Source organism: Coregonus clupeaformis, chromosome 19 (genome assembly GCF_020615455.1).
Source record: "Coregonus clupeaformis isolate EN_2021a chromosome 19, ASM2061545v1, whole genome shotgun sequence".
NCBI lineage: Eukaryota > Metazoa > Chordata > Actinopteri > Salmoniformes > Salmonidae > Coregonus > Coregonus clupeaformis.
The window spans coordinates 42,459,847-42,519,568 of NC_059210.1; the positions used below are offsets into that span (position 1 = coordinate 42,459,847).

General features: G+C 42.6%; 1 protein-coding gene across 2 annotated transcripts; it reads right to left on the reverse strand.

Moving 5' to 3' along the window:
* Positions 1 to 526: 526 nt before the first annotated feature.
* Positions 527 to 58,839, reverse strand: LOC121531933 (peptidyl-prolyl cis-trans isomerase FKBP8-like). 2 transcript variants are annotated; one of them, XM_045204967.1, is made up of 9 exons: positions 58,712 to 58,839; positions 57,389 to 57,992; positions 56,804 to 56,973; positions 56,397 to 56,485; positions 9,263 to 9,480; positions 4,391 to 4,569; positions 4,092 to 4,169; positions 1,000 to 1,137; positions 527 to 890 (listed from the first exon to the last, which is right to left on the reverse strand). In XM_045204967.1, the coding sequence occupies exons 2-9, from the start codon at positions 57,849 to 57,851 to the stop codon at positions 804 to 806; spliced, it is 1,422 nt and encodes a 473-aa protein (XP_045060902.1). In that variant the 5' UTR covers positions 57,852 to 57,992; positions 58,712 to 58,839; the 3' UTR covers positions 527 to 803. The 2 variants fall into 2 exon arrangements, with proteins under 2 accessions (XP_045060902.1, XP_045060903.1); XM_045204968.1 differs by lacking the exons at positions 4,092 to 4,169; positions 58,712 to 58,839 and having other exon boundaries at positions 57,389 to 58,253.
* Positions 58,840 to 59,722: the final 883 nt, after the last annotated feature.

Below are 59,722 nucleotides of genomic sequence, written 5' to 3' on the forward strand. Positions count from 1 at the left end.
TCTATACAAATCTCTGCTGTTGAAAATCAATGCTGGTCTAAAAGAAATGTGAGATAATGTCTACATGCTTTTTATAGTGGAGATCAAGTTCATAAATTGCCTGGCTGGGCTGATAAAACAGTGGATTGCGCAGTGAGATGGAACAGAGTAAATAGGCATTTCAAGGTCATAGCTTTAGCAGGTGGTAACTTGTGGAATAGACACCGTCTGGAATGCGGTTTTAACCAATCAGTATCCAGGATTAGACCCACACGTTGTATAATATTCAATAGACAACAGTGATACTAGCAAGAGCAGCATGCAGGTTTCTCTTTTCTTTGCTAAGAAATATCTGCAATATACTAATTTCTTTAACAGCAAAGAGCGCCTGTTATGGTGGTTGGTAGGCCACTCGACTGTAAAACAACTTTATAGCCTCAAATGATTGAAAACATTTTACTTTTCAACATAAGTAATGACTGGAATATAGCTATTAAAGTATGCAGCTTAACTGATGTTGTTTCTGTATCAACAGACAGTACACTTTTGTTTATTAGATTTTCCATTGACATAGATACAATTTATTGGGACACAAATATCCTGTTATTACAGAAGCCCCTCATTCATACAATACATTCAAAAGCTGTAACATGACAATACTGCTGTGGTGCAAATGTTGGTGCTGCTACAGTATGTCAGTGAACATTGATACAGGTCTTTCCATAGTGCAGTTCACTTTAAAAAAATATATATATTCACAGCAGACAACTCAGTTTAGTATTCATGAGCTTGACTTGTAGAGGACAGTTCCTTTGTAGAGGACATCAGTTTCTTGCAGTCAGAACCACTGACGTCACTAAACTGCCCAAGGCCACCACCAGAGCACCAAGCAGGAACTTCCATGAAATTCCCTGAAACACCAAGTGACATAATGTCAATAAACAGTCAAAAAAAAAAAACATTCTCGTGAACTGAATTAAACTGAAACATTTCACTCAGGGAAAGTTCTCAGTGGCTTACAGGTGGCTTCTTGTTAGAAGGAGTCAGAAATGGGGCAATATTGTCTCCAAGGAGCTGGGCAGGTTTGGCTTGCCACTTCTGGGTGTCTTTGCCTCCTGATTGCCTTTTCACTAGCTTGGACAGCTCAACATGGATGGCCTGGGAAGAGAAAGAGAGATACTGTAGTGACTTACCTTAATAACCTCACTGTGAAATAAGATTAATGATGGGGTGTTGGGTGTGTACTCATAAAGGAACATCTTATACACTACAATTGAGTAGTTTAGCAGTAAAGTGGGCTAGATGGATTGTCATTGAGAATGAGGTTGTAGTATAGGAGTTGTCCTGTAGATGGTAGCATAGATCATATTAAATGCATCTCAGGCTCAGGCTCAAGCAATAGTTGGACTTGATCAGTTTGAATTAGATCCCTAATTTTGACATTCTTGACAATCACATAAAAATATATATATATTTCCACCATAAAATGTAATTGTCAACCAATATTATACAACAAATATATTGCAGTTTCCTGTTAAGCCCTCCTCACCAAAGTTGTCTTTTAGATACATATTTGTATTATTAAATTTTCCTTGTTTCAGGTCAACATCATAAACAAATTGTATATATGTACATATAATTGAATTAAAAATGAAACAAGGTAACATAAAACATAGCATAACCAACTAACACCAAAACAAAACAGTGACAGTAAACAAAAACAAAAACACACACACACAAAAAAAAGAAAATAATTATACATTCACTTTCAGTTCTCTGCTCTCTTACAATGTTTCATTACCCGTAACGAACTTTCTTTTCATTCAACCTGGCCTCATCAGCTTTCATTACATGCCTTTATTAATTTGACTGTTGTGTGTGGCTGTAGTAAATAAAATACAAAATGCCCCTAACGGAGCATGGAGGAAAAATGTATTGTTGGTGGCTGGTCTTTTATCCAGTTAAGGAGAATGCATTTGTGGGCCACAAAGAGTTAAGGAGATTGAGCTGTGCTAAGGTAAGTGAGGGCCTGTTTCTGACGACACCCAATACAAATAGCCATGGGTCCATTCTTATAGGACAGCTGAACATGCCATCCAGCTCTGTTTATAAATTCTCCCAGAAATTTTCCCAGGTGGCCTTGGGTGCCTTTTTCCTTCTTACACTTACAGCAGGTATCAGATCATTCTGCATTCTTTTTATTCCATATAATGGGAGTCCTATGATCCTTTGCATATTCGTATATTGCATCTCTTGCACCTTGTTGCAGGTGAACAGTCGGCTTGCCTTGAGCATAGCCTTTGTACAGTTTTGGATTTCTGAGCCTCTTCCCAGCTCTGTTTCTCATACCCTAATCAGGGCACTCAAGCTACTTTCAACATTTGTGTGTATAGCAGCATAAAAGTAGGAAATAAAGTGCTTAGGTCTGTCAGCTTTCAACAAGAGATTGTCAACTGGGGTTCGTATTGGGTTCTGCGGGGGGAACACCATCTTAGATTCAATAAAATGTCTTACTTGCAGATACCCAAAGAATTGTCTGTGTGGTACAGCACATTTTTCTCGGATTTCATGAACCGATAGCAATGTGTCAAAATGGTTTTATGTTTTGTAGTGTACTTAGTTTCGCATTTCTTTGTATTTGGTAGGGTCTCGGTAGCCTAATCGTCTTTGATAATTCTAGTGATACTGAAATTACACTTTATTTTTTAGGACTTAAATTAATAATGAGATTTGATGACCAAGCTCTGGTCAATCAAAAGATTGATGTTCTTTCTTACCACGATGATTGATAATAATGTAATATTTCTGGTAGGCAGTGTCAATAGTGCAAAAAGGCTTGTATATGTCATTTGGATTCAGAATGTTTCTGCTTTTCAATTCCTTACCTACTCAGCTAAATAAGGTCTCTGGGGGGAAAGATTTTTATCCGCCATCAAGACAAGGGTGTAATTACCAAGGCAGCAGATATTTTAGTTTTGTCTAGACAACACTGTCTCACCACCACCAGTGCACACTGCAGGTCAAGCCAAGTTGGGCGATGGCCACAGAAAAACACATTCAGAGCATGGTTTAAAAACAACAAACAAACCCACAAGGGCAAACGTTTCTGTATACAAAAAAGTAGCACTTTGTATTTTCTTTGCATTGGAGTTTTTGGGGGGGCATAATGAGTAAGAATATGATATTATTAACTAACTGTAGGCTCTCCTTGTAACTTGGATCCTAATGGAGGACTTAAAAGTGTTAAATTAATGAAAATGTTGATTTGCTTTATTACTCAAAGTATGACATCAGTGTTTCCGGACAACTCTAATCTTTGTGGCTGAGTAGAGAATTTTGCAGACAGCACTAGGAGCAAGACAGAACAGGTCTTCACTGTGGCTATAGAAGTAACACTACACAATTATCTTTGCAAAGTGTCTGGGCTCTAATACCTTTGGTTGACTTTGCTTTGCTAAACTATATTGTACCCATGCGCAAAATCTGAGGTGAGTTTTCAGGCCTCCGTTTTTTCTGGTCATGGAAAAACATCTCATTCCACGTGTTCTAGTCTAAACCAATACAGAGGTGACATCTACCGTAATTGTTTTTGAAGCACACCCATTATATGTTTTGGGGGAATTTTCCATGACTGAGTCTGCATATTCTCAGTTTCTCAGCGCTTGTCATAGTAAACATGCTGTGTGACAAAGTAGAGTGAAAACCGGGAATATAGTTTCCAATTCAAGTACAATACTTTAAGTGCTGTAAAATACAACACAAACTCATGCTCAACGGCTTCATTTTTGGCGTTACTTTGACTTTGGCGGTATTGGGCTATAGTACATACTGTAACGCCGTTAACTAAGTGTGAACTGTGAGTCACACACTACTCCAGACATGATTTATGAACTTGTTGAGTATTGTGATGGAAATAAAATGAGAAATCTCTGACCTAGTGTCAGCTGAGACAGTGTCTTTTTGATTGGGAAATTATTTCAGGGACCTGTAGTGGACATGGATCCTTGATCTGTTTGTGGGGGGTGGATTTCACTAGCAGGCTAGAGGCTAAGGAGAGGTGGAGGTGGTGAGAACCTAGAGATGTGCTCATTTAGATAGTCTGTCTATCTCACCTTGGTGGACGGCTCCAGTTTCAGGGCCTTCTTCAGTATCTCCATGGCCTCCTGGTACTCGCTCTTGTCTGACAGAAGCTGCAAACCGATTGCAATATCTCTGAACAGCTAAATCAACATCATCCTTCAGTAGTTTACTGTACATGTTTCAGTAGTACATGTTGATTCGCAGTAAATCTTTACACTCATCTAAAATATCTGAATAGGGTTATGTAATATAATGTTTCATGCACCCAGGCACTGTAGACTAGTGACAGGGGATTGAAGGTGAGTTAATGTGATGTTAGTGTGTCCCTAACCTTTCCTGTCCTGAAGAGGGCTTTGACATTTTGTGGGTCCAGGGACAAAACATCCCGGCTGGTGTGTAGTGCGTCGTCGTACTGCTCCAGTTTCAGCTGAGCCGCTGCCAGGTTGTTGAGACACTTCACCCGGTAGTCCAGCACCTCCTCCCCCTCCACCAGCATGGCACTTCCACCATCTACAGGGAGGGAAACAAGCCACACAGCCTCTCACACTTGGGCTATTGTCATGTATATGTCCTGGGAGCCCCAGTCTCTCTGGGTTTCAGGGAGAATGATATACTTACAAAGGAGCTGAACGGAGGAGAGACTGAGTATTTGATGTACTAAGGACATCTCTGTTTGTTTTCCTCAACTATAAAAATCCACTGTTAAAGGCCCAGTGCAGTTGGAAAGTATTCAGACCCCTTGACTTTTTCCACATTTTGTTACGTTACAGCCTTATTCTAAAATGGATTAAATAAATAAAAATCCTCAGCAATCTACACACAATACCCCATAATGAGAAAGCGAAACAGGTTTTTATACATTTTTGCTAATGTATTACAAATGTAAAACAGAAACACCCTACTTACATAAGTATCCAGACCCTTTGCTATAAGACATGAAATTGAGCTCAGGTGCATCCTTTTTCCATTGATCATCCTTGAGATGTTTCTACAACTTGATTGGAGTCCACCTGGGGTAAATTCAATTAATTGGACATGATTTGGAAAGGCACACACCTGTCTATATAAGGTCCCACAGTTGACAGTGCATGTCAGAGCAAAAACAACCAAGCAATGAGGTCGAAGGAATTGTCCGTAGAGTGCAGAGACAGGATTGTGTCGAGGCACAGATCTGGGCAAGGGTACCAAAACATTTCTGCAGCATTGAAGGTCCCCAAGAACACAGTGGCCTCCATCATTCTTAAATGGAAGAAGTTTGGAACCACCAAGACTCTTCCTAGAGATGGCCGTCTGGCCAAACTGAGCAATCGGGGGAGAAGGTCCTTGGTCAGGGAGGTGACCAAGAACCCGATGGTCACTCTGACAGAGCTCCAGAGTTCCTCTGTGGAGATGGGAGAACCTTCCAGAAGGACAACCATCTCTGCAGCACTCCACCAATCAGGCCTTTATGGTAGAGTGGCCAGACGGAAGCCACTCCTCAGTAAAAGGCACATGACAGCCCGCTTGGAGTTTGCCAAAAGGCACCTAAAGACTCTCAGACTTTGAGAAACAAGATTCTATGGTCTGATGAAACCAGGAATGAACTCTTTGGTCTGAATGCCAAGAGTCACGTCTGGAGGAAACCTGGCACCATCCCTACGGTGAAGCATGGGGGTGGCAGAAACATGCTGTGGGGATGTTTTTCAGTGGCAGGGACTGGGAGACTAGTCAAGATCAAGGCAAAGATGAACGGAGCAAAGTACAGAGAGATCCTTGATGAAAACCTGCTCCAGAGCGCTCAGGACCTCAGACTGGCATGAAGGTTTACCTTCCAACAGGACAACGACCCTAAGCACACAGCCCAGACAACGCAGGAGTGGCTTTGGGACAAGTCTCTGAATGTCCTTGAGTGGCCCCCGGACTTGAACCCGATCGAACATCTCTGGAGAGACCTGAAAATAGCTGTGCTGCAACGCTCCCCATCCAACCTGACAGAGCTTGAGAGGACCTGCAGAGAAGATTGGGAGAAACTCCCCAAATACAGGTGTGCCAAGCTTGTAACGTCATACCCAAGAAGACTCGAGGCTGTAATCGCTGCCAAAGGTGCTTCAACAAAGTACTGAGTAAAGGGTCTGAATACTTATGTAAATGTAATATTTCAGTTTTGTATTTTTAATAAATTAGCAAAAAGTTTCGAAAAACCAGTTTTTGCTTTGTCATTATGGGGTATTGTGTGTAGATAGATTTTTTCCCTCATCAATGTAATTCATTTTAGAATAAGGCTGTAACCTAACAAAAAGTGGAAAAAGTAAAGGGGTCTGAATAATTTCCGAAGGCACTGTATACACTGAGTATACCAAACATTACGAACACCTTCCTAGTATTGAGTTACACTCCCCCTCCCTTTACCCTCAGAATGACAGTTTGTTGGTGATGTGGACACCAAGGAACTTGAAGCTCTCAACCTGCTCCACTACAGCCCTGTTGATGATAATTGAGGCATGCTCGGCCCTGCTTTTCCTGTAGTTCACGATCATCTCCTTTGTCTTGATCACATTGAGGGAGAGGTTGTTGTCCTGGCACCACACTTCCAGGTCTCTGACCTCCTCCCTATAGGATGACTCGTCGTTGTCGGTGATCAGGCCTACCACCGTTGTGCCGTCGGCTAACTTAATGATGGTGTTGGGGTCGTGCTTGGCCACGCAGTCATGGGTGAACAGGCAGTACAGGAGGGGACTAAGCATGCACCACTGAGGGGCCCCCGTGTTGAGGATCAGCGTGGCAGATTTGTTGTGGCCTACCCTTACCACCTGGGGGCGGCCTGTCAGAAAGTCCAGGATCCAGTTGCAGAGGGAGGTGTTTAGTCCCAAGGTCCTTAGCTTAGTGATGAGCTTTGAGGGCACTATGGTGTTGAACGCTGAGCTCTAGTCAATGAACAGCATTCTCAAGTAGGTGTTCCTTTTGTTCAGGTGGGAAAGGGCATTGTTGAGTGCAATAGAGATTGCGTCATCTGTGGATCTGTTGGGGCGGTATGCAAATTGCTGGTCCATGTTGACTCCAATACTTCCCACAGTTGTGTCAAGTTGGCTGGATGTCCTTTGGGTGGTATACCATTCTTGATACACACAGGACACTGTTGAGCATAAAAAACCCAGCAGCGTTGCAGTTCTTGACACAAACCGGTGCGCTTGGCACCTACCTCGTTCAAAGGAACTTAACTCTTTTGTCTTGCCCATTCACCCTCTGAATGGCACACATACACAATCTCAATTGTCTCGAGGCTTAAAAATCTGTCTTTAACCTGTCTCCTCCCCTTCATCTACACTGATTGGAAGTGGATTTAACAAGGGACATCAATAAGGGATCATAGCTTTCACCTGGATTCACCTGGTCAGTCTATGTCATGGATACTCAGTGTATATTTCTACACTATGAGGTTGGAATAATGGCCTATGTTAAGTGTAAAGTGTTTGTTAGGTGTTAAGCCTGTGTTAAAAGATCCTTAGAATGATAAAACGGAGTAAGTTGTGACAAGAGAACACTTTTTTGGGACAAGCTATGTTTTAAAACTAATATTTACATGAATTCTGATTATTTCCAAATATAGGTAGATATCTTTGTTAGAAATAATACTATATTCCCTTGACGGAGTGATGCTGAATGTAAAACATTGCTCACCTTACCCCACTCTCCCTAAGAGCTGTTTGAAAGGACCGCTTGAAATTTCAGTCTGTTTTGGTGGGATGGAGTTTTGTCCTGCCTGGTGAGTAAATTAGTTAATAGACCAATAAGAAAGAGTTTCAAACCTCTCTGTCAATAACAGCTAGTTTTCAGTTTTCGCCTCCCCACTGACACAGACAGTCCTAGCAAAATTCTTGCTATAGAAATTGTTATTTGCTAAGAAGCTATTTTTGTTTCTTTTTGAAGATTTTAACATATTTCCAGCCTCCAAACAGTGGTGAATGGAAAAAGACATCTGTTACACAAAACACCAAAAAGTGTAATGACCTTTCGCGATTGTCATTAAGCCAGAATTGATGCGTTCACTGCTGTCTCCATCTCGGTGTTGGCCACTCATCTCTGCTTTGGCAAAATGTCAGTGTTATTGTCAAACCACATCGCATTATGGAAGTGCTGACTTTGACACTGCTGTGAGTTTGGAAGTCTCTCTGTCACAACCCACACCTAAAGTGAGAGTTATTAGTCTAAGATCTTTGAGGGATTGCTGTTAGCAGAGCTATGTTAGGATCTAGATTAGGGGGAAAGAGCAGCTATTCAAGGATTTACAGGATATTCTAGAGACAGACAAGGTTGATTCATCTTGCTCAGATTCCAGGAGTGGGGTTATGCCATTGTGGGTTCAAGTGTGAATAGTCACTAGAGACGTAAAGCAGAGTGTTTTGATGCAAGTTCTATTTATATTTTTTATGTATTTATCTGACAAAAACCATCCCAGCATGTGAACCTTTGCTTTACAAAAACATAATGCCTTATGCCACTACATCATAGTGTGATGACTATCTGTTGGGATATGCAGTGATAATTCTAATGCAGATTTTCAATGATGGAGTTATCTGCCATCTATTGAATTTCGGAATATTCTCTAGCATTATCTCACCCGCTCATCCGATAAATTCGCAGTCTTGTTGCATCAAGTATATTCATTGCTTATTAAATGCTGAGGAAAATGTAACCATTGGCCCATCATCATTGAAACATTTAGAGGCAGCCCATGCTCTTCTCCTCACTGACTCATTTCTGTCAAATGTCTCTCTTGGGTCCACCCTGCCTTTCCAGTAATTAAAATGATTAAGGACCTTGAATTAACATGAAAGTTTATTAGGTTTGATTACCATAAGAATTAACAATAACATTTCTCCTGACAGTCACCTCTGGTGGATGTGCCTCTGCATTATGTTAGCATGATTAGTGCTGAGATGGACTAGCAGTTAGCCATGAGGAGACTATCATGCAATTGGGTGTTGGAAATGTAGAAGCTGTATTTCTCTGAAGTATGCTAGTTATAAAACATCTGTTTACTGCTGTTTGTGTGTGTGTGTGTGTGTGTGTGTGTGTGTGTGTGTGTGTGTGTGTGTGTGTGTGTGTGTGTGTGTGTGTGTGTGTGTGTGTGTGTGTGTGTGTGTGTGTGTGTGTGTGTGTGTGTGTGTGTGTGTGTGTGTGTGTGTGTGTGTAGCATAATGCACGTGATGAAGGAAAGGATTACCTTTAGTGCGTGTAGTAAGGACGTCCAGAGCCGTCCAGTAGGCCCTGGCAGCCATGCTGTACTCCTCCCTCTGGAAGTGGAAATTCCCCCGCTCTCGTTTCTGGTTGCCGATGCGGATACGGTCAGAGATAGGGAGAATCAGGGGGTCGGGCTTCTCTCTGATGTTCAGGAGTTGCAGCTGGTAGAGTAAGGGGGCCCAGGCCGGAATATCAGGCTCCCTGCCAAAAAACAAATACACAGACACACACACGTACACATACACAAACCTTCAATCACACCCAGACTGGAGCAATGTGGAGAGCCTCAAACAATAGGCATTGCCTAAATATCTTTGATTGTCACAAATCTGAGAGTATACCTCCTCAGGCACCGGCTTCATCAATAAGTGCATCGATGACATCATCCCCACAGTGACCGTACGTACATTTCCCAACCAGAAGCCATGGATTACAGGCAACATCCGCACCGGGCTAAAGGCTAAAGCTGCTGCTTTCAAGGAGCGGGACACTAATCCGGACACTTATAAGAAATCCTGCTATGCCCTCAGACGAACCATCAAACAGGCAAAGCGTCAATACAGGACTAAGATTGAATCCTACTACACCGGCTGTGACGCTCATCGGATGTGGCAGGGCTTGCAAACAATTACAGACTACAAAGGGAAACCCAGTCATGAGCTGCCCATTGACGCGAGCCTACCAGACGGGCTAAATGCCTTTTATGCTCACTTCGAGGCAAGGAACACTGAAGCATGCATGAGAGCACCAGCTGTTCCGGACGACTATGTGATCATGCTCTCCGTAGCCGATGTGAGTAAGACCTTTAAACAGGTCAACATTCACAAGGCCGCAGGCCAGACCGATTACCAGGATGTGTACTCAGAGCATGTGCGGACCAACTGGCAAGTGTCTTCACTGACATTTTCAACCTCTCCCTGACCGAGTCTGTAAAATCCACATGTTTCAAGCAGACCACCATAGTCCCTGTGCCCATGAAAGCGAAAGTAACCTGCCTAACTGACTACCGCCCCGTAGCACTCACGTCAGTAGCCATGAAGTGCTTTGAAAGTCTGGTCATGGCTCACATCAACACCATCATGCCGGAAACCCTAGACCCACTCCAATTCGCGTACCGCCACAACAGATCCACAGATGATGCAATCTCAATCGCACTCCACACTGCCCTTTCCCACCTGGTTAAAAGGAACACCTATGTGAAAATGCTGTTCATTGAATACAGCTCAGCGTTCAACACCATAGTGTCCACAAAGCTCATCACTAAGCTAAGGACCCTGGGACTAAACATCTCCCTCTGCAACTGGATCCTGGACTTCCTGACATCTGCCACACTGATCCTCAACACGGGGACCCCTCAGGGGTGCGTGCTTAGTCCCCTCCTGTACTCCCTGTTCACCCACGACTGTGTGGCCATGCATGACTCCAACACCATCATTAAGTTTGCTGACGACACAACAGTGGTAGGCCTGATCACAGACAACGATGAGACAGCCTATAGGGAGGAGGTCAGAGACCTGGCAGTGTGGTGCCAGGACAACAACCTCTCCCTCAACGTGAGCAAGACAAAAGAGATGATCGTGGACTACAGGAAAAGGAGGGCCGAAAACACGCCCCCATTCACATCGACGGGGCTGTAGTGGAGCGGGTCAAGAGTTTCAAGTTCCTTGGTGTCCACATCACCAACAAACTATCATGGGGCGGCAGGTAGCTTAGTGGTTAAGAGCGTTGTGCCAGTAACCGAAAGGTCGCTGGTTCTAATCCCCGAGCTGACTAGGTGAAAAATCTGTCGATGTGACCTTGAGCAAGGCACTTAACCCTAATTGCTCCTGTAAGTCGCTCTGGATAAGAGCGTCTGCTAAATGACTAAAATGTAAAATGTAATGGTCCAAACACACCAAGAAAGTCGTGAAAAGATTTGTCATGGGTCCCCAGATCCTCAAAAGGTTCTACAGCTGCACCATTGCTTCCTTCCATCCACGACCTACTGTATATACTAGGCGTGTCAGAGGAAGGCTCAAAGACTCCAGTCACCCAAGTCATAGACTGTTCGCACTGCTACCGCACCGGAGCGCCATGTCTAGGTCCAAAAGGCTCCTTAACAGCTTCTACTCCCAAGCCATAAGACTGCTAAACAATTAGTCAAATGGCCATCCGGACTATTTGCATTGACCCCCCCCCCCCCCTTTGTTTTTACACTGCTGCTACTCACTGTTTATTTTCTATGCATAGTTACTTTACCCCTACCTACATGTACAAATTACCTCGACTAACCTGTGCCCCCCCACATTGACTCGGTACCGGTACCCCCTGTATATAGCCTCATTATTGTTATTTTATTGTGTAACTTTATTATTTTATTATTATTTTTACTTTAGTTTCTTTAGTAAATATTTTCTTAACTATTTTCTTAAAACGGCATTGTTGGTTAAGGGCTTGTAAGTAAGCATTTCATGGTAAGGTCTACACCTTGTGTTGCATGTGACAAATAACATTTGATTTGATTTGAAATCCCTGTGTGTAAACATGCTGGGTCAGTGCATATCATAGCTCTTATGTTGACTTGAAAACATCACAAGAATGGTTGTTTTGAAGTCATTCTCCATTTGTCTTCATTTGCCAATATCACAACTAAGTTTTAAGTTGTTTCGGTTACATCTTGATTGATTGGACTGCATATTGATCGGTGACTTCACCTGCAATATGTATTAGTAGACACCCAATTTCTGCTATCTGGTCAATAGGGAACTGGTACTGTTAAAATGTGATATATTCCTGTCTGTTGAAAAGTTAGTGGTCATACGCACATCCTTAAACAACTAAGGTGCTGGGGGAGGGTTACCAGCTCCAGTTTACCACCTTTATTGGAAAACGTTTTGATCCTTCATGGATATTTGTCAGGTCCATATTGGATTGAAATGTTGTCCATTAAAGGTGGTAAATTGGGAGCATATTCAGTGTGCCGGCCTCTTGTTCTTTTTCATATTCCTGTCCATTCACATTTGTTTTGACAGCTGTTCTCTCCCAGGGCAGTGTTGCTACAGTGAATTAAAGTATAATATCTAAGTCAGCATGAGCCCTTGGGTTTGTGAACTTGTGAGGGTATTCCAATCCCTCAAAACAGGCAAGAAATTGAATCTGGTCCACCTGTGAGTTACACCTGTGAGTTACGTACGGCTTCAGCTTACTCAAGATTCACTCAGAAGGAACGTTAATTTGGTTCTCCAAGTGAAGGTAAGCTTTTGGTTTTACAAATGTATTGCCATCGGGGCCCGCCGGTGTAACTGCTTACTGTAAAGTTACTGCATGATTGTAGCGGGTTTACTAATGCGTTAGTTCTATTAGCTGATCATCTGGTCCTTGTGACCCCATAGCACACAATGGAGTATTATCAGTAACTGGGTGACGGCTCTGATTCCAAAGGGGGTGTGTGTGCACATGCATGACATGGGCTCACTTAATTTGGTGATGTTTAGCAGAGTGGGAGCAGTAGGTTGAACTTAATGCAAGTTAGTTGGGTGGAAAGCTCCACAATTCCCATACCATATGTGAAGATCTAGAAGGTACAGTGCACAGCCCTTGCTTAATTATAGTGCAAGTGGTAAACCCCCTATCATTATCATCCAGCATTCAATCTAAAGACATAATTGGCAGGTTCCAAGGTCATACTGTATGCCAAAATAAACTAATAAAACTCACTTCACAAAAAAATAAAAAAGATTAAAAAATAAAAGTTGTGGATCATATTAGAAAATGCAGTTCTAAAAAGTATTGGTCCGAAACTAAGCCTGATACTGATAAGTCCAGTTGTCATTATTGCAAGGTGATAGCACTGTGGTGTGTCAGATCATGAATTATTCAAACTGGTTGTGTCAATTACACAATGTATGTCTGTCGAACAGAATTAGTATAGCTCCAGTCACTGTGTGGCTGTATCAGCAGGTGGAATCAGGTTACCTTTCACCTCTCCTCCCAAGGGACTACATCCTGTGTTATGTGATACAGGAGCATGTAGCATATGAGCTATGGCCTTGGAAACATGAGATGGATCACTTTGCTTGGGACTGGTGGAAGAAGGGGCTTTGGATGAGTAGACAAAAAAGGAACTAGCTTTGTTTAGATTTCAGACTCCACCATTAGTGATGCTGACCCTTTTCAATGTGACTAGCGCGTAGACAGTGTAGGCTCCTCAGAGGAGGAAGGGGAGAACCATCCTCCTCAGTGAATTTCATAAAAATATAAATTGTAAAACATTTAAAAAGTTATCCTTTTTAGATAAAACTATACTAAATATAATCGCATATCACCAAATAATTTATTAAAACACACTATTTTGCAAAGAAGGTCTACAGTAGCCTCAACAGCACTCTGTAGGGTAGCACCATGGTGTAGCCAGAGGACAGCTAGCTTCCATCCTCCTCTGGGTACATTGACTTCAATACAAAACCTAGGAGGCTCATGATTCTCACCCCCTTCCATAGACTTAGACAGTAATTATGACAACTTCCGGAGGATGTCCTCCAACCTATCAGAGCTCTTGCAGCATGAACTGACATGTTGTCCAGCCACTCAAATGATCAGATAATTAATCTAGTACTGAAAGCATAAGCTACAGCTAGCTAGCACTGCAGTGCATAAAATGTGGTGAGTAGTTGACTTGAAGAGAAAGACAATAGTTGACAGTAGTTGGTCCTCTGTAGCTCAATGTGGTGCTCTGTAGCTCAATTGGTAGAGCATGGCGCTTGTAATGCCAGGGTAGTGGGTTCGATCCCCGGGACCACCCATACATTTAAAAAAATTATGCACACATGACTGTAAGTCGCTTTGGATAAAAGCGTCTGCGAAATGGCATATTATTGAACAGTTTTGAACAAATTCATTTCTTCCTAAATGAAGGAGAAGCAAGAGAGAAATAGAGATCGAGAGATTGTCTTTTTTTCCCCGTTTCACTTACTTAGCTAGTAAATGCAGCTAGCTAGTTTAGCCTACTGAAACACCCTGCTCAAACAGAGGGATGCTATGTTAGCTAGCTGGCTATGTCTTTCCAACACAACACTGGAACTCTTCCAAGTGAAGGTAAGCTTTTGGTTTTACAAATGTATTGCCATTGGGGCCCGCCGGTGTAACTGCTTACTGTAAAGTTACTGCATGATTGTAGCGGGTTTACTAACGCGTTAGTTCTATTAGCTATGCTAACTATGATGTTACCTTAGCTAATATGATGAGAACAATGTAGGTTGTGTGTAGCGGTTTGGCTTTGAAAGGTTTTTTTGCCTGGTCACCTACAGCTGATGTGTTGTGCATTGAAGTCCACAAGTGAAGGGAGGAGGTGAGAGGAGGAGAGCGCATAGACACGAGAAGGAATACAACGTGGCTGCTATGAAAGTGAACTGTGTTTACACATGATCAGGGGTGTATTCATTCTGCCGATTCTGTTGAAAAACGTTTCTTAAATGGAAGCAAAGGGAACAAAACAGGGATAAACACACCTGAATTTGTCCAATAGAAACTCTCGTTTGCAACTGTTGGATTAATGATTATACCCTATATCAGCTAGATATAGGCAAGAGTGCGCAAGGCAGTATTGAATGTCACTTTCTGTCCATGTGTCACTGTTTGTCACCTCAAATTTGTCTCTCGACCTGTGTGCACCTACATTGTAAACGTTAATTCATATGCCAGGTTGTAGCAACCTCATGATGGTTATAGGGAGTAGCCTAAACCTATCGATGTTACATTGAGTTGGGTGAATGGAATATGAATTACAAAACGGCACTGACCACCACTGCTCGTAGAATATTCAGGTTTAGTATATGTAGATGTATAACTGCATTTGATCACAGCCATGCTTAATGTAGGTGAATCCACAAAGCCTAGGTCCATACAATATTTATCGGACAAGACCCTTCTAAGAGTTAATCTCCCTTTCAGTGTCTTGGGCAAGTGTCCATAAGCACAGATGTGAGATGGAATGTGTTCACAAAGTGAATGTGTTTATGTTCTGCCTGTGGTTTTGAAACATTGAAAGTTAATTGGGCTACTTTGGTATTACTGGAAACTGTAATACATCCCAAATGGCTTTGATAGGTTGGATATATTGTTGTTTGTCCTTTTTGGAGCGTACTACAGAGGAAGTATCCTTTCATGATCTGCCATCAATCTGTCCACCACCTTTCTTGACAAGTCTACAGTCCCCTGTAGCTCAGTTGGTAGAGCATGGCGCTTGCAACGCCAGGGTTGTGGGTTCGTTTCCCACGGGGGTCCAGTATGAAAATGTATGCACTCACTAACTGTAAGTCGCTCTGGATAAGAGCGTCTGCTAAATGACTAAAATGTCAATGTAAAATGTAAGTCCTCACCGGCATTATAATTATTTGTCTATCTGGTAAACAAATGGAAATGTGAATAGTTGATTCATTATAAAACAGCACAACAACTCATGTCATTGCATTCCACCTTCATACAGTGAGGGAAAAAAGTATTTGATCCCCTGCTGATTTTGTACGTTTGCCCACTGACAAAGAAATGATCAGTCTATAATTTTAATGGTAGGTTTATTTGAACAGTGAGAGACAGAATAACAATAACAACAACAAAAAAAACGCATGTCAAAATTTTTAAATTGATTTGTATTTTAATGAGGGAAAAAAGTATTTGACCCCTCTGCAAAACATGACTTAGTACTTGGTGGCAAAACCCTTGTTGGCAATCACAGAGGTCAGACGTTTCTTGTAGTTGGCCACCAGGTTTGCACACATCACAGGAGGGATTTTGTCCCACTAAGATTTTGTCCCATCTTCTCCAAGTCATTAAGGTTTTGAGGCTGACGTTTGGAAACTCGAACCTTCAGCTCCCTCCACAGATTTTCTATGGGATTAAGGTCTGGAGACTGGCTAGGCCACTCCAGGACCTTAATGTGCTTCTTCTTGAGCCACTCATTTGTTGCCTTGGCCGTGTGTTTTGGGTCATTGTCATGCTGGAATACCCATCCACGACCCATTTTCAATGCCCTGGCTGAGGGAAGGAGGTTCTCACCCAAGATTTGACGGTACATGGCCCTGTCCATCGTCCCTTTAATGCGGTGAAGTTGTCCTGTCCCCTTAGCAGAAAAACACCCCCAAAGCATAATGTTTCCACCTCCATGTTTGACGGTGGGGATGGTGTTCTTGGGGTTATAAGCAGCATTCCTCCTCCTCCAAACACGGCGAGTTGAGTTGATGCCAAAGAGCTCCATTTTGGTCTCATCTGAAAACAACACTTTGATCCAGTTCTCCTCTGAATCATTCAGATGTTCATTGGCAAACTTCAGACGGGAATGTATATGTGCTTTCTTGAGCAGGGGGACCTTGTGGGCGCTGCAGGATTTCAGTCCTTCACGGTGTAATGTGTTACCAATTGTTTTCTTGGTGACTATGGTCCCAGCTGCCTTGAGATCATTGACAAGATCCTCCCGTGTAGTTCTGGGCTGATTCCTCACCGTTCTCATGATCATTGCAACTCCACGAGGTGAGATCTTGCATGGAGCCCCAGGCCGAGGGAGATTGACTGTTATTTTGTGTTTCTTCCATTTGCGAATATTCGCACCAACTGTTGTCACCTTCTCACCAAGCTGCTTGGCGATGGACTTGTAGCCCATTCCAGCCTTGTGTAGGTCTACAATCTTGTCCCTGACATCCTTGGAGAGCTCTTTGGTCTTGGCCATGGTGGAGAGTTTGGAATCTGATTGATTGATTGCTTCTGTGGACAGTTGTCTTTTATACAGGTAACAAGCTGAGAATAGAAGCACTCCCTTTAAGAGTGTGCTCCTAATCTCAACTCGTTACCTGTATAAAAGACACCTGGGAGCCAGAAATCTTTCTGATTGAGAGGGGGTCAAATACTTATTTCCCTCATTAAAATACAAATCAATTTATAACATTTTTGACATGCGTTTTTCTGGATTTCTTTGTTGTTATTCTGTCTCTCACTGTTCAAATAAACCTACCATTAAAATTATAGACTGATAATTTCTTTGTCAGTAGGCAAACATACAAAATCAGCAGGGGATCAAACACTTTTTTCACTCACTGTATGGGATAAATACTATTTTCTCATTCTTGTCACACATTCCATGTAAATCCATTGACCAGGATATATGACAATCACTGAGAATGTATAAATAGACAAACTAGAACAGTGATTTGATTCTCTTTGCCGTGTAGTTTTCCCTTTCTGCTCTTATCTCACTACATTTCACAATAGTCCAAAGGCTAGCCTACATTTATAGGCTGTTGAATACACTGGACTGTATTGGAGAAACAAACATAGCTACTCGAACTGGCTGGCTAGAAGCTAAGACAAGCAGGTCACTGTGCTACAGGGGTCCAGTTAGGGTAAACTCACTGGTTGAGGTAAACTCACTAGGGGTGGTTGTGTGTAAGTTGTAGTAGAGGATAGTGTATTGGGGAATTCTTCAGAGAGATATTGGCCTGTTTAACAACATGTCCTCTTTGTTTCCGTGGCCTTGCTGCATCATTGTTTCAGAGCATTTCACAGCAAATGTTTCCTTTCCATTTTGATTTTGTTTCGTAGGGAAGCTGGGAACTATCTTTTGTACTGCTATCAAAGTGTATCACAGGGCCTCCCGAGTGGGCAGGGGTCTAAGGCACTGCATCACAGTGCTAGAGGCATCACTACAGGCTGTGTCGCAGCCGGCCACGACCGGGAGGCGGCGCACAATTGGCCCAGCGTCGTCCAGGTTAGGGGAGAGTTTGGCCAGCCGGGATATCCTTGTCCCATCGCGCTCTAGCGACTCCTTGTGGCGGGCTGGGCGCATGCACGCTGACTTCGGTCGCAAGCTGTACGGTGTTTCCTCTGACACATTGGTGCGGCTAGCTTCCGGGTTAAGCGAGCAGTGTCAAGAATCAGTGCGGCTTGGCAGGGTCGTGTTTCGGAGGGGGCATGGCTCTCGACCTTTGCCTCTCCCGAGTCCGTACGGGAGTTGCAGCGGTGGGACAAGACTGTAACTACCAATTGGTTATCACGAAATTGGGGAGAAAAGGGGGGGTAAAAAGTACACACACAATTTCTCTTTTTATCACAGGCCTAAAATCAATACGCCCTGTCAGTCATGTCAAGAGAAAGGTGCATTGTTACTTTTACTTTCAAGTTACTTCTTATTACACTGGGTGTAAAGAATGTAGCTAGCTAGCTACTGCAGCAGCCTGTCAGTCCTGTGTATAGATAAGTATAACACTTGACATCTAAACTGGGAAGGAAGCTTACACAGTGCATTGGAGGGATCAAGATCAATTGCCTTTAAACAATCCAATCACAACACCATAATCAGCAGGCCAGTCTCAGCCACAGCACAGCCTTGTTATTCCTCTGCTGACATTTGGAGGGGAAGTAAGTCATATCAGGTCATGGAGTGTTTTACAGGCTCACACAAAGGCACAAGGAGAGTGACTTTAATTGAGGCTGAACTGTGAATCATTGGAAATAATAGACCTCCCCTGCCATCGGGATACCGGAGTAGGTGACTGTATTTCATGGTTTCCGGAGAGGGACAGCTAATACAACCACTTTGTTGGAGGATGAGTCATGTTTTATCAATGCAGGAAGCTGACTCTCATCAGCCTCACGATGAGGATGAAAAACTCAGATGACATCACTAACACATGTAAACAAATACAGGCATGCACTACTCACACACAGTAACCTACACACATGCATGCACACTTGCATCCATTGCAAGGTATTTGGGTCTGAAATTGAAGCCATATGCTGTTTCAAAGAGGTTTCTCAGAAAAAGGGTAATCATCCAGGATTAAACAGGTGAACTTTGGAACAAACGTTGCCAAACGGTTTTCCTCTTAAAGCTGTGCTCACTACCATTCACTCAGTGGTCTGTGGTCTGTACAGTGTGCTCCTTAAACATACGTAGCTACATCAATAGAATCCTAATCATGGATATCTGAAACCCAAGGCACTACCTATTGTGTAGCCTACAGAGAGCTAAAGTTCCCATCAACCTAATTTTTTTATCACCCCAAATTATGAATGGCTGTGAACTGCACCTACATTCCTCAAACCAAAGAGTGGTCAGATGTAATTTGTGATCCCAACATGGTTAAATCTCCACTGGGTTAACAGTGTCACACAGAGCACTAGTGATTAGCCCTGTAGCCTGCTCAGTGAATGAGCCCCCAGGGCCTGATTAGTACAAGACAGGAAACACAGGCTGGTCAGTGGAACAAATTCATCTGACACTAACCCAGGCTGTGGCCTCCTAATGAAATCTGAACCTGGAATCTACTGGGGTGAAGGCAGCTCTACACACTTCTTTGAGGCTAGGCCTAGCAGTGCCTGGCACACAACCGATCAGTGTTGTAGGCTAAAGATGACATTACATTCTCTCACGCATATACTGAAATTGTTTTAAAGTCTAAAGCCCAGCAAAGTAAGCCTCCCACCCACAGTTAGCCACAACAAGAGTATGTGTGTAGTTGAGAGATTTTTAGGGGTTGCTATTGGCAGAGTCCAGAGAAACTAGGGTATATAGCCTACATAACCTTTCTACATTGGAATTCTCAAGCCTTGAGATGTGATGGGGTCATAAAGAGCCAAGCAGCAGAGGAGAACACAGTAACTTAAGCCCTAGATAAGTTTCACTCGTCAGGTAGAGTTAACCTCTAGGACTGACCCTATTCTGTCGATCAACATCTGACCCGGCACTGACTGACCTGAGTGGGGGTTGGGTAGAAATTATAAGCGACATTGGCAAAATATTTAGCTGAAGCAGCAAGTCTGCTATTGGTGCTGAGAGACAGAGACGGGTTGAGGGAGTCACATTGACAGGCTCATCTGGCCAGGGGCTGTTCAGGCATTTTCTCTCTCTCCATTAAGGTGTAAGCGTGTAAGGAGAGGCAACATTTACAGTAAACACTCCGCGCAGTAGTATAAGTGACATGTACTGATAATCAAGGCAGAGTAATGTTTTCATATACAGTAGTCACGTCACTAGAATGTGTGTAACCCCTGCCATGCCATAGTGTTTGTTTGGTTTTCCTCTCTCCCCATGTCATCTCTATGGGATGCATGCATCCATGACTGATCCGTTTGACTCAGAGAGCTGCAATGTAAACTTAATCCATTATGTTAATGGATTTTAATGCAGATGACTCATTTTGTTTCTGTCAGGCAGACACCTTATCAGTCTGAATAAAGGAAAAAGATCTCAGTGGGGGAAAACAGAAGTCCATTTGACGTCAGGCACTTGAGTTTTTATATGATGGAAATGTCCAGAAAGTGCCTCACCGTGGTTGCTATGTAGATAACCTACAGTAGTATGCTGTTAATAACAATAGATGTGTTCTAATACCAATCGTGGAGGATTTATGAGGATTTATGAGGCACTTTAACATCGTAATAAACAAATCAATTGGATTGGTCACCAGACATGAATTTGCTTCTGTTTTGCATTTTAGAGAGACTTTAGCAGCTCTGGACACAACACCAAAACAACCACACAAAGGAGCTTAGCTCTAATCCTGCCCTCAGTGAAATGTCACAGCTGTATTTCTGCCTCTCCTGCCTCAGCGGTTCATTTACTGCAAAACAGTCCTCTGCTACTGTCTACGATACAAGGACTAGCCAACGTTTATTCTGTCAACTATGTACCTCTAACTGGGCTGCTGCCGTTTTTACTATATTGTGTAATTTTATTCCCTCTTCCACAAAATCCAATGAGGGAGGAAACAGCAGGGATCAAGGGTAGGTCCTGCCCACTGCCTGGGGGTGAGCTCTTCAAAAGTCCTCATATAATATGGAGCAGGCCTCCTCAGCCTGTTAAAATGAATCCAATCTCAGGCCTGGGGCTAGCTGCAGTGCTTACAGTAGCTTTTTATAGGCAGTTATGTGTGCTGGGGCATCTGAGAAGAGCTGGTAGAGGCAGATTGCTAAAACCACAGCTATACTATGACTCCTCTGTCTGGGGTTTAGTGAGACATGGGTCAACACTGTGACTAAAGGGGACTATTTTGAGACAAGACTGATTTGAGGGTGCGTCTCAAACCGCTGAATTAAATGGAATTGTGTGATGCAATGTGATGATCACAATTTGGTATATTTATTTGGGGGGGGGTTGGGGTCCACCTGGAGGTCGGGCCCCGCTGATAGCAGATGAACACGTCATAAGCCACAGACCCGGAGCCAGGATGTAGTGACTAAGCCGGGTGTACACTACACGATTCTGACCACAATTTAGCTGTCCTAGACATGTTTTTGAGGTCGGAGACAAAATCCCCATGTCGTTGCCTACTTGGGGCACACGGACGTCACCGATGCTCGTTTAATGTGACCGGGCCAAAGGCACAATCTAAGGGCTACCGATCCCGTCTATGCGCAGTCCCAGACTTCCCGATATATTCAAACAAAATCTGCAATGCTCTTGTAGTGTGAGATGTGCTACGACAAGTTTTGGAGGACGGTGATCAGCAATAGCCAATGAGAGTTCGCCAGAGAAGAAGCCAGTGAGATGATGATGTTGTTTCGTATTACCCAGAATGTGTAGACTCTCGAGCAGGAGCGATGACTACTAGTATGCGTCTGTACTTGCCTTTAACCTCTATGGGATCGGTGTCCTGTATACAGGACAGTTGAGCTAGGCGGCAGGTAGCTTAGTGGTTAAGAGCGTTGTGCCAGTAGCCGAAAGGTCGCTGGTTCTAATCCCCGAGCCGACTAGGTGAAAAATCTGTCGATGTGCCCTTGAGCACATCGACAGATTCTACAGTTTGGGTTCTACAGTTTGAACACCTGCTGTCTCTGGCTCCACACCCACCCCGCCCGGCCATCTAGATGTGTGAAAGTTAGTGTATAAGCTAATGATCCATCATGTATGACATTTCTGGGAGTGTGTAAAACGTACATTTTGTATTACCATATCATTGTTGTATGTACTTGAACAACATTTCACTGGATCAATCTGAAACTTTGTGCACACACTGCTGCTTCCTAGTGGCCACAATCTAAATTGCGCCTAAACTGCAATATTATATTGTGGCATTTCTCTTGCATTTCAAAGATGATGGAACAAAAAACAAAAAAAACGCATGTTTTTTTGTTTGTATTATCTTTTACCAGATCTAATGTGTTATATTCTCCTATATTAATTTCACATATCCACAAACTTCAAAGTGTTTCCTTTCAAATGGTATCAAGAATATGCATATCCTTGCTTCAGGTCCTGAGCTACAGGCAGTTCAATTTGGGTATGTCATTTTAGGCGAAAATTGGAAAAAAAAAGGGTCCGATCCTTAAGAGATTAACCAAAGCTAAAGTGTCAAATCATGACAGCTCTGAAGTTCACAAGCAATGTTATTCAATTCAAAATGTTGGCTAGAAATTTCAACTCTGTATGGGAAGGGTGAAAGACTGACTGAACTTTTATGAGGCTGCTTTGAGCCACAGGTCATTTTAGCTACGTTAGTAATCTAATCATATCATCACATCAGAATCTTGTAGTGTGTGACACCCCATCTGTGCCAGATCATTAAGTGTGCGCACCACTATGTTGGCAAGACAAAAAACTACATGAAAGATGGTCGTTAAATGTGAGAGGATCAGCGATGTTAGGATTTTTAAAGTCGTGTACACCTGGCATAAGGGGGCAGTTAAAATCGGTGAGGGGGCACAATTTCTTGGGGTTCTTGCATTGGAATTATATTGAATTCTGTTTATATCACAATATACCATAATAAACATAAAGTTCAAATGCCGAGACTCCGAGATCATTGAATGCTTTTGAAGTGACAGGTTGGCGCAAAATCTGTAGCCTATCTCCGCTGCGCTGTATCAGCACAATGGAGAGCTCCCTACACAGTAAAGGCCGTTTTGGTAATGAATATAGGCTACAAGATAGATAGGCTGTTTATAATAGGTGAATTATCCTATGTGAATGTAGCCATACACACAGTGGTTTTACCAAAATAATGCAAACTAAATGCTGAAAGTAGTAGCCTAGTTACAGTATTCATGCATGCAAACAAAAATACTGAATAGCAGTTTGGCTTAGAATACCGACACAACTGCAAAAATTATTAATGTGAACAGAAAAAACTGCAGTACCAAAATATCAGATCGATAAAGGCATAACACAATCTATATTTAGGCTAGTTACATTAATAGTAAACTAATGCAGTAAACAAAAGGCGAATGGCGATCTAAATAACCAAAACACAGCCTACTGCCTATTACAGTGAGATGCAGCCATGCACAGCTGTCTTGACCAAAAAATAGGTATATAGGCCCGTTTCAAACATGGAAAACCATGCCACTCAAGAGTTCAACAACACTTTGTGATATGGCGCAATACACTTCTCTGAATCAAATTCAACCCACGTAATCAATTAAGCAATGCCAACTTTCCATAAACATGTTTTGAATACGTACAGTTCAATTTACAACCACGAAAACCAACAGGCTACCAAGAAAACCATGCTATACCACAATAAACATAAAAGTTCAAATTTATTATGACCAAGAAGTTGGCGCGAATCTCTGCTCTATTAGCACCATGGACAGCGCCCTACACACTAAAGCAAGATTTTGATAAAAAAGCAACCAGCTTGATTGTTTACACATTTTCAGAAGAGTTGCAGCCTCCTTGATTCTCTGTGGAACTTCCTGAGTAATTGATCATTCCGTTCGACCCTGAAATCTTCTTTTATGATCCCCCTCAAATGTCAGTTGGATTAGTTGAGCGTTCTTCAGGTGTAGCATGCTTCTTCTGTGCTGACTGAGGTATGGCAAATACATCTGGCAGCACAACCAATTAGCAAACGTACTGCAAATTGAGAAATCATGTGACTAAACTGAATAAAAAGAAGAAGAAACTATACTATGAAACAAACATAATTATATAAAAAATGATAGTAAAAAGCTTTGGAGCACCTTAAGTGAAATTTTGGGCAAAAAGGCAAACTCCGCTCCATCATTCATTGAATCAGATGGCTCATTCAGACACCGGGGGCTGACAACTTGGATGGAAAATTATTGAGGATAATAGCGGAGGATATTGCCACTCCTATTTGCCATATCTTCAATTTAAGCCTACTAGAAAGAGTGTGCCCTCAGGCCTGGAGGGAAGCAAAAGTCATTACGCTACCCGAGAATAGTAAAGCCCCCTTTACTGGCTTAAATAGCCGACCAATCAGCCTGTTACCAACCCTTAGTACATTTTTGGAAAAAATTGTGTTTGACCAGATCCAATGCTGTTTTACAGTAAACAAATTGACAACAGACTTTCAGCACTTATAGGGAAGGACATTCAACAAGCACAGCAATTACACAAATGACTGATGATTGGCTGAGAGAAATTGATAATACAAATATTGTGGGGGCTGTTTTGTTAGACTTCAGTGCAGCTTTTGACATTATCGATCAGAGTCTGCTGCTGGAAAAACGTACAGTGGGGAAAAAAAGTATTTAGTCAGCCACCAATTGTGCAAGTTCTCCCACTTAAAAAGATGAGAGAGGCCTGTAATTTTCATCATAGGTACACGTCAACTATGACAGACAAAATGAGAATTTTTTTTCTCCAGAAAATCACATTGTAGGATTTTTTATGAATTTATTTGCAAATTATGGTGGAAAATAAGTATTTGGTCAATAACAAAAGTTTCTCAATACTTTGTTATATACCCTTTGTTGGCAATGACACAGGTCAAATGTTTTCTGTAAGTCTTCACAAGGTTTTCACACACTGTTGCTGGTATTTTGGCCCATTCCTCCATGCAGATATCCTCTAGAGCAGTGATGTTTTGGGGCTGTCGCTGGGCAACACGGACTTTCAACTCCCTCCAAAGATTTTCTATGGGGTTATAATAATAATAATAATATGCCATTTAGCAGACGCTTTTATCCAAAGCGACTTACAGTCGTGCGTGCATACATTTTTGTGTATGGGTGGTCCCGGGGATCGAACCCACTACCTTGGCGTTACAAGCGCCGTGCTCTACCAGCTGAGCTACAGAGGACCTGGAGACTGGCTAGGCCACTCCAGGACCTTGAAATGCTTCTTACGAAGCCACTCCTTCATTGCCCGGGCGGTGTGTTTGGGATCATTGTCATGCTGAAAGACCCAGCCACGTTTAATCTTCAATGCCCTTGCTGATGGAAGGAGGTTTTCACTCAAAATCTCACGATACATGGCCCCATTCATTCTTTCCTTTACACGGATCAGTCGTCCTGGTCCCTTTGCAGAAAAACAGCCCCAAAGCATGATGTTTCCACCCCCATGCTTCACAGTAGGTATGGTGTTCTTTGGATGCAACTCAGCATTCTTTGTCCTCCGAACACGACTGAGTTGAGTTTTTACCAAAAAGTTCTATTTTGGTTTCATCTGACCATATGACATTCTCCCAATCCTCTTCTGGATAATCCAAATGCACTCTAGCAAACTTCAGACGGGCCTGGACATGTACTGGCTTAAGCAGGGGGACACGTCTGGCACTGCAGGATTTGAGTCCCTGGCGGCGTAGTGTGTTACTGATGGTAGGCTTTGTTACTTTGGTCCCAGCTCTCTGCAGGTCATTCACTAGGTCCCCCCGTGTGGTTCTGGGATTTTTGCTCACCGTTCTTGTGATCATTTTGACCCCACGGGGTGAGATCTTGCATGGAGCCCCAGATCGAGGTAGATTATCAGTGGTCTTGTATGTCTTCCATTTCCTAATAATTGCTTCCACAGTTGATTTCTTCAAACCAAGCTGCTTACCTATTGCAGATTCAGTCTTCCCAGCCTGGTGCAGGTCTACAATTTTGTTTCTGGTGTCCTTTGACAGCTCTTTGGTCTTGGCCATAGTGGAGTTTGGAGTGTGACTGTTTGAGGTTGTGGACAGGTGTCTTTTATACTGATAACAAGTTCAAACAGGTGCCATTAATACAGGTAACGAGTGGAGGACAGAGGAGCCTCTTAAAGAAGAAGTTACAGGTCTGTGAAAGCCATAAATCTTGCTTGTTTGTAGGTGACCAAATACTTATTTTCCACCATAATTTGCAAATAAATTTATAAAATATCCTACAATGTGATTTTCTGGAATTTTTTTCCTCAATTTGTCTGTCATAGTTGACGTGTACCTGTGATGAAAATTACAGGCCTCTCTCATCTTTTTAAGTGGGAGAACTTGCACAATTGGTTGCTGACTAAATACTTTTTTTCGCCACTGTATGTGCTATGGCTTTACACCCCCTGCTATATTGTGAATAAAGAGTTACCTGTCTAACAGAACACAGAGGGTGTTCTTTAATGGAAGCCTCTCCAACATAATCCAGGTAGAATCAGGAATTCCCCAGGGCAGCTGTCTAGGCCCCTTACTTTTTTAAATCTTTTTTAAATCTTTACATGGTCAAAACATATTGAAACATGCCACTGGCTTTGAGTAAAGCCAGTGTGTCTATGTACGTGGATGACTCAACACTATACACGTCAGCTACTACAGCGACTGAATTGACTGCAACATTTAACAAAGAGTTGCAGCTAGTTTCAGAATGGGTGGCAAGGAATAAGTTAGTGCTAAATATTTCAAAATCTAAAAGCATTGTATTTGGGACAAATCATTCACTAAACCCTAAACCCCAACTAAATCTTGTAATGAATAATGTGGAAATTGAGAAAGTTGAGGTGACTACGCTGCTTGGAGTAATCCTGGATTGTAAACTGTCATGGTCAAAACATATTGATACAACTGTAGCTAAGATGCGGAGAAGTTTGTCCATAATAAAGTGCTGCTCTGCATTCTTAACAACACTATCAACAAGGCAGGTCCTACAGGCTCTAGTTTTGTCGCACCTGGACTACTGTTCAGTCGTGTGGTCAGGTGCCACAAAGAGGGACTTGGCTCAGAACAGGGCAGCACAGCTGGCCCTTAAATGTACATGGGGAGCTAACATTAATGATATGCATGTCAATCTCTCATGGCTCAAAGTGGAGGAGGAGAGATTGACTTCATTGACAAATACTGTACATACAGTGGGGAGAACAAGTATTTGATACACTGCTGATTTTGCAGGTTTTCCTACTTACAAAGCATGTAGAGGTCTGTAAATTTTATCATAGGTACACTTCAACTGTGAGAAATGGAATCTAAAACAAAAATCCGGAAAATCACAATGTATAATTTTTAAGTAATTAATTTGTATTTTATTGCATGACATAAGTATTTGATCACCTACCAACCAGTAAGAATTCCGGCTCTCACAGACCTGTTAGTTTTTCTTTAAGAAGCCCTCCTGTTCTCCACTCATTACCTGTATTAACTGCACCTGTTTGAACTCGTTACCTGTATAAAAGACACCTGTCCACACACTCAATCAAACAGACTCCAATCTCTCCACAATGGCCAAGACCAGAGAGCTGTGTAAGGACATCAGGGATAAAATTGTAGACCTGCACAAGGCTGGGATGGGCTACAGGACAATAGGCAAGCAGCTTGGTGAGAAGGCAACAACTGTTGGCGCAATTATTAGAAAATGGAAGAAGTTCAAGATGACGGTCAATCACCCTCGGTCTGGGGCTCCATGCAAGATCTCACCTCGTGAGGCATCAATGATCATGAGGAAGGTGAAGGATCAGCCCAGAACTACACGGCAGGACCTGGTCAATGACCTGAAGAGAGCTGGGACCACAGTCTCAAAGAAAACCATTAGTAACACACTACGCCGTCATGGATTAAAATCCTGCAGCGCACGCAAGGTCCCCCTGCTCAAGCTAGCGCATGTCCAGGCCCGTCTGAAGTTTGCCAATGACCATCTGGATGATTCAGAGGAGGAATGGGAGAAGGTCATGTGGTCTGATGAGACAAAAATAGAACTTTTTGGTCTAAACTCCACTCGCTGTGTTTGGAGGAAGAAGAAGGATGATTACAACCTCAAGAACACCATCCCAACCGTGAAGCATGGAGGTGAAAACATCATTCTTTGGGGATGCTTTTCTGTAAAGGGGACATGACGACTGCACCGTATTGAGGGGAGGATGGATGGGGCCATGTATCGCGAGATCTTGGCCAACAACCTCCTTCCCTCAGTAAGAGCATTGTAGATGGGTCGTGGCTGGGTCTTCCAGCATGACAATGACCCGAAACACACAGCCAGGGCAACTAAGGAGTGGCTCCGTAAGAAGCATCTCAAGGTCCTGGAGTGGCCTAGCCAGTCTCCAGACCTGAACCCAATAGAACATCTTTGGAGGGAGCTGAAAGTCCGTATTGCCCAGCGACAGCCCCGAAACCTGAAGGATCTGGAGAAGGTCTGTATGGAGGAGTGGGCCAAAATCCCTGCTGCAGTGTGTGCAAACCTGGTCAAGACCTACAGGAAACGTATGATCTCTGTAATTGCAAACAAAGGTTTCTGTACCAAATATTAAGTTCTGCTTTTCTGATGTATCAAATACTTATGTCATGCAATAAAATGCAAATTAATTACTTAAAAATCATACAATGTGATTTTCTGGATTTTTGTTTTAGATTCCGTCTCTCACAGTTGAAGTGTACCTATGATAAACATTACAGACCTCTACATGCTTTGTAAGTAGGAAAACCTGCAAAATCGGCAGTGTATCAAATACTTGTTCTCCCCACTGTAGGTACAGACACATGTATATGCACACAGGCACTAGCACACACACTCTACACACACGTACATTGTAATATTGTTGTATGGTGGTATTATGCATTTTGTATTGTAGATATGTAGTGATGTAATAATGTTATATGATGTACTGTAACAAGACCACTCATGGCCTATAAAGTTCTCTAATTTTGATAGATTTAAACAAACAATATTGGAATCACCATGCTCACAACCATAAACGATCAACTCCATCTGCCTGATAGATTAAGATAGAAGATAAATAATGGTTCAAATATTGGTTCAAATATGTTTTAGAGTGATAAACTGAGGAAAAACAAAATTGTTACTGTGTATACCACTTGAATGAAGAAGACATTTTTTTGTCAACTCCGTAAAACATCAACTCCGTCAGATTTGTCTCTAACATCAACTCCGTGCTGAAAGATCTGATAGAAAAGTTATGTTTTTATTTGGGATTTTCAATTGAATATTTTTCCATATTTTACAAATGTTTTTATTGAACTTTTATTGTTAGAGGCAAAAATATGTCTGTTTTGAGTGACTGTTGTGTTGTCAACTCCGTCAGTGGCTTGTTAACTCCGTCACTGATGGAGTCAATTTTTTGGGGTCAATATTTGGAGAAAATAGTATTTTAATCACTGTTCTGCAACATATGCTTAAACAATTGAAGTATTTGGTGTGCTAGACCTAAGGGATAATGTTTACATTCTAAATCTAGAAAAACATAGCAAAATGCTAATTAAATTAGCCCTGGAGCATTTAATAGTGCTATAAAACAAACAAAAAAGTTTGGAGACTTGTATTACATATTTGAATAATCTACTGTTAGAATTAAACGATCAAGACCTTTAAACACTTGTTGAACAATAATTGTTCAAATGAAATGCCTGTTATGGTGCCTGATGGAGTTGACTGATCCAGTTAGTTGCATTTTATGAAGAAAAACAGAAACAAAATTTTTTAAAAATGGGTTGGTGATGGCTGATACTTTGGTCTATCAAAATATATATTTAAAATGTTAATATTAAGACAAATATTTGTGAAAAAAAAGTTAATATTGTCCCATCTTTCAAGAATCCCTGAGATCTAAAACAGCAACATTTTCTCTCAGCCTCATGTCAAAATGTGTAAAATAGCATGAGATTAACTATAATATTGCATATGTTTCTCTCTGCCCCATAAAAAAAAAATCCCCCCAAAAAGGGAGGAGGGCCTTGCTCGAACCTTGCGGAGGGGCCCAGCTAATCTGCGCCACGCCACTGTGAAGCAGACTCATATCAGTTGTTTACAACTCATGATTATGACCAACACTATAAAGTTGTGATATTGTTGTCGACACGTTTGACACTGAACAATTTATGCCTTTTTTAGACTGCATGTTCTATATGAAATATGAGCCAATGATACATACATTTTGTTCAAGTTGATCCACAAGTACAGGTGTAACAATTGCTCCACAACAGAATAAACATTTCAACACATTTGGCAACCACCATGTAATATATAATCACTGGACTGTCACTGAGATGTCGTGAAGGAAGGTGTAACTACAGGTTACAGCACTTCCTGTTATTTCACTGTTGTTTTTACTGATGGGAACACACAAAATTAAACCTTGTCATGGGCTATTCAATGAAAGTAGTGTGGGAAGTGAACCTATTTTGGAGTAGAATTCAGAGTCTATCATCCAATTTCAGGGATATTAAATTGAAATTTTTGGTTGGTACTTATTTTCAATAGATTTGACTATATGATTAGGACTAGATTTGATTACTTTTGGAGAGGCAGATACAGTTGAAGTCGGAAGTTTACATATACTTCGGTTGGAGTCATTAAAACTCGTTTTTCAACCACTCCACAAATTTAGTAAGTAATTTTTCCAACAATTGTTTACAGACAGATTATTTCACTTATAATTCACTGTATCACAATTCCAGGGTGTCAGAAGTTTACATACACTAAGTTGACTGTGCCTTTAAACAGCTTGTAAAATTCCAGAAAATTATGTCATGGCTTTAGAAGCTTCTGATAGGCTACTTGACATCATTTGAGTCAATTTGAGATGTTCCTGTGGATGTATTTCAAGGCCTACCTTCAAACTCAGTGCCTCTTTGCTTGATATCATGGGAAAATCAAAAGAAATCAGCCAAGACCTCAGAAAAAAAATTGTAGACCTCCACAAGTCTGGTTCATCCTTGGGAGCAATTTCCAAATGCCTGAAGGTACCACGTTCACCTGTACAAACAATAGTATGCAAGTATAAACACCATGGGACCACGCAGCCGTCATACCGCTCAGGAAGGAGATGCGTTCTGTCTCCTAGAGATGAACGTACTTTGGTGCGAAAAGTGCAAATCAATCCCAGAACAACAGCAAAGGACCTTGTGAAGATGCTGGAGGAAACAGGTACAAAAGTATCTATATCCACAGTAAGACGAGTCCTATATCGACATAACCTGAAAGGCCGCTCAGCAAGGAAGAAGCCACTGCTCCAAAACCACCATATAAAATCCAGACTACGGTTTGCAACTGCACATGGGGACAAAGATTGTACTTTTTGGAGAAATGTCCTCTGATCTGATGAAACAGAAATATAACTGTTTGGCCATAACGACCATCGTTATGTTTGGTGGAAAAAGGGGGGTGCTTGCAAGCCGAAGAACACCATACCAACCGTGAAGCACGGGGGTGGCAGCATCATGCTGTGGGGGTGCTTTGCTGCAGGAGGGACTGGTGCACTTCACAAAATAGATGGCATCATGAGGAAAGAAAATGATGTGGATATATTGAAGCAACATCTCAAGACATCAGTCAGGAAGTTAAAGCTTGGTCGTAAATGGTTCTTCCAAATGGACAATGACCCCAAGCATACTTCCAAAGTTGTGGCAAAATGGCTTAAGGACAACAAAGTCAAGGTATTGGAGTGGCCATCAGAAAGCCCTGTCCTCAATCCTATAGAAAAGTTGTGGGCAGAACTGAAAAAGCGTGTGCGAGCAAGTAGGCCTACAAACCTGACTCAGTTACACCAGCTCTGTCAGGAGGAATGGGCCAAAATTCACCCAACTTATTGTGGGAAGCTTGTGGAAGGCTACCCGCAACATTTGACCCTAGTTAAACAATTTAAAGGCAATGCTACCAAATACTAATTGAGTGTATGTAAACTTCTGACCCACTGGGAATGTGATTAAATAAATAAAAGCTGAAATAAATAATTCTCTCTATTATTCTGATATTTCACATTCTTAAAATAAAGTGGTGATCCTAACTGACCTAAAACAGGGAATTTTTACTCGGATTAAATGTCAGGAATTGTGAAAAACTGAGTTTAAATGTATTTGGCTAAGGTGTATGTAAACTTCCAACTTCAACTGTATGTTAGTTTGCGTTCCGTCAGGGAGGAATTTTACTATCAGCCCAAGGGAACCTTTGGTTCAGTGGATTGCTTAGTGAAGTAAAATCGCTAAACCACAGTTAAAAAGCAATGACAGCTCTGCTCTCTTTTTGCAAAGACACAATTTTGAATAGAGCAATTTTGAATTTCACAGTTGTGAACTTCAAAGCGTTTTAGGGCATAGCACATCAAGACTAGAGTCACACAACTAAAACAGAATCTTTGAAACTCAATAGTTACCTTTCCATTGCTATTTAGGTTCAAATAGTGTGCTATTTTAAACAGATTGAGTTAGGCCTACTCACAACTCTCAAGATTGCAAGATTCAAGGAAGTACTGAACATGTGATGGGTTTTTAAAAAATGTGTCAATCAACTGTCTAGTCACAGGGAGTGTAGTTAAGCTCAACTACGTACTGTGGTTTTCCTCTTAGACTGGCACCAGCATTTCCAATGAAATACAGAATGGTGGTAGTCCATTTAGTACACAGTAAAAATGACAGAGTAAATGTAACTCTAATTGAAGAAAATGTAACTCTGTCACAGATAACATTTGGTCCCAGTCTAAAAAGAGTAAAACGTACATGGCAACAGAGTTATTTTATCAGAGTTGTATAAGCTAAATGTAGTGTTTATATTTAACTCTGCGTCATTGCATTTCACTCTGTAAAGTATTAATTGAAAATTACTCTGTTACTTTTTTAACTCTCTGCAGTGTTGTTCAGTATTCTAGAGCTAATTATTTAGAGTAATGTTTACTCTCCTATGGAGTTAAACTCAACACTATTTTCAGGTTTATATGATCACATTTGAGGTGCAAGGGTGTAAAGTCTCATTTACATATGTCTTAATGTGTCATATTATAGTGGCTTGCATTATGACCTCCAATCTCTAGGCGTAACCATTTAAGAGGGAGGATGTCCAGCCATTTTACATCACCACCCACAACTTACATTCAGAATTCATGTCAGAGCAGGGAAGAGGGTACTGTTGTTAGAGACTACCCACATTATGTAAACTGGAACAGCCTTCTCAGTAACGGTTGCAATAAATCCAACCATTTACAGATTAGATTACTTTAGGAAAATGTATGTTACATATAATAGCATAAGATAAAAAAAAACATTCAAGGTACATGCGAAAACACAGATAATGAAACATACAATTCTAACAATCAATCTATAATAAATATAATTTGGTGGGTGCTCATATTTGTCCCATTTCACACATACAGGTGTGTATTAATACGCATATCCCACTCTCCCTGAGACACCCTCGGAGAGTGGGGTCACGGCCAGGGTCTGCGACCCTGGAGCAATTAGGGTTAAGTGCCTTGCTCAAGGCCACATCGACAGATTATTCACCTTGTCAGCTCAGGGATTCGAACTGCAACAGAGCATGCTGGGAAGTATGACTATCACACCCCTCCCACATCTGTGGATACTCCATAGTTTTAACTCCCTGTCTCTGGTTACTCTTAATGGAGTTAAAATTACTCATTCCCAATCAACTCCAGTTATCAACACTAACTCCAGGGAGCGTATCACCATGTTGAGGGTTAAGATAACTCCAGTAGAATCAATTGTAATTTCAACTCTCCTTGATTTACTGTGTATGTATCTGAGAGAGTGGAGTGAGTGGAAAAGGAACTGCAGGACATTATATTAATGAATTAAATAAATAATCCTCATTCAACAAGGTTTCAGATTGCCTCCCTCACATTACGGCCACACCTTTTAGCTATGTCTGGGAGACAGACACACGCTTAATATTCCATCCCCTCCTAATAGATTTCTGTAAATGCTGATGACAGAAATGTTTGTGACCACATGCAGCTTAGTCATTTATGTGTGACATTCTGAGAATGAAATAAATGTCATGAAAATAGATATTCATCAAAAAATGTATTTCCCTTCTGTCAAAGTCTGAGTTGCTACTGGTGCATGTATTGAAAACAAAGATAAGGACCAGAGAGAAAATGGTGATCAAAGAAATGTCACCATGTCTAGAATATCACCCAGTGGATTGTACACATTGCAAATGGTCATCACACATCTCACACCAGGGTGCTTACCTGCCATGACGGTATCATGTCTTTGTTGATCTTTTGCTTTGTAAATCAAGCCATATTAGATGAAATAGCATTACAAACAGTGCCAGAAACATTTATTTAAATAAACTGATATAACTTGTCATTGAACTTCAGAGTTCAGAATGCTAGTTAAGTGTGCATGAGCTCATCTTAAACCATGATGATGCTCCCTCTGTCTTTCTACCCCCGCCAGGCCCAGTCTCTCTGTGGATACGGGGCCCTGTGCAGGGGGGGGGGGGGGCTTAATATAGCAGTGCTATTAGCATGACCCTTCACACTCTCTCCCTCAGATCATCGCCATGAGGAAGGACGAGACCCAGAGCACCACTCATTAGACACACAACCACATGCCTGAGGAGGAAGGACTTTACTTTACTTGACCAGAGCCACTGGCAATGGCCGTGGGTTACACTCATCAGAGACAGACAGGCTCACAGGCAACCACAGGCAATTAGGAGGAATGTGTTGCCATTTAACTGAGCATACAAAATATGGTAATTTTATGCTTTACCATATTCACTCAGGTATTTCTCAAAATACAAACACACATATTTTGCCCTGTGCTGTTCAATATTAAAATATGAATTGTATTAATCACTGAACTAATCACAAAATCCTAAAACCCCTGGGTTTAGTGTTATAATAAGACTTTCAAGTGAAGGCAGTCTGATGGAGGCCTGCTGGTGATTCATTAATGAGGTAGAAAGCTCTTTGAAGATATATTGTTAGTGTGAGCACAGAGCTTCAGTGATGGACTGTTGTGCTGATGCAGACAGCTGGTGACGAAGCGCTGACGTCTCACATGATGAGTCACCCCCACTCCACGTCCTCACTGACGGAGGGGGCCCCCCATTGCGCTGCCTGCTCTGCCACGAGTCTGCCTCCCTGGTTCCCTGCCTCTGGGCCTCCCGCTCCACACTGTAGCACCATACTGCCAGAGACACACAGACAGCTCACATCACTGGGTCATTCCCTGAATATAGACTCTAGTGTGTGATACAGTCAACACGCTATAGCTCTTAAACACAGACCAGAGGGTCAGAACTCAACCAGAGCTTCTACTACCTCTGTCTCTTTGAGTGTGTGCGTGTTTTTCTGTGTTGCTCTTTCGTGCGCCCAACAGCTGGTCACACACTTTCCCATCTGCTTTCATTATAATGGTGCTACAAACAGAAAAGTAATTTAGTGGGTGTGTTTGAGTTGCCCAGCAACTACGTTTCTGTTAACATAAAAGGGTTTGACTCAGGTCAGATTATGAGAAGGGTACATTCTGGAGGGGTTGATGGCCGTGCCTTAAATTATGAGTATAATAGGAGTTGACCTGTGTAGACCCCAAATTAGGAGAGAAGCAGGGTGGCCCTAGAGTGAAAGAGTCCCAGACACCAAGTCTGTTAAATACTTACTGTGTATGGAGAATAACAAAGTGGATGGAAACCAGCTATGAACACAGAGGAAAGGGAGAGTATACATGTCCTCTCGTTACACGCTTGAGGTGTCTTGGCCTTAATCAAAACACAGACAACTATCTCAATTACTTTTCAAGTGTTACAGTGTGTAGCACTTCAGGGCTAGCTAGTCTGTGTGGACCACACTCTCACTTATTCATCTTACTTCACATTGGTGCAAGAGTAAAACAGTTCATGAGTAACCAGGGAAGGAAAAATCTGAAGTTACAATAACGCCCTCATGTTTCAAATCATATGTGTACACCCCTAGAGCCCAAGCTCCCCCAGCCTCAACCATAGTGGAGAGTATCTGGGGTCCTGACACCCTGACATCCTGTGGATGTGGCAGATTTGATCCTGGAGCCTCATGGGTTCCTCTATTCTCTACCATGCACCAGTAATCTCCTTCCCTTATTGGCTATGCGCTGTGCACAGCAGGCATGGAGGATGTGGTGGGGAGAGAATGGCACACAGAGGCGAGGAGGAGCATGTAGCTAGGCTGGATTAGAGCTGGAGTGCGACCTCACGTGGGGTCCTCTGTGTGTTTGCATGTCACATTCTCAATGATGCACCTCCACATGACTGTGTCAAGCCAACATGCTGGGGTGAGTGTAACAATGGTCGATTGTCTTTTCTTCTCTTTATGCCCCAGTTCAAACATCTCGTTTTGATACTGTGGACTACCTATCTCTGACTGGCTATTAGACTGTGAAGATATAAGGGATGGTGTTGAACATAGAGTGGGTCAGCAGGAGAGCATACTGTCTATCTCTTTGATCTGGCACTCATCTGCACAAAATAAGTCATCTTCTTTGGAACAAACGGTATACTTTCACAATATAAAACAGCTTAATAGCAGAGCATGTTTGTATTACAATGAAACAAGCAATTATTTTAAAGAGATTCTACGGTACTTTTGTATACTTTTTAGCCAGTAGTTCTGAAAGTAGCACGCACGAACCAAAAGTGCTCCCCGGAAATTGCGTACTACGTCACATATGTGCAGATACGTGCACCACGTCATTGCTCTCTTTCTCGCTCTCTCTCTCTCTGCTGTGTCCACATGAGCTGTTGGGCCCGCCCTGCAACCTCATTGGATAATGATGGGCAGGCCTCTTGCTAGCTGTCACTCAAATGCGAGGGGCTGAAGCTCATTGGCTAGAACTCAAATTGCTAGGGGGCTGGCCCACATTGGGTAAGGCTAATTGAGGTAAGACAGTAATTATGCTAATAGATTATGCATGTATGAACTACACATTGACACATCCAGCCCAAAGCGGGAGGTTTAAAAAATACTTTCTTAGTCACCAAGGTACCGGAGCATGTCTTTAATGGTACTGTGAATTATTCATGTGACATACTTTCAAAATGACCCCAGCTCTTACTAACATAACATTTGTGGCTGAAAATGCATGGTCTAAAGCAGGGGTGTCAAACGTCCGGCCCGCGGGCCGGATTAGGCCCGCAAACGGGTTTAATCCGGCCCGCGAGATGATTTCGAAAAGAAAAAAAAATATATATATATTTAATAATAATTTTGTAAAGTATAAAAATGCGCTGCAATTTTTCAATAAAATAAACTGCTGTTCCAATTGCGTCCACTGGATGGCGCAATAGCAATTGTGTTAAGCAAGCAAACTGTTTATACCGGGGCAGAGCAAGTAGGTCAAGCACGTGCAGCCAATGAGCTACTTTGTTTTGCCCGCGATATTTATTACGGCTTCTACTTTTAACATTATGTGCTTTGGCACCCTCATTGCCCCAATATGTCTCTGTCAAAAAAGAGAAAAGTGGACGCAGAGTGCAGAGTGTTCCAAGAAAAATGGTCATCCTATTTATGCTGAAAGAATATAACCTTCGTCGCCACTATGTGAGTCTTCATGCCGACAAATATGACAACTTTCAAGGACAGCGGAGATGAGAGAAGGTGAATGAACTGTTGGCGGGTCTGAAGAAACAGCAGTCTGTGTTTACTCACAGCCGAGACATCAGTGACGCTGCAGTGAAAGCTAGCTACCTCATTGCTAATGAAATCGCAGTGGCTTCAAAACCATTTAGTGAGGGTGAATTTGTAAAAACATGCATGATGAAGGCAGCGGAGATTGTGTGCCCTGAAAAGCGGCAGGCTTTTGCAAATATCAGCCTGACAAGAAACACAGTTGCAGACAGGATTTCCGATCTTTCAGTGGATTTGGACAGCCAGTTGAAGCAAAAAGTAAAGTCATTTATTGCGTTTTCGGTTGCAATTGATGAAAGCACGGACATTACAGATGTTGCACAACTGGTCATTTTCATCCGCGGAGTTGATGACACATTGACCGTCACCGAGGAGTTCGTGGAGTTGGTGCCGATGACAGATACAACGACAGCAGCTGATATTTTTACCGCACTCGTCGGCGCGCTGGACAGGGTCGGAGTGGACTGGTCCCGCGCTGTCAGCCTGGCTACAGATGGTGCGCCCTCAATGATCGGGAAAAAAGCAGGCGTTGTGACAAAGTTCAGAGAGAAAGTGCAATCTGCAAATGGAGGACGTGATTTTTTGACTTTTCACTGTATTTTGCACCAGGAGGCTTTGTGTTGCAAGTCATTAAAGATGGATAACGTCATGAAGGTGGTCATCCAAACTGTTAATTTCATTCGATCCAGAAGCCTGAATCACCGTCAGTTTGACAGCCTTCTCAAAGAGAAAGACCACATCTATGGCCTGCCATTCCACACTGAGGTAAGATGGTTAAGCCGAGGTGCTGTGCTGAGGCGTTTCTTTGATTTACGAGAAGAAATTGAACAGTTCATGGAAGAAAAGGGCAAACCAGTGTTAGAATTTCATTCCGCAGAATGGATGCAGGACCTTGCATTTATGGTGGATGTTACAGAGCACCTGAATAACTTGAACAAACAGCTGCAAGGGCGCAACAAAGTTGTCACGCAGTATTATGACAGCATACGTTCTTTCAAGTTGAAGCTGTCATTGTGGGAGACGCAACTTGCCGGTGGTGATGCAGCTCACTTCCCCTGTCTGAAAAATGTGTGCACGACCCAACATGTGGCAGACATGAAGTGGTTCAAAGATAAAATAACGGGACTGTTACGGGAGTTTGAGCAACGCTTTCAGATTTATGTTTATATGTTTTTATGTTGATGTGCTATTGTTTTTAATTGATTTTATTTTATTTGTATATTTAACCTATTCTTGACTCTGTGGTTCTTGCACTTGTTTGGGGAACAGGATTTCATTATTTTTATCTACATTTCTGCCTGAGAAATGACACCCTGATATAGTTCTGTGATCTGTGATATACTTCTGTGAATCACTGAGGCATTGTGTGTTTGTGTGTTCTTTGTCCTCAGAACTTTCAAATAACTTGAGGTGTTTTATGATTAATAGTGATGTTGTGCTTTTGGACACTGTCCTCAGGCTCCAGCTTTATGTTTATATGTTTTTATGTTGATGTGCTATTGTTTTTAATTGTTTTTATTTTATTTGTATATTTAACCTATTCTTGAGTCTGTGGTTCTTGCACTTGTTTGGGGAACAGGATTTCAGTATTTTTATCTACATTTCTGCCTGAGAAATGACACCCTGATATAGTTCTGTGATATACTTCTGTCAATCACTGAGGCATTGTGTGTTTGTGTGTTCTTTGTCCTCAGAACTTTCAAATAACTTGAGGTGTTTTATGATTAATAGTGATGTTGTGCTTTTGGACACTGTCCTCAGGCTCCAGCTTTATGTTTATATGTTTTTATGTTGATGTGCTATTGTTTTTAATTGATTTTATTTTATTTGTATATTTAACCTATTCTTGACTCTGTGGTTCTTGCACTTGTTTGGGGAACAGGATTTCATTATTTTTATCTACATTTCTGCCTGAGAAATGACACCCTGATATAGTTCTGTGATCTGTGAACAGTTCTGTTAATCACTGAGGCATTGTGTGTTTGTGTGTTCTTTGTCCTCAGAACTTTCAAATAACTTGAGGTGTTTTATGATGAATAGTGATGTTGTGCTTTTGGACACTGTCCTCAGGCTCCAGCTTTATGTTTATATGTTTTTATGTTGATGTGCTATTGTTTTTAATTGATTTTATTTTATTTGTATATTTAACCTATTCTTGACTCTGTGGTTCTTGCACTTGTTTGGGGAACAGGATTTCATTATTTTTATCTACATTTCTGCCTGAGAAATGACACCCTGATATAGTTCTGTGATCTGTGAAACAGTTCTGTTAATCACTGAGGCATTGTTTGTTTGTGTGTTCTTTTTCTTTAGAATTTTCAAATAAACTTGACGTGTTTTATGATTAATAGTGATGTTGTGCTTGTACTATTTTGGACACACTGTCCTCAGGCTCCAGCTTTATGTTGTATGTTGATCGTATTAAAACAAAGAAAACAATCTGAAGTTGTTGTTTTTAAGTTATATATACCATGATTTTTCCGGTCCGGCCCACTTGGGAATAGATTTTCCTCCATGTGGCCCCTGAGCTAAAATTAGTTTGACACCCCTGGTCTAAAGAAATCATCAAAATATCAAGTTGCAATTATAAGAGTAACAATAAAACTGTGTTTATGCAGGCAAAATTGAATAATTTTGGGTCGGTGGAGTACAAAATAGCTAAACTTAGAACCCTCGCTAACTACATTAAACTCTTCTCACAGAACCTTAACTACATTGAGGGAGTCCACCCTCTGACATTTAATAACCCAGTAAATATCCTCTCACCACAGATACCAACAATAAAAAGCAGAAGTTGACCAGTTCCAAGGCAGTATCATATTACAATAAGGGCTGTGTTGATGGGAGAGATAAGTGTGGGGCTTGCTGCTAGCAAGAAGTCCAAAATATAAACATTCAGTGAGCGGCTGCTGTTGAGGCCAGGCTGAGTGAGCACAAGCACAAGTCACACACAGCCTGACAGAAGACAGTTGTTGTTGCAATGCATGCAGGCCAACCAAACAACTAGTCTTAAATAAAACAAAATAATTACGAGCACACCTTCAAAATGTATATTTTATTAATTCTAATAGTTTTCAATAGTCATCTCCCTAAACCTGTTTATATTTTAGTCTTGCTGCTGACCTGAAGACTGAACATGCTGATTAAAAATCAGCAGATGTAATCTTGTGTGTGCTGTAGTTGTCTGTGCTAGATGGCCTGCTCCTGCTGCGTGAGAGCTGGGTGTGGCCTCTTGTCAGCCTGCTGCTAGCGTGCCAGGAAAGCTACAAACACAGTCCAAAAATTCTAACTTCTCAATTACGTGACTGCACACACACACACACACACACATACACACACACACACACACACACACAGTTCAATTGCAGGAAACACAATAGTTGCAGGCTGTCAATGAATGACAACACCTCATACAAGGACTTTTTCAGCAGAAAATGATGAATCCCTACTCCTTATCTTTAGTTTTTGCCCCCACTGACCATGATTTAGCCTGCTAAACCCTTCCGAAAATGTTTGATTCTGTTGTAAAACTGGTTTATGAGACATTATTTTTAGTCATCTACGGTGGCTCAGGAAGAGTCAGAGCTTGATTTTGACCCTGGTAATGTACAGTGGGGAAAAAAAGTATTTAGTCAACCACCAATTGTGCAAGTTCTCCCACTTAAAAAGATGAGAGAGGCCTGTAATTTTCATCATAGGTACACATCAATTATGACAGACAAATTGAGAAGAAAAAAAATCAGAAAATCACATTGTAGGATTTTTAATGAATTTATTTGTAAATTATGGTGGAAAATAAGTATTTGGTCACCTACAAACAAGCAAGATTTCTGGCTCTCACAGACCTGTAACTTCTTCTTTAAGAGGCTCCTCTGTCCTCCACTCGTTACCTGTATTAATGGCACCTGTTTGAACTTGTTATCAGTATAAAAGACACCTGTCCACAACCTCAAACAGTCACACTCCAAACTCCACTATGGCCAAGACCAAAGAGCTGTCAAAAGACACCAGAAACAAAATTGTAGACCTGCACCAGGCTGGGAAGACTGAATCTGCAATATGTAAGCAGCTTGGTTTGAAGAAATCAACTGTGGGAGCAATTATTAGGAAATGGAAGACATACAAGACCACTGATAATCTCCCTCGATCTGGGGCTCTACGCAAGATCTCACCCCGTGGGGTCAAAATGATCACAAGAACGGTGAGCAAAAATCCCAGAACCACACGGGGGGACCTAGTGAATGACCTGCAGAGAGCTGGGACCAAAGTAACAAAGCCTACCATCAGTAACACACTACGCCGCCAGGGACTCAAATACTGCAGTGCCAGACGTGTCCCCCTGCTTAAGCCAGTACATGTCCAGGCCCGTCTGAAGTTTGCTAGAGTGCATTTGGATGATCTAGAAGAGGATTGGGAGAATGTCATATGGTCAGATGAAACCAAAATATAACTTTTTGGTAAAAACTCAACTCGTCGTGTTTGGAGGACAAAGAATGCTGAGTTGCATCCAAAGAACACCATACTTACTGTGAAGCATGGGGGTGGAAACATCATGCTTTGGGGCTGTTTTTCTGCAAAGGGACCACAACGACTGATCCGTGTAAAGTAAAGAATGAATGGGGCCATGTATCGTGAGATTTTGAGTGAAAACCTCCTTCCATCAGCAAGGGCATTGAAGATGAAACGTGGCTGGGTCTTTCAGCATGACAATGATCCCAAACACACCGCCCGGGCAACGAAGGAGTGGCTTCGTAAGAAGCATTTCAAGGTCTTGGAGTGGCCTAGCCAGTCTCCAGATCTCAACCCCATAGAAAATCTTTGGAGGGAGTTGAAAGTCCGTGTTGCCCAGCAACAGCCCCAAAACATCACTGCTCTAGAGGAGATCTGCATGGAGGAATGGGCCAAAATACCAGCAACAGTGTGTGAAGACTTACAGAAAACGTTTGACCTGTGTCATTGCCAACAAAGGGTATATAACAAAGTATTGAGAAACTTTTGTTATTGACCAAATACTTATTTTCCACCATAATTTGCAAATAAATTCATAAAAAATCCTACAATGTGATTTTCTGGATTATTTTTTCTCATTTTGTCTGTCATAGTTGACGTGTACCTATGATGAAAATTACAGGCCTCTGTCATCTTTTTAAGTGGGAGAACTTGCACAATTGGTGGCTGACTAAATACTTTTTTTCCCCACTGTAGTTGTTGATGTCACGATGGGGAGTGAGTCACACTCTACCTTGGGTTCAGAGAGCCTCACCTCGATCACACGTTCCCCTCAGTGGTCAGCCCTGCTTACGCATATCTGTGATGATGCGTCACAGCAGTTTATTTCATCTGATGGGCCTTTCAGCCAGACACAAACACACACACACATGAACACGCATATGCACACATGCAGGAACTTTCATAAGCAAACTCTTTCTGTGAGAGATTTACTGTAGTACAGTATTCCAATAAATATCCTCTTCCAGTGTTCCAAACATAAAGCAGAAGTACATATTCTGAGCCCTATAATTTTACAGCGAGACTGGGTTGATAAGAGATAAGCATAAGCTACCCATACATGCACGTGCACACATACACATGCACTCGCACACATACAGTACATACATGCACGCACACAAACACACACACACACACACACACATGCATGCAAAAACACAAGCGCCCAGATTATTGCTTTTCGACTGCAAGGTTACTATTGGGCAATTCCACGATAACAGAATTTGTCACTTTAAATATATGCCAAACAAAAACCATTGAATGCAAAGTTACACAAACCATACAACTCTATGCACAAGGACTACTTTTAACAATTTCCACTGAACATTTTACAAAAACACATTCACTCAAAGAACAGATGACGGTAAAATATCCCTCACTTTTTTATGTGACCACATTTTCCCAAAACTCTGTAAAATATCTACTCCGAATTAAGATTCAAAGATGTCTACAGAAAGAATGAGGTGTCAACTATGATATGACATCTTGAGTTTGAAAAAATCTATTTTGGTTATTAAACTACAGTAAGTGAAGTGGATTAAAACCGGTAACAGAATTATATATAAAAAAAAATCATATCCTCCTTTGCATGTTTTGGTATTATTCTACAAACTAACCACGTTTCCATCCACAGTTTTTATGCGAGTAAAGTCATAATGTATAAAGAAAAATCATGACAGCTGCGATGGAAACAGGAAGTTTCGGTACAATTTTATAAATGCCAACAGATAATTTGATTGTTCGACATGATGGGATCTTTCTGTGTCTATAAAATAAATTATGCGAGAAATGACAAAGAAAATGCCTTTATGCGTAAATATTGATATAATAACCATCATATTGAAGTAAACTTGGAGTCACGCAATGATATGGTGTGTGGTCCATATCCCACTACAGTTCGGGAAACCATGCAGTTTATTACAGGGTGGTGAAAGTGCACTGATCTTTATGCTCCTTTGCAATAAATATTCTGGTGACATGATAATCGATGATGATCGATGCTTGACTGCCGTTTGACAAATACAAATATTCTTATCATAATAATCTCATCTTGTAGTCTAGCCTATCCGCACAGCCTACCCGCACTGTATCTGCTAGCTGTTGGCTAGAGCTCACGTTCCAAGACCAGAGTAGGCACATTTGCTATTTAACCAACAGTTTTTGTGACAAAACTATCAGTAGTTGAAAATGTGATGGAAACACATTGAACTTTAGATTTTTATTCGGTATATGAAAACTTAAGCGAAAAAGTAAATTTTTTGTCACGCCCTGGCTCTGGGGACTCTTTAATGTTGAGCCAGGGTGTTAGTTTCTATGTTTAGTTTTCTAGGTTTCTGTTCTAGATCGTTGTATTTCTATGTTGGCCAGGGTGGTTCCCAATCAGAGGCAGCTGATTCTCGTTGTCTCTGATTGGGAACCATACTTAGGCAGCCTGTTGGCACTTCTGTGTTGTGGGATCTTGATCCGTATAGGTTTGTGTTATTAACCTAGGACTTCACGTGTCGTTTGGTTTGTTGTTTTTGTTCGTGTGAGTACGTTCAATAAAATATGTACGCCTATCACGCTGCGTCTTGGTCCGCTTCACATAACGATCGTGACAGAAGATCCCACCAATACAGGACCAAGCAGCGTGTTCAGGAACAAACGCTGGGTAAGGAACAGGAGGTTACTTTAGTGGATGTCCTCCTCGGTTGGGGGAAGATCACCGAGGAGGAGGCCGTTCGCTACCGGAGGGCGATGAGGGAGGATGCCCAGGCAGGAGAGGAGAAGCGGCGCCAACCGGGCCGTCGTCGGACAGGCGAGAGGCAACCCCAATAATTTTTTTTTAGGGGGGCACACGGCATGGACGACGGGGCTGCTGGAGGCAGCTACAGGGCGAGTTTGTGGATTAGGAGAGGAGGCCACCAGGTTTGGGGGGCTGGAAGGGAGGTTGGCGGAGCCTAGAGGTAGAGCAGAGCCAACTCCCCGTACTCAGGCTAGGCAGCGTAAGACTGGGCAGGTTCCGACGTATGCGGAGCTGCGTACTGTGCCGCGAGTGGTCCGGCACAGTCCTGTACATCCTGTGCTAGCACCACGCACATGTTGTGCTAAGGTGGGCATGCAGCCAGGACGGAGTGTGCCGGCTCAACGCTCGTGGCCTCCAGTACCCCTCCTCGGTCCCGGATATCCTGTGCCAGTGCCACGTGCTGTAGTGCCAGTACGAGTGCACAGCCCTGTATGTCCTGTGCTGATGCCTCACACAGAGTGTGTAAAAATAGGCATTCAGCCAGGACGGGTTGTGTCAGCTCTTCGCTCCAGACCTCCAGTCCGTCTCCACCAGCCCGGTCCGGCCTGTTCCTGCTCCCCGCACCAAGCCAGTGGTGCGCGTCGTCAGCCCGGTCCGGCCCGTTCCTGCTCCCCGCACCAAGCCAGTGGTGCGCGTCGTCAGCCCGGTCCGGCCTGTTCTTGCTCCCCGCACCAAGTCAGGGGTGCGCGTCGTCAGCCAGGTCCGGCCCGTTCCTGCTCCCCGCACCAAGCCAGTGGTGCGCGTCGTCAGTCCGGCACAGCCCGTGCCTGCTCCACACCGGAGCCTGAGAAATCCGCCAGCGGGGCCAGACCAGACCAGGGGCGCTACGGGGGGGTAGCGAGAGAGTGGTGGTCACGCCCGGAGCCGGATCCGCCTCCGAGGCGGAATGCCAAACCGGCCCCTACCCTCTTGAGTTTGGTTGGCGCGGTCGCAGTCCGCACCTTTGGGGGGGGGGGGGTACTGTCACGCCCTGGCTCTGGGGACTCTTTAATGTTGAGCCAGGGTGTTAGTTTCTATGTTTAGTTTTCTAGGTTTCTGTTCTAGATCGTTGTATTTCTATGTTGGCCAGGGTGGTTCCCAATCAGAGGCAGTTGATTCTCGTTGTCTCTGATTGGGAACCATAATTAGGCAGCCTGTTGGCACTTTTGTATTGTGGGATCTTGATCCGTATAGGTTTGTGTTATTAACCTAGGACTTCACGTATCGTTTGGTTTGTTGTTTTTGTTCGTGTGAGTACGTTCAATAAAATGTATACGCCTATCACGCTGCGCCTTGGTCCGCTTCACATAACGATCGTGACAATTTTGTGTGCACTACGTCATCACACACTGATTTTTTGCCGCAACAAGTCCGTTTGGTGGGAGCCCACCACTGGTGGGAAAATGTGCATATTTTCTTTATGCAGATTTTTTTATATTCGCATTAATCTGTCACCAATTGGATGGAAACCTAGCTACTGACTATTATTCTAATGATCTCCTCCCAAACAAGACCACATTTGGTTGTTCCAGACCGGACCAAATCTGTACCAATCATATACGTCTATGTTTCACAAGTTTGAACATCACAGTAGAGCACAGTGCCATACAGTTCAATACAGCAGAGCACAATACAGTAAAGTATAGTTCAGTGTACAGTAGAGTACAGTATAGTTCCATGCAGTACAGTAACATACAGTAAATTATTCTGCACTCTAGTGTGCTGTACTGTACTAAACTATACTGTACTGTACTGTGCTCTACTGTACTGTGCTGTCAACTTGTGAAACAGACGTCTATGATTGGTTCAGATTTGGACTGACCAAATTTCAACTACTTTTCAACGCCCATGGATGTCCGGTGTCGGTCGGTGCTCAGTGGGTGCTAGTTACAGTAAATGGAAAGAGAGAGGGCTCATGGGTAGGTGTCAGTAAGAGCCAGGAGAGGTGACTTTAACTGGAGAGAGAGAGGGAGGGGTTGTCCAGACAGTTTTCACACTCTTGATTTGACCACCAGACAACAGAAATAGAAAGAAAACAGTTATGAGCTGTATATAACAGTATGCCACTGGAAGGGAGGACAGTAGCAGGTGAGCCAACTGTGGTTTGTGACTACTATGAATTCCCATTGTAGCCAATTCAGTTGTAGTCATTCTGTTACAGATATTTTGGTAATTCTGTTAGCGATCTGGTAACAGAATGACGCATTTTAATCACTTAATAAATCATAAACCAAATTGTTATCAGTAAAAACACTATAACTAATTGGTAGGTCTTTCATTATCCTCCCTCCTCATGAGGGCGAGAAACAAGAAAATATCTTTAAAATATGTGTGTTTTTGGTAACAGAATGACAAGACATTAGGCAATATTAATTCATAAACTTACAGAAGGCAAAGAATTTCTCCAAAACTAAATATAAATGTTGATATTAGTTGGCAGGGGTCTTTACTTCAATTATTGTATTTTGATGTATTTCTAATACCTTTTAAGACTTTTTCTGCTAGATGTTTTTTTAAGACCCCTTATCCCTCTGTTTGACCTGAGATCAAAGCCGTTGCTTATTCCTAATATTTACAATGGAAAAAATGTATATACAGTGCATTCGGAAATTATTCAGACCCCTTGACTCTTTCCATATTTTGTTACGTTACAGCCTTATTCTAAAATTGATTAAATTGTTATTTTTCCTCATCAATCTACACACAATACCCCATACTGACAAAGCAAAAACAGGTTTTTAGAATTTTTGCACATTTATTACCAAAAAAAAGAAGGAAATATCACATTTGCATAAGTATTCAGACACTTTACTCAGTACTTTGTTGAAGCACCTTTGGCAGTGATCACAGCCTCTAATTGTCATGGGTATGACGCTACAAGCTTGGCACACCTGTATTTGGGGAGTTTCTCACTTTCTTCTCTGCAGATCCTCTCAAGATCTCTCAGGTTGGATGGGGAGCGTCGCTGCACAGCTATTTTCAGGTCTCTCCATAGATGTTCGATCAGGTTCAAGTCTGGGCTCTGGCTGGGCCACTCAAGGACATTCAGACTTGTCCCGAAGCCACTCCTGCATTGTCTGGGGCGGCAGGTAGCTTAGTGGGTAAGAGCGTTGTGCCAGTAACCGAAAGGTCGCTGGTTCTAATCCCCGAGCCAACTAGGTGAAAAATCTGTCGATGTGCCCTTAAGCAAGGCACTTAACCCTAATTGCTCCTGTAAGTCGCTCTGGATAAGAGCGTCTGCTAAATGACTAAAATGTAAATGTAAATGTCTTGGCTGTGTGCTTAGTGTTGTTGTCCTGTTGGAAGGTGAACCAGTGAAGTCCTGGGTGCTCTGGAGTAGGTTTTCATCAAGGATCTCTCTGTACTTTGCTCCATTCATCTTTCCCTCGATCCTGACTAGTATCCCAGTCCCTGCTGCTGAAAAACAACCCCACAGCATGATGCTGCCACCACCATGCTTCACCGTAGGGATGGAGCCAGGTTTCCTCCATAAGTGAGCTTGGCATTCAGGCCAAAGAGTTCAATCTTGCTTTCATCAGACCAGAGAATCTTGTTTCTCATGGTCTGAGAGTCCTTTAGGTGCCTTTTGGCAAACTCCAAGCGGGCTGTCATGTGCCTTTTACTGAGGAGTGGCTTTCGTCTGGCCACTCTACCATAAAGGCCTGATTGGTGGAGTGCTGCAGAGATGGTTGTCCTTCTGGAAGGTTCTCCCATCTCCACAGAGGAACTCTGGAGCTCTGTCAGAGTGACCATTGGGTTCTTGGTCACCTCCCTTAACAAGGCCCTTCTCCCCTGATTGCTCAGTTTGGCTGGGCGGCCAGCTCTAGGAAGAGTCTTGGTGGTTCCAAACTTCTTCCATTTAAGAATGACGGAGGCCACTGTGTTCTTGGGGACCTTCAATGCTGCAGACATTTCTTGGTACCCTTCCCCAGATCTGTGCCTCCTGTCTCAGCGCTCTACTCACAATTCCTTCGACCTCATGGCTTGGTTGTTGCTCTACATGCACTGTCAACTGTGGGACCTTATATAGACAGGTGTGTGCCTTTCCAAGTCATGTCCAATCAATTGAATTTACCACAGGTGGACTCCAATCAAGTTGTAGAAACATCTCAAGGATGATCAATGGAAACAGGATGCACCTGAGCTCAATTGCGAGTCTCATAGATAAGGGTCTGAATACTTATGTAGGTAAGGTATTTCAGTTTTTTTATTTTTAATACATTTGCAAAAATGTCTAAAAACCTGTTTTTGCTTTGTCATTATGGGGTATTGTGTGTAGATTGAGGAGGGGAAAATGTAATTTAATCAATTTTAGAATAAGGCTATAACGTAACAAATGTGGAAAATGTCAAGGGGTCTGAATACTTTCCGAATGCACTGTATGCCTTAATTTAAAAAATATATAGACTTAGCTTTCATTTGAAATCAAATTTGATGTATTCCTAATATGATCTTCACATGTTAGTGTTCATGGGTTTTTACATGGATGCCTATTACAGTGTAATGCCCTATCACAGTGTAAGTACCAGAGGTAAGAAATGGTATCATAGGAGTTCATGTTTTACCAAAACAAGAGTTTCACTTTCCAATGTGACTATTACTGACTGTACTGGTGGCTATGGATTTGAAGTACTCCTACCATTCAAATCTTGGGACCAAACCCAATTGGATGGCTGCGTCTATTGTTATTAATGCCAGAGAACAAGCTGCAGCCAGTTCTTTTCTTTTGTTGTTCTGGTCTTTCTCAAAGCTTGGGAAAGGATGGGAGTCACCAGGGCTGAATGTGTTTATTCATATCCCTGTTGCAAACAGACTTTCACACAGTGTATGTGTGAGTGTACATTATGTGTGTGTGTATGTGTGTGTTTGTGTGCGTGCGTGTGTGCGTACGTGCGTGTGTGGGTATGTTTGTCTTATGTGTCATATGTCATTGCAAATGATACATTTTCATTGAGAATAGCAAACACCCACATATACCCTCACTCATCAGACAAGTAATTCATCAGAGCCCAGAGTTCACACCCTCTCACATGGCGAATGTCTGGTTTGTGGCTCACTTTGTCTGCATGCTCTCTTTTCTTCTAAGAATGTCATTGTTACTTGAAGCAGCTACATTCCCTGCTGGATATGGGTGTGTCACAGAGGAGATGGAGAAGTGTTTACCAAGTCACCTCTTAAGTACATTCCCAGGAAGGTGAAAAGGTGCTACCTGCTCATCACACATTTCCTGTGTGTTCTGGGTAAATAAAGAAACTGACCAAAACTTCTAATCTGATTTAACAAACATTTTTGGGGGGACCAAACGAGACGATTCAGAAAATAGACATTATCAAACCAGTGTGCTTACTGTGGGAGTCACTTTAAACAACTAATGGACCAATCAATGCTATTAACCATGCCTCAAGGTACACTACATGACCAAAGGTATGTGGATACCTGCTTGTTGAACATCTCACTCCAAAATCATGGGCTTTAATATGGAGTTGGTCCCCCCTTTGCTGCTATAACAGCCTCCACTCTTCTGGGAAGGCTTTCCACTAGATGTTGGAACATTGCTGCAGGGACTTGCTTCAATTAAGCCACAAGAGCATTAGTGAGGTCAGGCACTGATGTCGGGCGATCAGGCCTGGCTCACAGTCGGTGTTCCAATTCATTCCAAAGATGTTTGATGGGGTTAAGGTCAGGGCTCTGTGGAGGCAAGTCAAGTTCTTCCACATTTCTGTATGGACCTCGCTTTGTCATGCTGAAACAGGAAAGGGCCTTCCCCAAACTGTTGCCACAAAGTTGGAAGCACAGACTCGTCTAGAATGTCATTGTATGCTGTAGCGTTAAGATTTCCCTTCACTGGAACTAAGGGGCCTAGCCCGAACCATGAAAAACATCCCCAGACCATTATTCCTCCTCCACCAAACTTTACAGTTGGCACTATGCATTCGTCCGTCGGACTGCCAGATGGTGAAGCGTGATTCATCACTCCAGAGAACGCATTTCCACTGCTCAAGAGTCCAATGGCGGCAAGCTTTACACCACCCCAGCCGATGCTTGGGATTGCACATGGTGATCTTGGGCTTGTGTGCGGCTGCTCGGCCATAGAAACCCATTTCATGAAGCTCCCGAATGTGCAGTTATTGTGCTGACGTTGCTTCCAGAGGCAGTTTGGAACTCGGTAGTGAGTGTTGCAACCGAGGAAATCATATTTTTACACGCTACGTGCTTCAGCACTCGGCCGTCCCTTTCTGTGAGCTTGTGTGGCCTACCACTTCGAGGCTGAGCTGTTGTTGCTCCTAGATGTTTCCACTTCACAATAACAGCACTTACAGTTGACCGAGGCAGCTCTAGCAGGGCAGATATTTGACAAACTGACTTGTTGGAAAGGTGGCATCCTATGACAGTGCCACGATGAAAGTCACTGAACACTTGAGTAAGGCCATTCTACTGCCAATATTTGTCTATGGAAATTGCATGCCTGTGTGCTTGATTTTATACACCTGTTAGTAACGAGTTTGGCTAAAATAGCCAAATCCACTAATTTGAAGGGGTGTCCACATACTTTTGTATATATATTGTAGGTAAACATTCAACCTTTTAGATGAAGAGGACACCACTAAACTGAAGACAAGCTCCAGCCCCACCCGTACTGACTGGTCAGTGCAGTTTTCATCCCCAGGCTCCATTGGCCAGCAGGCCCAGTACACCCGAGATCAATGCAGGAGATATTCCTCACCTTGTTCTTTGGACAAACTTGTTTGCTTTGCTCTATACAGAAATCTGAGCCATCCGATAGCCATAATATTTCTTTGCAGGTCTCAGATGTTTTGAATGTGGTAATCCTTCTGCATGAGTTAAATGGATAGTATTCCTCACCCTTTGACTACTACGCAGCACAGCAAATAGTTGGTAGACCTTGGGTTGTCTCTGCAAAGCCCTGTGAGGTTTGTTCATTAGACTGTTTGACATGTCCTAGTATCATAGTAAATAAAAACTGCCCTCTCCAACATGCATCATTAACATTGCTTTCATCTCTGCCAAGAAAACAAACCTCTGCCAAAAATGATACTAGAGCCACCCCATCCCTGCTGGGACAGAAGGTTCTGTTGAATAGGACTTTCTCATGCAACTTCCCCTTGCAATCCTGTTATAGTGTGTAGCCCTTTTTATATTACAAAAGGAATCAAAGTTATGAATTCATAGGAAGCACCAGTGACTCGGTTAATAAAAAAGTGGTCAGATGATGCAGATGCTAAGCTACAGGACTGTTTTGCTAGCACAGACTGGAATATGTTCCGGGATTCTTCAGATAGCATTGAGGAGTACATCACGTCAGTCACTGGCTTCATCAATAAGTGCATCGATGACGCCGTCCCCACAGTGACCGTACATACATACCCCAACCAGAAGCCATGGATTACAGGCAACATCCACACTGAGCTAAAGGGTAGAGCTGCCGCTTTCAAGTAGCGGGACTCTAACCCGGAAGCTTATAAGAAATCCCACTATGCCCTCCGACAAACCATCAAACAGGCAAAGAGTCAATACCGGACTAAGATTGAATCGTACTACACCGGCTCTGACACTCGTCAGATGTGGCAGGGCTTGAAAACTATTACAGACTACAAAAGGAAGCACAGCCGCGAGCTGCCCAGTGACACAAGCCTACCAGATGAGCTAAATCACTTCTATGCTCGCTTCAAGGCAAGCAACACTGAAGCATGCATGAGAGCACCAGCTGTTCCGGATGACTATGTGATCACGCTCTCCATAGCCGATGTGAGTAAGACTTTTAAGCAGGTCAACATTCACAAGGCCGCAGGGCCAGACGGATTACCAGGACGTGTACTCCGAGCATGTGCTGACCAACTGGCAAGTGTCTTCACTGACATTTTCAACATGTCCCTGACTGAGTCTGTAATACCAACAAGTTTCAAGCAGACCACCATAGTCCCTGTCCCCAAGAACACTAAGATAACCTGCCTTAATGACTACCGACCCGTAGCACTCTGTAGCCATGAAGTGCTTTGAAAAGGCTGGCCATGGCTCACATCAACACCATTATCCCAGAAACCCTAGACCCACTCCAATTTGCATACCACCCCAACAGATCCACAGATGATGCAATCTCTATTGCACTCCACACTGCCCTTTCCCACCTGGACAAGAGGAACACCTACGTGAGAATGCTGTTCATTGACTACAGCTCAGCGTTCAACACCATAGTGCCCTCAAAGCTCATCACTAAGCTAAGGATACTGGGACTAAACACCTCCCTCTGCAACTGGATCCTGGACTTCCTGATGGGCCGCCCCCAGGTGGTAAGGGTAGGTAACAACACATCTGCCATGCTGATCCTCAACACGGGGGCCCCTCAGGGGTGCGTGCTCAGTCCCCTCCTGTACTCCCTGTTCACCCATGACTGCATGGCCAGGCACGACTCCAACACCATCATTAAGTTTGCTGACGACACAACAGTGGTAGGCCTGGTCACCGACAACGATGAGACAGCCTATAGGGAGGAGGTCCGAGACCTGGCCGTGTGGTGCCAGGATAACAACCTCTCCCTCAATGTGATCAAGACAAGGAGATGGTTGTGGACTACAGGAAAAAAAAGAGGACTGAGCACGCCCCATTCTCATCGACAGGGCTGTAGTGGAGCAGGTTGAGAGCTTCAAGTTCCTTGGTGTGCACATCACATCATAAAAATAAAATAAAATCTTTAAAAAATGCATTGTTGGTTAAGGGCTTGTAAGTCAGCTTTTCACTGTAATGTCTACACCTGTTGTATTTGGCGCATGTGGCAAATAAAATTTGATTTGATTTGATTTGAGATGTCAAATAATAAGGGTGTCAAGTACTCAGACAGGACGACAACTGGATTTTATAACCTTTCCTAAGATTACCTTTATCCTGCATAAACCTGATGCAATCACAACAGCTGTCAGTGCACATGTTTTGTGTTGTTGGTTTTGGTTTTGGGTCTGTGAGGAGCTGAGGGGGGCAGACTCCTCATGCCCCCAGGACATTTTAACGGTGTTGGTCTTTGGCCTGAGCGCAGATCCACAGATGTTGCTCTCTATGGGTTTATGATTAGGATGTCCAGTCTGTATCTCTCCGGAAATGCTCTGACCCTGTTTCAGGATGCTTTTGACGTATGCTACTTGTGTCAGAGACGGCTGTGATGATGGAGTCAATCCTTTATTGCTATGTTCCATGGCTCATTCCTGCCAGATCATTGTGCCTTCCACTCGATTTACCCCATAAACCTCTCACCAGCCTATCTGTCGTATGCAATTAGGTAAATTGCTGCTCATGAAGACTGTTCCAGGGATTTCATTGGCCATATCCTAACATACTGTAACATCAGCAGTGTAATAATCCTAACAGACCATGTCTTTCAGGATCAGGTGCAGTAGGCAGTACCACCCACACAACACGCCAGGTGCATCCCTACCAGTGAATCAGGCTGTCTGCAGAATGTTCAGACAAATAGCTGTGAAGTGCTCTCAGCAAAGACATTGCCGCTGTCTGCAACAGGCGATCGACAGGGTTCAATCAATGTATCCATCAGAGAATGGGGAGAGAGTAATGACATTCTCCCTCTTCGTCTCTGTCATTTTACGCCTTTTACTCACTGGGACTGTCACATTTCTTCTGCAAATAAAATACACTGCATGGTATTATTTTTAAAGGAGTTTTTATCTTGACATTTTAGTTTCTAACAATTATTTTACCATCCTTCAACTTTGAATCACATCATGGTATAAAAAGCAATATGGCTTGTTTCATTCATTTATGTGACTCCGTTACATATTCTAGGAAGATCTCATTCAAGCTTCAAGCCTCTGAGACACGACTAGTTGTATTTCATTGTTGGACATCACAGCAGGGAGAATTTACTCAAACAGCTTTGTCAGCACCCTTTTAGGAGCTGGCACGGGGCCCAGGAGGACTACCTCAGGGGAAGGGCTAAATTTGACTCCACAGTACACAGTCCTAATCAGCTGCATCAAAACAATCATTAACTGAGCTCCAGCCTGCCTGTCTGCCTGCCTGCCTCTCTATCTCTCTCTGTCTACACACAGACCAGGGAATCACCTCAGGAACAGACAGACCAGGGGACTCACCTCAGGAACAGACAGACCTCAGAGGATCACCTTCCTTTCACCCCTCTCTTTTCTAAAATATAATTTAACAACTACTCTGGAGCTCCACAAACTCAATACAAACAAGACCTCACACATAGCATAGGACCACACGTAACAGAGGCCAAGATCTGCAATGCATGCACGTTACACTGCATCAGCTTCGGACAAGAAATATCAAACCACACAGAGGCATGACACAGTCTAAGGGCACCCTTGCCTCAGAAATGGCTATATTCTGGAAAGTAGAGTGCAAACAACAAATCTTTACATATACACTGTAGGACAGCTGTATTATCTTTATACTGTTTTGTCCACAAATTGTTTGTCACATCTCAATTAGCTACATTCAGTTGTATGTAAATATCAAGAGGAAGATCCTAAACAACATGATGATTGGGTAATCTGTGTGGGAGATTACACACATTGCGTGGCATACTGTTCATTAGCTCTATCCTATTTTGTTTACCTGTTAGAAACACACAGTTATATGCCTGTGGAGGAATACTTTATTTTATACTTTTTATAAAGGTAACATGACATTTGCCAGCAAATAACTGAATTTACGCCATTTCGTTCACTTAGTTTTCTTTTACAAGTCAAGTGGTAATTTGAAAAATAATGATCAGGTTACAATGGCATGTTGAAGTAAATACTGGATGTGAAGTATCATATGAGTTTGTTTCAGATCCACAGGTGTCAATGTGTTACATTCTATACATGCAATGGCTTATTAATGGGGCATGGGTTGTAAACCCAAGCCATTGACTGTAATTTGAGTGGTGTCCTCCCATAGGGCGTGAGGGAGGGTAGAGGCCTCTGGCCATGTGTGAATGGTGTTTGGAGGAGGCCATCTGCTCCAGTTAATGGTTAATTAGTCAGGCTACTGGGGACAGCCAGGCTGCCCTCTGATCAACAGGTACACTAGGACTGCTCCTAAGTGTGATAATAGATGTCACATTACTTTTTAAATGAGGGGTGATAGATGGCCAAGTCTATGTTTGGGTTTTTACAGTCCCCCCCCCCCCCATAACACAACCTCCTTATTGATTGGAGGAGGGGCTTAGAGAACTTATTTAATTTAACCAAATATCTTCTTCTTTTTTTTTTTACTAAAACTGGTTTGGATGTATATTTTTGTGTTGTAATTGTGTCTTTGCCCTACAGTGGTGCTATGGATCATGACACTCCCAGCAGTGTTTACCTTCCCAGAAGTCCATAGGTGTACTGTGAATCTGCCAGCAGTAATGTGATCTCGTCCTGTTGCATGGCTATAGCACACTCCTCCAGGGCCTGTGTGTCAAACAGCACTGTGTTACCCACAGCTCCCTCACTGTTAATGGTTTATTTGCACACATATGAAAATCCATTAATGAAGAGTTATTAATTTACTTCGCATACATTGAAACACTATAGCCACATAGAATACCAATGTACAATTTAAAATTATGTTGTGTTATGGCTACACTAAGACCTATATCACATGCACATTCTCTGAAGGATCAGGCCAACCCTGTGTTATGTTTAGCAGATTAAGTTGTGTGTGACAGGGTGCAGGACAGGTGTGTTGGAACCTGTCCTGTTGTCAGTCAGAATGTCTTTAGGGCCCACCTGGTTGACATCTCCCTCTCCAATGACGAACACCAGTTTAGGGTCCTTCTCCACCACAGTCCTGTCCTCCAGCACTCCCTGCATTTTGACTGTGACCTCCTGACCCCAGGCTGGGTGCTCAGCTTTCTGGGGGCCAGGTGCCAGCACCTTCTTCCTCAACAGCCGGTCATCTGGGAGAAGGAGGGATCAAGGGGCGGACAGAGAGAGGGAGGAGGGAGGGTGAGAGAGGGGGCAGAGGGTTAATCTGCTTGTTGTTGATCAACAGACACTTGGAGAAAAAACAACTATTAGGAAAGGGCATAATGTCATGTAATACAGTTTAAACTAAATATAATTTCATTAATTAGATTGACATGACCACGAAAAACATGACCACGAAGAAACATGACTTGAAAACAACATCTGTAGAATTTGTTTGCATGCAAATTACAGGCAGTGCCACAACAATTGACAAACAAATGTGTTTACAATAGAACAACATAGTTTGCCATGAGAGCAATATTGCTTCAACAACCATTTCAATATTCCAAGATCATAATTGCTTAAAAGGTTTATGATGATGACTGTATTGAAATAATAACATACCTGTGATGTCCTGCCAGTCTTCAGCCAGGAACAGCTCCTCAAAGCTGGAGAAGATCCACTGCACCATCTCATGGTCTGGGAATAGACTCTCCTCTGTGCTCTCCCTGTCCTCCACAGACTCTGTCTCACTGAACCTCACTGTTTTTGCAAAACTGGGGGTCTTCTTCAGCTTCCTCTCTTCCACACAGGGGGTCTCTGTCTTCTCAGGGATAGGGAGGGAGTTTAACGTAGTGCCAGCGTTCCCTCCACCCTGGATTTCTATCCTGGGGTCTCCCTCCCCATGGGACTCCTTGTCTTCCTGCTGAGGCCCATGGGACAGTTCCTTTTCTTTCTGACTGTCCTTGTCACCAGGACCTGTGTAGGCCTCCTTCAACTCTGGCTCATTGGTCTCCACCACCCGCCTCTCTTGCTCTCCAGGGCAGGGCTCTGTATCCATCTCACTACAGGGAGCAAGGGACACCATCTGTGAAAGCCTCCAAAAGAGATGATCTTCCTCCGGCCTATCTCTCCCCACGCTGCCTGCCTGGCTGGTTGGTTCTGTAGTGTGGAAGCAGTCGCTCGGTCTAGTTACGGCTGAGAAGTGCCTTCATCCTTTAGCGACAGTCTGTAGTTTTTATGAAAATTGATATCCACATAAATTCCTGTTAAATCCAATTTAAAAACATCCATAACCATCTCAAAATCCCAGTTGCATCAATAGCTTTTACCAGAGCTTTGTTTCATCAACTAGAGCTATACGCAGTCTCACCTTAACCTCCTATCAATCCTGCTACATATTCAAGAGAGTTAGGAGCAACAAGAAATGATAAATGGAAAGAAATTGTAAAACAAACAAAGCACACTCGGTCAGCAGGCTTGCGCGGCTGTAATCTGTAGGATTAGAAGAGCAAAATCTAATCTGCCTGAAAGTCTGTAAGCTTCTTAATGACTTCATCGTGCTGCCCCATAATGCAGTTTCCATTAATGCTTTCCACCAATAAGATCTCAGGGACGGCCGTCTTAGGCTCAGTTTTGCTTTACTATGTGGCGCAAGATCTTATTTTCCCTTTTTAAGTAGTCAAGTGTTAAGAGGGAGACTTAGAATGGCCCTGATGACCTGTGTGAGATGCTGGGTGCTTTTTTATTGAGTTGAGTGGATTTCCCTTTATATACTTATCAGCAACAATGTATGCACTTTCTTTCACTCATTTAATCCTCTAATACGTTTGAAGGGAAAATCAATCAAACAGGAACATTTGAGTGGCACAAACTAAATATTACTATAGGATCTGGGGATAATATATTTCTACAAACAGAACAGGTTTTTCGAGGGTTGCCACATACCTTCTGTGGAAGAGGAGCCAGTGAGCAACACTTTCAAGACAAGACAGGCCTCGGTCCTATAGGGACTACACACTGTATCTCATAGAGTGTAGCTTAATAACTCATGGCATGGCAGCCTTCAACCAATATCAGTATACACAGCCACAACCCATGTATTCATAAACTATCCCTCAATTCAAAATGCACTCACAATTTAAATGAAAACAGCTTTTGTTTTGAAACAATGACACAAACGTTTGTTGTGTGCATTATTTGGAGTGTCTGTTAGATATCCCCTGGTACTGTGTCAACATAATATACCATCTTTGTTATATTAATTTGGATAAATTAACTGAGATATTGCAGTAATTGTATACAGTTATTAAAAGCTGCTTTTTTGAGAGTGTGTGTCATTGCTGTTTCTGGTCATGTCGCAACAGGAAAAGTGAAATAAAAATATTCAGACTGTCATGCCTAAACTTAAGACCACTTTCCCAATTTGACTGAAGGGAAAATGAGCCCTTCAGTGAATGCTATGGTTATTTACCTGAAATGGGTATTGAGATAGCATAGAGATAGACAGGTTTACACTTGTAGCTGGATGTCTTGTTGTACCAATTCTGTATAGACTGATTAAAAAATATGCATATTATCTGGATGGAAAATCTCAAATTAATGTTAGATAAATGGTTTAATTGACCACTCAATGGGGAAATGGCTTTCTGAGTTAAACTAAATGCACTAAAGAAGGAAAATTCCAATGCCAAGTATTAACCTTTTGCTGTATTCAAATGAATTAAAATTATAAAATAATGTGTTCATACTATGTATTTTGGTAGTTTGTGTGGAAGCTCAACATGAGGAAAGCTTTTTAATTGTACCTACATATGTTTTTATGATCCCCCTTGTTTTAGCCCCAACCTCCTTAACACTGTTGCACTGCAAAAGTGAGTGATTCACTGAAAGGACCCTGAACATGAGACTAACACACAGCTGTGCAAGAACCACACTTGCATTCTATGATTCCTTAAT

Excerpts from the sequence above, each read along its gene's own strand:
- LOC121531933 (XM_045204967.1), bottom strand. The coding sequence starts at position 57,851 with ATGGTGTCCCTTGCTCCCTGTAGTGAGATGGATACAGAGCCCTGCCCT. Across the intron at positions 4,170-4,390 it reads CCCTCTTCAGGACAGGAAAG|CTTCTGTCAGACAAGAGCGA; the intron begins GTTAGGGACACA and ends ATCGGTTTGCAG. Across the intron at positions 891-999 it reads CTTCTAACAAGAAGCCACCT|GGAATTTCATGGAAGTTCCT; the intron begins GTAAGCCACTGA and ends TTGGTGTTTCAG.